Here is a 71,842-nt window from a genome sequence, read left to right as displayed (position 1 = left end):
ACTTTTAATAGAAAAACATAGCCTTTTTTTTTTTTTTCCAGTCAGCCTCAAATGCTTGCATATTGTCTCTGATTGGATAGCTTTTGACTGCCCAGCATTCCAACCCATAGGAGTGTCCCAGAGCTGAGCATACACACCTAGTGGGGAGATAAAACACCTACCTGCCACTGATCTTCTCACCTTGCCAAACTCTGACCTTGTCTGTGAGGGAAGACTCTCCATTGCCATAAAAGAATGAAAACACTTCACTGAACTACTCAAGAAGTAAATCTTTCCTGGGCTCTCATAGCATCTCAGTATTTTGTTGAGGCCATTTTTCTTTGCTTCTAAATGCTGTCCTGGCCTCCCAGGTTCAGGTTCTAATCAGATGTGCCATTTAATGCATTATACCAGCTCTGTCTAGGATTCTGATAAGGCCTGGTATCAGCTGTTATGGTGGTTGAAGGATTGACCCCCACCCTATTATCCCAGGTACATAGGGACATCAGGCAAAAATCAAGTTATGTACGGATGTGCTTGATGTTCAGGCAGGACAATCTGACCTAAGCTTGGCCATAAACATTCCATTGTGGGCCTAACAGAAAGTCCCTGCCTCCCAAGCCCCAATAGCCTTTTCAATAACTTCGGTCTCCTTGCTCAGACCCCATGAAAGCATAACTCCAGCTCCACCTCCTCACACAACCCCCTATTCTGTGGGAAGGCTGCTGCCCCTTGCTGTTCCTCAATAACCAGTCCTGGCGTATTGAGATGCGTCTGGCTTGTACTTTCTCCTCCATTTTCCTAACAGTGGTTTCAGAGAAAAGATGATGAAAGGAGTGTTTACGCTTTCTTGGATAAAGGAGATTTGAGAATTATAGAGATAGGTCATGGAACAGCAGGTAGTCCAGCCTATTATAACATGCTTAGCCTCATAGCCCTGTCCTCACATAGCAAATTAGATTAAAAAAATTTGTTTATAGCTAGGTGCTGGTGACTAACTCCTATAGTTTTAACTACTCAGGAAGCTGAGATCTGAGGATTGTGGTTGGAAGCCAGCCCAGGCAGAAAAGTCCATGAAATTCCTATTCCCCATTAATTACCAAAAAGCTAAAGTAAAGGTGTGGCTCAAGTGGTAGAATACCAGCTTTGAGCATAAAAGCTAAGGGATAATGCCCAGACCCTGGGTTCAAGCCCCAGTACTGTCATTAAAACAAAAACTCAGAAAGAGCTGCTAACTGAATGTACTAGCGTGTGAATGGAATGGCTATAAGCATTAGATTTTGGAGAATCCAGTCAAGTCATTACTCATTTATAAATTTGCCCTGTAAAAATCCTAAATCTTTCATTTGTAGATGAGAAAATAATACTGTTCTTGGAGTCAGGCCACATATTTGGGGATTGAGTTATGCTAGTGAAAGCTTGAACATATATGACGATTCTAGCAGTTTATTGGATTTGCCCTCATAGAAATCTGTTTCATGAGGTGAACTGAGATTTCACTGAGAAACAGTTCTGTCTTTCTACTTTGGCTGTGGTGGATAACAGAGGTTGCTGATTCTGAGAATAAATCCCTTTCTTAGAAATTTATTTAGAAGCCAGATTCTTAGAACCTTTGTAGATGATGTTAAATAATGTTAGAAATAATATCCTACTGGATGAAAGACGGCTTAAACAAGTAATAGTAAGATACTGAACTACTTTCCACATCTCTGCTGCTTTATACCTCTTCTTATGTTAATTTTATAAGATGAAGGGAAGTAATTATCATTGTTACCTTATAATTGAGAAACAATTATTCATAGAATGAGGCAATGAGTGGTTCATGTATAAGTTGGAACCATGGGTTCTGGGTGGCAGAGCTTAGAGGCCAGGCTAAGTAGTACACAGGATGGCCACGCATGCTGATTGGCCCAAGCATTCTCGTTTATATCTCTTCTCTCAGCATAATTATTTAGGATTGCTCTATTTTGTTTTCAAAAGTACTTCAGTGTGGATGATAAATTATATGAATATAGAAGATCCTATGGGAGTTTTAGTCAACTACCAGTCCACAGTGATTTACATTAGTGCTTATTGTTTGTTTGTTTGTTTGTTTGTTTTTGGCCTGGGCTCTGTCCCTCAGCTCTTCAGTTCACAGCCAGCACTCTACCACTTGAGCCACAGCGCCACTTCTGGTTTTCTAGTGGTTTATTGGAGATAAGAGTCTCAGGGACTTTCCTGCCCGAGCTGGCTTTGAACCACAATCCCCCGATCTCAGCCTCCTGAGTAGCTATGATTACAGGTGTGAGCCACTGGTGCCCGGCTAGTGCTTATTCTTATTGGACTCAAAAGATGTTTAATTTGAAAAACAAACAAACAAACAAAAAAGCTTGGCACTTTGCAAAGATCATTGGGGGATTTCAGAGCCCAGAAAGGCCTCCCTGGCATTCTTAGCCCTCCTGCAGGATTGTGCTTTATCTATAACTTTCTTGTCAAAGCTGCTAAAGGACTTTCCTAATACAAGTCTACACAAATACTGCCCTGTTAGCTGTTTCTTGAGAGGACAAAATTGAAAAAAAAATGACTGTCTTGGCTCTAGTTGTGTGTGTGTGTGTGTGTGTGTGTGTGTGTGTGTGTGTGTGTGTGTGTGTGTGTGTATCTGTGTGTGTACTGGGGCTTGAACTCAGGACCTGGGAATTGTCCCTTAGCTTTTTCACTGACGACTTGGCTCTAATTCTGTGTGTGTGTGTGTGTGTGTGTGTCAGTGTGTCAGTGTGTCAGTGCTGAGGCTTTGGAATCACAGCCTGGGGCTGTCCCTTGACTAATTTGCTCAAGGCTAGTACTATGCCACATGAGCCACAGCTCTGCTTTTGGCTTTTTGTTGGTTAGTTGGAAACTTGAGTCTGTCAGACTTCCTGCCCAGGCTGGCTTCAAACTGTGATTCTTAGATACCAGCCTCCTGAGTAGGCATGAGCCACCAGCACCTTACTCTCTTCTCTTCTCTTCTCTTCTTTCTTTCCTCTCCTCTCCCCTTTCCCCCTCCCCCGTCTTTTGTGTCAGTACTGGGACTTGAACTCCATGCCTGGTTATTGTTCCTTAGCTTTTTCACTCAAAGCTTGCAGCCTACTATTTGAGCTATATCTCCATTTGTCTCCTTAAAAAATGTTATTATAAAGATGTTATACAGAGGGGTTACAAGCTATATAAGTCAAGTAAAGAGTATGTTTTTTCTTGGATATTGTCACCCTTTCATTCACTCCCAGTTTTTCCCTCCCATATTGTCTCTTTTTTTGTTATCATAAAGGTGACGTCCCGAGGGGTTTCAGTTAAATAAGAGTGCATTCCTTTTTGGAGAATGTCACCCTTTCCCTCATGCTCTCTCCCAGTTTTTCCCTCTCACCACTTCTCTCTTTTTTGAGGTTGCAAGTTAACTTTGTGTGATCACAGATGAAATTAGTAGCTTTGATAAAAATCTACAGAGTCTAACTAGAAACCAGTGGCTTAAGCCTGTCATCCTAGCTACTGAGTAGCAAGCAGGAAGGTTGTACCTGGTGTCTGCTTGGCTTTCTGAGGGATGGGGCCTAGACTGTGTGTCAGGGCCCATGGTGAAGTGCTTTGTGGGGCAATGTGAGGGTGTAGGATGTTCCTGCAGTGTTGGCAAGCACTTTCTGAGCTATTGGAAGGCTCTGGGAACTTTCCAGGCACTTGACATATTCAACTGGCTTCCTCATGAGTCTTCAGAAGGTCAGTGTTCTACCCTTGGTTGCCTACTGGATTGTCATCTTGCTGCCTCCCCACCTACCTGTCCATGGAATCAGCTTTGCTTCCTCCCCATGGACATTTGAAAGAAAGACAGTGGTTCTGCTTGAGGGGAGGGGAATCTTCTCTGAGGGAAGGGAACATTTTCACAGAGGAAGAGTCTATTGTGACAGGGCTCAAGGAGACTCAGTTGGGTAAAACTGATGCTGTCTAGGAGATAATTAAACAATCATTTAAATAATTGATAATAGGTTTTAAATTATTAAGTAATTAAAAGATAGGAAACTATTAAATAAATTTAAATAAAGGGTAGGAAAGTATTTAATGAAGACAAAGCAAGTTTATTGAGAATTTAAAGGAAAACCTTGAAAGCAGACTCTTCATGTGTGGAGAGGAGCCCAAAGAAGAATCCAATGGAGTCCTCTTTGGGTCATTTTTTTTTTTAACATGAGGCTCCTTCCAAATTTCCTCCCCAGGACTTGGTGCTGATTGCTTGATGGCTTGTACATACACCACCTCTCCGCTGACTCTTTGTTGGTTGAGTGAACACCCAGGGCATCAAGGAGCCTGTGGCATTATAGGAACAAAAGTCTCTGCCAAGTGCAGTTCCCCTTCCTTTTCCTCAATGCAAAGGCCAGCTCATTCATTGCCAAAGGAATGAGGAACCTTCTCCCATCATCCTCCATCCAGGCCTTCTTCCTGTTATGTTACAAGTCTCATGAGTGTGGATATAGAGTAAATAGATGTGGCTATATAACTAGACTAAGGACCAGATATGCCTAATGCCAAAAGAAGAGGACAACATCTGGAAATGCCATTCTCATGACTCAGTGGCACTCTAGGGTTCCTGCAAAAACATCCACTGACTCAGAAAAAAGGGCAAGGAGTCTTTATTAGCTATGCAGTGGCTACACCCCACTCATTGGGTAGTGGAGTTTAGCAGCCAAGCTCTCCCACGGCATGGCTTATAAAAGGAAAAGGGCCACACGCAGGTGGCGGTATGTGTGACAGAAGCAGAATCAGCAGTCAATAATCACAAATAGCAATTTCCAATAAACAAAGCAGTAAGACGGAAGCAAAGACCACATTCCGGATTTTCCCTTTGTCAGGGGTTTAAATGATGTTTACCACAACATGTCCCAAGCTTCCTATTTAGCAAGACATATTTCACACATTCCAAGCTTCCTATTTACCAAGCCTAAAGCAAAACCACCTTCTGGGTTTCTGGGTTTTTCCTGAATTCTGCTGTTATTTACCACATTTCAGTAATCTGATGTTTAACTTATTATTTCACTCCATAATTCACTTTGGGTCTTTACCTTTGGAATTTCCCTTTAATAATTAACCTGAAGTTTAGCTCTACAAAGAGGTTCTACTTTAAATGCTTTGCCCTATTTTTAATAATAATCTCTGATTTTGCATTTTACAGAACCAGAACCCTTGATAGGTCTGGGGGGCCAAATTCTGAAGGGCTGTCCCTTTTCTTTGTTTCTGTTTCCAAAACCCCTTTCTAACTATCTGTGTATTTAGCATAACTTAGTATCAGGTAACTTTCTGCAGATCTCTGATGTGGCCCCTGACTAGTTTTGTTTCCCCTGATGCACTGACTAGTTTTGTTTCATAGATGATCTTATTTTTGTCTGTATGGTTTAAGTCAATAGATACTATAACTTGGATGCCCAGGTGGTATGCTGGACCTTGAGGGGGTCTCTGCCCTACAGCAACTTTGCCTTGAAGAGAGCCAGCTTACATTGTGACCTACCTGAGCACATCTCTGGCCTTTGCTTCTTCATCTTCCTCATTCCCATTATTGAAGTCCTACATCTTTGTGCCTGGCTATAAGGTTCACAGAAAGGAAACTGCCACATAGTTCAGGAAGAAAAGAGTTTATTAGGGAGAGAGCAAACTGCTAGCGTAAATGAGATGGAGGCATGCAAAGAGAGAAGAGAAGAAAAAGACAGGGAGAAGAGGAGGACGAGAAGAAGAGGGAGGGACTTATGTTTGAGAGACATTATATAGGGAAAGGCGGTAGTTGTGATCACAGAGGATGTGGAAGTGATCTCAGAGCCTAGGGAACCTTTCTTTAGCTGAAGGAGGCAAGACCAGGGAAGTTCAGGAAGTGACCTCAGTGGATATGGAAGTGACCTCAGAGCCTGGGGTCCTCTGTGAACTCCTCACAGTCAAGTGATTGATAAGTGAGGTGATTACTGGTTTTGAGCAGATGATTTCTGGTAAGGCTATGTGCTGTCTTTCATGAAGAGGAAGGGGAGAGGGGGCTGTTCAGCAGGGCAGACCTAACACTGACCCCTTGATATGTCCTTTTCTGTAACCTGCCCAGAGAAGTCTCCCTAAATACTCATAGCACTGTGTACCTCTTGTTGCCTGTGTTCTATCCTGCCCTTGGTCCACATGCTTTTTGGTAAGCATTCTTTGCAGGTGAATCATTCTCTCTACAAAGGCCAGTCCCTCTATAGTACACATAGTACTTATTCCTTGCAGGTGTTTAATTTGTTGCAAGGACAGAAGCAGGAGGAAGACATGTCATTTTGTAAATACAATGTCAGCCACCACCACCACACAACCAAACCTGAAATAAGTTCGTGGACTAAAATGCTTTAGTCACAGTATCTCAATTGACTTTTACAACTTTGTTAAAGAGAGCTTTTGTCTACTAAAGCCAATCAGGTTTATACTTTAGATTTTCATGGCATTTTTATCTTAGAATCTTTGGACCAAGAAGATAAACACCACCCAAATTGGGCTCAGTGTCTGAGGGGAGCTTTGGGAAGTAGGATGGGCCTGGATGGAAGGAATCCTGCTAAGGGCTGGTCTGAAGCAGAAAAAAATTAGCATAAATGAAGCAAGTGTGTAAACAGAAGACAAGCAGGCAGGGCTCAGAGAATGGAATATTGATTCAACTTAGTAACAGTAAATATGAGAAAGGACTCAGAATATTCCTGAAAGTTGTATATGATGGCTCACACCTGTAATCCTAGCTACTCAGGAGGCTGAGATCAGAGAATTGTGGTTCAAAGCCAGCTCAGGCAGGAAAGTCTCTGAGACTCTTAATCTCCAATTAACCAACAAAGAGCCAGAATAGAGGTGTGAGTCAACCTGTAGCCTTGAGCTCATAAAGCAAGGGGACCATACCCAATCCCTGAGTTCCATCCCTAGTAGTGGCAAAGAAAAAATAAACATACCCCTAAACAAGGAGTAAAGATGGCTTGCTTTCCCTTTTTTGTGCAAGGATTTATTTTTTAATAAGATAAAAATGGTGTCTCTCAGAGACAAACAGCACATGTTAAAGGTTTTAAGTTACTTAGCAGAGGGAACTAGACAGTTGAACTAACCAGTTCAAAGGAGTCTAGGAGTGCCTGTTTATTTGGAACCAAGCAATGCCAAGTGGTTGTGCAAAAGAGCAGAACTGTCTTTTCCCAAGGACTGAGTCAGCTGGCTCAGTGTATCGGTGTAATGAGACTGTCTACGTGTGGCCTTGAGTGGCCACACGTGGCCATCCTCAGCCAGATGCCACTGTTGTCTAGAGTGTTCAAGCAGCCCCACTGTTGGACTGCATACCACTGTGTGCTGCCACTGGAGGAGAGTTCAATGATTAACTTTCCTTTGAAGGCTGTGTGACAGGTGCTATTACTGGGGAATAGAATAGCAATACAGGTTGTACTGCTGGACTAAATGTGAACAGAATGAAGCTGGTGCTGCTTTTCAGTCTGTGTTGTCAATGATGAGTGAACGGTGTGCTGTTATAAGTTTCATCTGGTGGTGAATTTGTGGACAGAGAGCTTTAACTAAACAGAATCTCCACCCCCATTTTGTCTGCCATCTTTCTGTGGAATTCCTGAATGAAAGAAGAGCCTGAAGAGAACTTGCAGCACATATCCTTTGTGGATAAGGGAGGTAACTCTACTTGGCTCACTGTCTTCTCTTTCCCCCATTTTGATCATGATATGGTTGGCAGCCATTGTGGGGACTGAGTTGAACTTGTACAAGTTCTTGATTAACTACAGGTAACCTCTCTTACAAAAGTCCTCCATCAGAGTTTGTTGATTCACCTAAAAGCATACGTATGCTCAATACATATATAAACAGTACTCTTTCTCTAGCTCATTTTGTATATTTATCTATCTGTATCTTGTAAGGTTTAGCCAAAAGGAAACTGCCACATGGTTCAGGCAGAAAAGAGTTTATTGGGGGGAGAACATATTGCCAGCCTGCACGTGGTAGAAGACTCACAGAGAAGGAAAGGAAGGGAGGGGAAGAGAAGGAGCAACTTATGGCAGGATTGGGGTTAATATACGGAGAGGGTGGGAGGAGGAGTGGCCATATGGATTCGGAGGTGACCTCAGAGTCTGACTGGGGAGGTCCAGGATGTGACCTCAGAGAAAAGGGAGGTAACTTCTCCCAAGTGTGCCAGTCATGCAGGGTAACGCAGGTGCTGCGGGGACTTCTGGACGCAGACATGTGTGGTCCTGAGTGGACCAAAAGTGGAACAAAAGGCTGGGAGAAGTCCACATGCATACTGACACAGAGAAAGTTGCCCTTTTCCCAGGCAGACCTAAGCCTTTTGATAGTTACAAAGAGCACTGACTCTCTTTGGCTACTTCCTGGTGGCAAGGGACATTGCTGTTAGAGATAGAAGGCAGAGTTGTTGTCCTGTCTGGGAGAAGGCTGCAGTGACTGTTCCTTGGTGGTGAACACATATATATGTCTTTATATATATGTCTTTGGATAAAATCTGAAAGAAATCCTATAAGGCAGGGGCTGAGCAATAAGAAAAATACTAGAGGGCACAGAAATGGCAGAAAGAAGGGTTCAGGGCAGAAAATTAAAAATTGGATAACTTGGCTAGTTCCTATCTCCTGCATTCCAGGTGGTCTTGGAGTTGGTGGAAAATGTCCCTAGCTACTTCTGACACCTGGTGACTGGGTAGGGGAAAGCATAGTAGGCTGGTTAGGAATAAGCAGTCAAAAGCTGGGACTGGATCAGAATGGTTAAGGGGCTGACAGGAGGCCTTGGTAGATGTCTAGATTATAGAGTATGTATGGGAGACCCAGGAAGCTACCAAGCCTAACTGTTCTGAGTCTAAGACTCACTTTAACTTCCTGTCTAGTTAGAAGACAGGTATGAACATTAGATGGGCATGCTCATTAGCTATTTTTTTAGTATATATATTTTTATTGTAAAGATACTATACACAAGGGTTACAGTTATATGAGTAAGGTAATGAGTACATTTCCTATTGAGCATTGTTACCTCCTCCTTTGTTTTTCCCCTACCAGCATTTCCCACCCCACCTCCCCACTCCTCCCACATAAAGATGTAAAGTTTGTTTTCAACATAGTGTCTTGTGTATCTCATTGTTACAATGGGTCAACCTTTATCTTTATTTCAGAATTTTGTTATTTCTCCTCCCCTCCCCAAATTAGAAAAATTTATATACAAGATGCAGGGTACCGACATCAAATACAGTGAAAACAGGAGCTGTACCATGGGGGAGGAACAAAAGAAACAACAAAATCACATAGTATATTATAAATACATTAGAAACAACAGCTAGAAAGATAAAACCTCAGGGTTCATTTTGCTTAGCATCATCTTATATGGTCGTATGTAAATAGTTTTTGACCTTTTCTACTAGTCCTAGACATATACTAATTATTGCAGATAAGGGAAACCATGGGACCTATGTTTCTTTGGGCCTGGCTTACTTCACTTTCTATTTTCTAACAAATGGGGAGGTGTCATTCTTTCTGATGGAGGCATAGAATTCATATATATATATATATATTCCACATTTTCTTGATCCATTCATCTACTGAGGGGCATCTGGGTTGGTTCCATATATTAGCTATGATAAATAATGCTGCAATAAACATAGTTGTGTTGGTAGCTTTAGTATGGTCTTGTTTGTGATCTTTTGGGTAAATGCCCAAAAGTGGGATTGCTGGGTCATAGGGGAGCTCTATGTGTGGTCTTTTGAGGAACCTCCATACTTTCCAAAGTAGTTGCACAAGTTTACACTCCCACCAACAATATCATTGGCTATTTTCTTTTGATATCCTAGCTCTGGTGAGTTTTGAAAGGCCAGGCACAAAGTGATTCCATTTAGATTGTGTCACCATCCCCTCTTACTCCTCTCCGTGATCTCTCATTGCCAGGACTGGCTTTGTCCCAGGGAACTAGGTGCTATAGCTGGGATGGCTTGTTCCAGTTGACAGTTTTGCTCATTGGCCTGGGCGCTGTCCCTGAACAGTTTGGCTCAAGGATAGCACTCTACCACTTGAGCCGCAGCTCCATTTCTGGCTTTTTTTTTTTTATTAGTTGTTTATTGGAGATAAGAGTCTCAGAAGGATTTTTCTGTCCAGGCTGTCTTTGAACTGCAATCCTCAGATCAAGTGAGCCTTTATCACAAAGCCCTTTTATTCCCAATTGAAGCAACAAGGAGATCAATAGAAATAATAAGCAAAGATTTTCTGTAACTTCTCAAGAATACTGCAAGAGCGTGTGGAGTTTTCTCAAAAGACTCCACATAGAGCTCCCCTATGACCCAGCAATCCCACTTTTGGGCATTTACTCAAAAGATCACCATGCACATTTTAATCAGAATAATAATTCCCTCTATTGCTATCTTTCCCCATTCCCTCATTGTTCAACAGCTTTCATCTTCGTACATAGACACCATGTAGGTCGTGTGTGTGTGTGTGTGTGTGTGTGTGTGTGTATGTGTGTGTGTGTGTGTGTGTGTGTGTGTGTGTGTGTGTGTGTGTATGTGTGTGCCAGTCCTGGGCTTGAATTCAGAGTTTGGGCACTGTTCCTGAAACTAGCACTATATCAATTGAGCCACAGCTCCACTTCTGACTTTTTGCTGATTAACTGGAGACAAGAATCTCATGGACTTTCTTGCCCTGACTAACATCACGCTACAATTCTCAGATCTCAGCTCCTGAGTATCTAGGATTACAGACATGAGCCACTGGCACTGGGCCACAATGTGTTTTGAGGGTTTCATTTTTTGGTCTTGTCCCTGGATGCAGGTGAAGGTTTGTGAAGTTTCCCTTTAAAAGTAGGGACTCTCCACTTGGGGTCCTTGACTTTGATCGCAAAATAAAAATATCTAGACAAGTCATGATGGTAAAAAACAAAAAACAAAAAAAACTTGACAGAGCTTTATTTAATAAGTAAGCAAGCAAGCAAATAAGCAGACAAAAAAGCAAAACCCAGATACACAGACAAGCAGAAAGTCAGGAGCATACTCTAATAGAGTGTGAGCTCTCAAAAGGAAGGAGAAGGAGACACACATACTGCTCCTTGGCTGTTAGGGGTATTTATATGGTAAAGGCAAAGATAGGTGTTTTATCTTTGCTCTAATCACTTCTGGTGTCACTTCCTGAGTTTCTGGATTTGGGGCATCTTTCCAAATAAAAATACATCCTACAATAAAAAATGTTTATCCTCAAGATAAGAAAGGTGTCCTGTTGTCTACAATTTGGGTAAGAGGTTGCTTACTTTTGGGGGAAGCATTTCTCTCAGGAAGACATGCATCCTACCAAAGAAATGTTAATTCTTTGGGTGAGAAATGCATCTCACAGGAAGGAATGCAGCCTGTCTTTTCAGAACATAGATGGTGCTTCTATGTTTCTAAACACCATATTTTTAATTGCCTTCACCAGGCCTCTTCTTCCTCAAGTCATCCTGCCTCATTTTCCCCTAAATGCCTTTGGTCCTTTAATCTTTTTTCTTTTTGGTTGGTCCTGGGGCTTGAACTCTTGGCTTGGGCACTGTCCCTGACCTCTTCAGCTCAAGGTGAGTGCTCAGGAGGCTGAGATCTGAGGATCACCATCCAAAGCCAGCCCAGGCAGGAAAGTCCGTGAGACTGTTGTCTCCAATTAACCACTAGAAAACCAGAGATGGTGCTGTGGCTCAGGTAGTAGAGTGCTTGCCTTGAACTAAAGAGCTCAGGGACAGTGCCCAGACCCACAGTTCAAGCCCCACAACTGAAAAAATAAAAGTACAATCTACGAATCTAGCTTTATCTTTAAGCAAATCAGCAATACCAATTTGATTTCAATTAACCTGAAGATCATCATGTCAGGAAAAATAAGTCAGACTTGAACAAAGATCACATATTTTCTTTTGTATATTGAATCTAGACCTTAAAAATGTGTGGGGGAATGACATGAATATAAAAGAGGGACTATTTGGCTCCAGAAACTGGTGGGACACAGGAAGGCAAAAAGAGAGTAGGATATGAATTTGCATGGAATATCACAATGAGCCCCTCTATATACACTAATAAAATATTTACATTGATCTTTTATGGACATAATTAAGTAGTCCCTTTAAAAAAACAAAATCCTCAGAAACAGGATTTTATTTTTTTTTTTTCTGTCACTTCATAAACTGCCTTGTTATACCATTTTCATTGATAGGATTCCTTAAATTTGTTATTTAGCCATTTTACACTGTCAACTTTTTGCAGAATAAGTAACTATCAATATGAAAGCAGTTCCAGAGAAGCTTCTTTTTTACCTTTCTTTTTAATAATCTTTAAGTAGTTGTACAGTTTCAGTTCCGCATATTGATTGATGAGTACAGTGAGTACAATGTTACCCCTTCCATCATTCTCCAGGCAATGTTCTTGACTCCCTCCATTTTGTTCTCTCTAGCTCAATTCCTGCCTCTTTAACCTTTTCTTCCTGAGTTTCTCTTGCTTATAGTCACTTTGAAAAATAAACATCTTTGTGTCAAAGGATGGAATCAATAGCAAACCCAGAAAGACAGATCATACCCCAAATGCGGGCAATTACCTATGGAAGTGAAGCTGTACCTACAAGCAAAAATAATTATCTCATGGGGACCAGATTGCTCCCTTCAGGTGATGACAGCGCTGAGGATGTCTCCAGAAGCCCTGGAGAGCCAGAACTGAGATAATGATCAGTCAGCCCATTGTCCTGGTCAAGGCTCAAGCTCTGTCAGCTATGCGTGCCCCAACCCCTCCTCATCTCCCCTTTCTCTATAACTTCAATAGTTCCTGTCAGATCCTGAAAGATGGACTTGGGGTGGTTGGCATTCTCCCTACCTCAAGTCCCCAGCCACTCCCACTACTTCCCCAGGGGCAGCTGTAGCCCTCCAGTTCCACCCAGACTTGAGCTCCTCCCTGCCCTACAGTTCCTGCCAGGATAGCTGGCCACTCCCACTCTCTGCCCAGATCTACCCACACATGCAGAGTACCGTCTCTACCTCTAACCACAGGGCTACCACCTGGATTGGGGCAGCTGCCATACTTCCTCCTCTCCCGGGGGAGATAGGGCCCTTCTAATAAACCTTATAAGCCTTCTTCTGTACCTGCCTGCCTCCGTGTGGTCCCCTGAGATGGCTGGGATAGATTCTTTCGGGGGTCATTGAATCCCTTTACCTCTTCTTCCCAATGTGACCATGCCAAATAAATAAATCTCCTTTCTCTGTCCCTTTCTACCTCATGTCTCTTTCATTGGTGGATTGAGATGGGTAGCTTACCCCAGTCTGTTGCCCTAAAACTTATAACTAACAGACTTCTACCTCAAATTTAAATCCCTTTGACCTCAATCACAACTCAAGTTAAATTGTATGCTCAGTGCTATGTGGCTGGCTGTTTCCTGCTGACCCTGGTAGGACCAAGAGCTAGCTGCTAGCATTTAGCAGGGCCAGATGGGAGGGCAAGTTATTCTTAGCTGAAGTCTAGAAATCATCTCCTGAATTTTCAGGACTGGAATGAGGCTGTTCTTATACTGCGCTACTGGAAAGGATTTCCAGCTTACTGAACTACGAATGGGAGATTAGTTTTATGATAATTATAACCCAACCAGAGATTAAAAACCAGGAGAAAGGAAGTATTATTTTAGGTTAAGGTGACACACAATGAACACTGAACATGACCATCTAAGTAATTAGCAAAGTCACAGTGATGGCCCCTTCCCTCTTTCAAGTTTCCCCCTGCCCATGTTCCAGAGCTACCCCCACCCCTCCTGCCCCAAACAGTCAACAGTAGCAGATGCCCTCATGTGAAAGGCTGCTCTGAATGGGGAGGCCACTCCTTGGAGAAAGTTTAACTAAATGTAATTTGATCAAATCAGTTCTGGACATGCAATTGATGGAAAGGCTGTGAAAATAACTTTCCCTAATTTGAAAGGAGTCCCAGACAGAACCTACAGCTCCAGTATGGTGAAAAAAGAGTTCAAAAAGAAAACCTTACATGTCCAGATCTTACATGGGTAAGTAAAATGATGGGAAAGAAGAAAAAAAACACCAAAACCAAACCCATAACAAAATAACAACAAAAATCCAAAACTAGCTGTGCACCAGTGGCTATTGTAGTTACTCAGGAGGTTGAGATATTAAAAAAATCCCAGTTTGAAGCCAGCCTGGAAAGGAAAGTCTGGGACTCCAATTAACCACCAAAAAGCCAGAAGTAGAGTTGTGGCTCAAGAGGTAGAGAGCCAGCTTTGAATGAAAAAGCTAAGGGACAGCACCCATGTCTTGAGTTCAAGACACAATAGTGGCATGCATGTGCACACGTGCGCATGCACACACACACATCCAAAAACAAAGAAAATTACATTTCATCTTTTTGTATTCTATGTTATATTCTAAAAAGAAAAGATAACAAATTAGAACAACACAATGAGACTAGCTTTTATAAAACATGTTTTACTTAAATATGAGGCCTCTTTGGGGCTCTCAGTATGGTTGTGTGTGTGTGTGTGTGTGTGTGTGTGTGTGTGTGTGTGTGTGTGTGTGTATATATATATATATATATCTATATATCACATAGGATTGTCTAAATTACAACACACAACAAGACTGACGACTGACATAAAATTATTGCTGGAGAGTACTTGGCAACTGTTTTACAAGAAATAAATATTACTTTATTACTTAAGTCACAACAGCTGTTGCTGCGGTTGAATCCTAACCAATGAGAGTGCCTTAGGATGAGTTGAGCATTCTAAGTTAGGATATATAAGAAAGACTTGGAGAAAGACTCCTCCTCCTTCTGGAGGAAGATGGTGGTAGGGTGAAGGGAGATGTGGGAGGGGAGACACAGAAGGGCTGGGTAGCTGGGATCTTGTCATGGTGAGAAACTGTCCTAGAAAGGACATCTTAGCACTGGAGGCATGGCTCAGCTATAGAGCACCTGCATAATAATCTTGAGGCCCTCAGTTCAAACCCTAATACTAAAAACAAATAGACATCTGAGTCAAAACTAGAGTCATCTGTGCTGTTGTGATGTTTATCAGATGACATTTCCACTTCCTAAGCCATGGACACAGAGACCCTTTTATGAGCAAAGGGACCATGAATATATTTGTTCTCAATGGATACACAGAAATCTCAGAGAGGGTCATGGGCTATTATAAAAATGAGGAAATGAGGTCTGAGCAATCTTATATTAGCTTAATGTACATCCCAGCAGATGCTGGGCTTATCCAGTGTTTAACATAATGAGCTATATATACATATAAACATATTGAAGTTCACATTGAAGTTTACATATGTTAAAAATTAAATAAACAGTACCATCTCAATTTTAAATACAAAACTTAAGTATACTTTCTACAGTTTTTTTCTCCGTTATGAAAGTCTCTGTGGTATGGAGTTTGACAATGTCCATGCTGTCCAGAGATCTCCAGTTGCAAGAACGTGTCAGTGGGAGACTCAGTGAATGATGTGGTCTCAGTAATACATGTTCTTATCCCACCAACCTGTAGGGATAGGAAAAAGTAAATCAGAAATGGAGAGTCTTGGGAAGAGGTAAACAGAATCTCAACAATCATACTGCTGATCTGGAAGTGCTAGGGTCTTGCCTTAGCATATATGGGGCTCTGGGTTTGATTTCCAGCCTAGTGTTTAAAAGACAACATTATTACTACTCACTTCCAGGATAGAGCCTGATGAAGAGCTTTCGTATCTCATCATATACCCAAATCAAAATGGCATGTGGTACAGCCACAAACCAATATTGAGGCCTAGAAACAGAAGAGAGGAAGGTAAGCCCTGGTTTGTGCAAAGAGATCAGACCCTAGCCCATCAGCAGGAGATTTCATCTTAACCTTCACACAACATAGACCTGCAAAGCTTCTTATTTAACTTGCATTGTGATTGCTAGGAGCAATATCTGCCTTTGATACAACCTGTTGGCTGAGGATGATGGTGTGGTAAGGCTTGGAAAAACAATAGTTTTTCTTTTTGGGAATTTGAGGTCCAAAGCCAGGTTCATGCAGCAGAGTCCCTTTGATCTATTTGGAAAGACTTGATGTGGGGAGTCTGCGGGAAGCCTAGTGTTTATTTTGGCTGTTATAGGGCAGAACTGAGGCTAGCTCTTTCCTTGGTGCTGAAAGCAAACTCACCTGAGCATGGTAAAACTCAGGGCTGTAACACTTCCAAGGCCATAGGAGAGGATCAAGGCGATGATAATCTGAGAGGCAATTCCTACCCAGATGACTTTATTTCTGCAACATATACAAAAGAAAACAGATGGTCAAATCTTTCTGCTCTGCCATTATGGACTCAGCAGACCATGCTACTGGTGGAATCAACATCTTATGGGTGACAAGTGTAGCCACAGGTAGGTGGATTGGCAGATCCTGGCATCTGACATGGATGGAAGGATGCTGATGTCAGGCATGGGAGGTACCTGAAGAGCCCCTGTTGGAAAATGGAATTCCTCCTGGTTTTCCTGATGATCAGATCTGCTATTTGCTGGATCATAATGCCAACAAAGAAGGCTGTGTAGCCTGTCCATTCTAGATATTTCCTCTGGTGCCTTGTCTGTTAAAGGACAGAGAAATGAGAGATGAGGCTGATTCCTAGAAAAGACTGAATATATGTCCCCAAAGAATATCCTACCACCCACCCTCAGCCCTATTAACTGAGAAGCCACCCAAACCTGTCTCATCAAGGCCATCCAGTGAATGTCAGTCCACATGGGACACTGAGAGGAAAGAAGGAGCAGGTGGTATTGGTGGCGGTGGCAGAGTTTCTAACTCACCCATTCCTGCCCATAGCTGTCTTCCAAATCATTCACATCATCCATTTCCCATTGTACCCGAAGGTTAATGAGAGTGGTGGGCCAAAATCCCTGTTGCGCATAGACTGTGAAATATACCAGGAAAGCTCCCAAGGCTTGCATGAGACCTAGAAGAATAAAAGGTATGGAGTTAGGATATGTGCTAGCCTCAAAGAACTGCCTGGCCTTTTTGCCTTCTTTCACCCCCAAAGGAAAAGCACACTTGCTAATTGTATCTGGGATTTGAGTGGATTCTCTGGAGATGGCCCTTGTGTGACAGGGAGGAACATCTTCCTCATACCAATGTGCAGGTAAGAGTAGATGGCAAGGTTCTTGTTCACCAATCTATCCTTCTTCTTGTGGCGAGGCTTCCTGTTCATAATGTCGCTTTCAGCTTTCTCATAGGCCAAGGCAATGGAGGGAATCTAGAGGGGGAGAGGACCCATGAAACATAACTTTGTCTATTCAGAGGAAAGGTTTACAGCTATGGCCTAGTGAGGGTGGGCCTGGTGTGTATGTGGGGAGAGTTGGGGGGTGGAACTGGTCCATGTAGAGTGCAAGCAACATATGCTGGGTGCATTGTCTATGTGGAATTTAAGAGCAGCCAGTTTTAAAACTCAATCTGTGTCCCTAGTGTGGTGGCAGACAGCTGTATCCCAAAACTCAGAGATGAGGGGAATCTCAATTCCCCTCAAAAGAAAAGACATCTGTTATCTCCTCAAAATGTGAGGGTCATCCCTGTGTTGACACAGGTCACACTGAGGTGAAGGAAAGAGCAATTTGCAGGACTATTTTTTGTGATATAAATTCATCTTGTTCCTTTTGGCCTGTAAAGCCAAAGACAGATGGGGAAACTTTTGTGGAGCTTTGTTATAGGGTATACATACTTAAGCCTATAACTCACAGAGAAGTCCAGAGACTCATCCCCAGTTTATCAACATAATGCCATAAGAGAAGCTATGGTTTAAGTAGTAGAGCACTAGCTGTGACCAAGAAAGCTAAGAGAGAGAGAGAGAGTTAGGCCCTAAGTTCAAGCCCCAGTAAAGGTGTGCGTACACACACAAAATTATATATTATTATATAATTATATAGGAGGGTGTAGTTTAGGTGAGCTATTATTGCAGGACAAGGCTTTATATTTATATGTCATAATAACTACTACTTTACACTGTGTTTAGAGGAGGTACTTCTAGACCACAAGAGGTGGCTATGGAGTTATTACTTTAACCACTACCCCATGTCCCCTTCCCCCCACCTCCTAAGGCATAGGGACAATTTGGATCATTACTTCATCTTCCCTAACAGTAGGGAGGCATATTGTTTTGGAGGATCAAGACTTTTTTTGCGTGTGCTGGTAATGAGACTTAATTCAGAGCCTGGTGCTGTCCTTTAGCTTTCTTGCTCAAAGCTAGTGCTCTACCACTTAAGCCACAACTCCACTTCTGGCATATTGCTAGTTAGTCTCACAGACTTTCCTACCCAGGCAGGCTTTGAACTGTGATCCTCAGATCTCAGCCTTCTAAGTAGCTAGGATTACAGATAAGAGTCACTGGCACCCAACAAGACTCTTTTGGGGGGGCAGGGAAAGGTGGGGGGGCATGGAGAGTCTAATCCAAATGTTCTCTTACAGAGCTACAACCCCAGCCTCAAGACTCAGTTGTTGAACAATTCTCCATGGAGTGAAGTGGCTTTAATTTGCAAACATTTGACAGATGACTAAATGCCTTGCTTTGAAGTGTGGTCTGTGGACCAGCAGGATAGTGTCAACTTGGCAGCCTGTAGAAATATACAACTGTAAGCCCCATTGTAGGGAAGTTTGAGAAGCATTGACTCTATCCATCTCAGGGTCCTGGAAGGTAACAACTATGATTGTTTTATGCCCAGGGATGTTCCTTCAGGGTCACTTACAATGTCTGTGCCCAGGTCGATGAACAGGATGGTAATGGTGCCAATGGGCAGAGGGAGCCCGACAATAATGTAGATCAAGAAGGGACAGAGTTCAGCAATGTTCTTGGTCAGGGTGTATGCAATGGTCTTCTTTAGGTTGTCAAAGATCAGGCGACCTAGGCAAGATGTGTCTCCTTATAAAACTTGCTTCTAGTGTCACAGGCAACCCAATTGCCAAGAAGACATGAGACCTCATTTACCTTCTTCCACCCCTGTGACTATTGAGGCAAAATTGTCATCCAACAAGACCATGTCAGCTGCATTTTTGGCGGCATCAGAACCTGCTATTCCCATGGCAATCCCAATGTCTGCCTTCTTCAGAGCCGGAGAGTCGTTCACTCCATCCCCTGTAACAGCTACAACGGCATCCTGTGGGTACCCCGTGAAGAAAAACAAGAGCAGGTTTAGTAGGCCACAGGTTGGACAAGAACACAGTCTCCCTTTCATCTCAAGGCTTCCATGACTATCGGAGCCAAAATGAAGAGCTCATTTTGGGAAAAGACAAGGATGAAAATCTCAGAAACAAAAACAAGCACTTGGAATTAGAGGTATTTACATGAAAAAAAAAAGTGTATGCCAATTAAACAGAGGGTTCTTATGCAATGGGCCCTTCATATTGGTGGGTTCCTTGTCTTCAGATTCAATCAACTAAGGATGGAAAATATTGGGAAAATGGCTGGGCACTGGTAGCTTATCCTAGCCACTCAGGAGGCTGAGATCTTAGGATTAAGGTTTGAAGCCAGCCCAAGTAGGCAAATCCATGAGACATTTATCTCTCATTAACCACCAAAAAGTGAGAAGTAGAGCTGTGCCTCAATTGATAGAGCACCACCAAAATTGAAGTGGAAAAGAGACAGCTAAGAGACAGTGCCAGTGTGCTGAGTTTAAGCCCCAGCACTGGCACAAAAGATACTAGAATAAGAAAACTGCATCTGTACTAAGTAAGTACATACATTTTCTTTATTATCCAAACAAAATGTTATAACAGCTACTTACATAGCTGTTACATAATACCAAGTCTTATAAGTCACCTAGAGACGATTTAAGGTATACTGGATAGTCATAGATCCTATGCAAACATCACCCCATTTTACTTTAGCCAGAACTTGAGCTTGGACTAGGATCCTCACTTGGCCTTTTCTCTCAAGGTTGGTGCTCTACTATTTGAATCACACCTCCAATTCTAGCTTTTCCTGGGTAAGCAGAGATGAGTCTTGTGGACTTTTCTGCCTGGACTGGCTTTGAACTCTAATCCTCAGATTTCAACCTCCTGAGAGATAAGATTACAGGCATGAGCCACCAGTGCCTGTCTATTATTATTATTATTAATGTTGATATGTGTGTGTATTAGAATGAGGGCTTGAACTCAGGGCTTCATGTTCTTGCTTCTCTTTTTATTATTTTATATTTGGGACTTAAGCATCAGTGGATTTTGGAGGCTCCTGGAACCCTGTGAACACCAAGGGAAGACTGCATTTTATGTCTTTAAATGTTTTATTTTATATCTTTATATTTTTAAATCCTTCTGTATTCACACTACCACAGAGACCAGTGCATGGCTGCCAGAAGCCCCAGGTTTCCATGATAAAGTGCAGAAAGCTAAGGAGTGTGCAGCAATGGGAGCTTCTTAAAGGAAGACAGAGTGTTAGCCCACCCAAACTCTGCTCCACATTTCCCAATGGCCCAGCCTGCCATCCAGTTCCTGCCATCTCACCTGCCTCTGACAGCCCTCCACAATGATCAGCTTCTGCTGGGGGGATGTCCGGGCAAAAACAATTTCTGCATAGGTGGCTAAGAGTTCATCCAGCTGTTCTGGAGTCATGTCCTTCAGCTCCATGCCGGTCACCACAGCTGCTTTAGCATCCCTGCAAGGGCAAGAATCAGCCAGGCTGACTTTTTATCTTACAGCCAAAATAGGGGGTGACCATTGGGGGAAAGATAAAGATGGCCAATTCAGAAGCAAGAACACAAGGAGCTTTGAACAACATGTGTTGGAAGAGGGAAGTAGAGCTGTGGCTCAAGAGCATGCCAGCCTTGAAACAAAACAACATAGATGATGTATTCAAAGGAAAAGAAAAAAAATGTTTATGACAAGAAACTGGGTGAAAGACAGGTGTTAGTAACTTGTACGTGTAATCCTAGTTGCTCAGGAAGCTAAGATCTAAGGATCACAGCCAGTTTGGGTAGGAAAGTCTGTAAGTCTTTAACTACCAAAAAGTCAGAAGTGGAGGTATGGCTACAGTGGTAGAGTGCTAGCCTTGGGCAAAAAAAGCTAAGGACAGAGCCCAGACCCTGAGTATAAGCCCTAGTACCAACACACACACACACACACACACACACACACACACACACACACACACACACACACACACACGCACACACGCATGCACGCACGCACACACACACACAAATAAGAAGGCAAACAAGCTCTCAATCTGTTTTAGGGATGTTATTTATATAAAGCAGTGCTTACAGATTTCAGATTTCAGATACTGTTTCTAGGCCCAGAGGCAATTTGCTGCCTTGTAATAATTTATCACCTGATTGCTGGGTGTTCCTAAAATGTAGAAGTGCCTGGGAAACTCAAAGGAGTTCACTGACCTTTCCTTTCTCTCTATGCATGTGAGAGTTGAATTCAGCAGGTCACTCCAACTTGAGATTCTGATGTCTTCAATTCACTTAAACCACTCACAATCTACACTGCTCCTCCCCTGTGCCTCTTTCTTTATGCTGATCATATCACAATTGATTTTATCTTCTTCTTGCTAGATAGAAAGCTTCCCAAGGGTAAGTTCAGCACCTGTTCAGTTGTTGATATAGCTACAGGGTCTGGCACAAGAGTCTGGCAAATGGTTGGCACTCCACAGCAATTTTTCAACAAATTTTCAATGATTGTTGAAAAATTAATAGATAATAGATGGACAGTTGCATGGATCAAAGGACAGACACCATTAGAATGAGGAAGCCGGGTGCCCGTGGCTCATGTCTGTAATCCTAGCTACTCCAGGAGGCTGAGATCTGAGGATCTTGGTTCAAAGCCAGCCTGGGTAGGAAACTCCATGAGACCCTTATCTCCAATAAACCACTCAGAAAACAGGAAGTAGTGCTGTGGCTCAAGTGGTAGAGCTGAAGAGCTGAGGGACAGTGCCCAGGCCCAGAGTTCAAGTCCCATGACCACCACCACCAACAACAAAAAAAGTAAGAAAGAGAAGAAGCAAGGAAAAATTGGTTACTTAGGAAAATTCTATTCAATTTTTACTAATTATAAAGAGTATGTTTGGGGCTGGGAAGGTGGCTCAGTGGTAGAGCACTTGCTTTGCATGCATGAGGCCCTGGGTTTGATTCCTCAGCACCACATAAGCAAAAAGAAAAAAGCCGGAAGTGGCGCTGTGGCTCAAGTGGTAGAGCGCTAGCCTTGAGCTGAAGAGCTGAGGGACAGCGCCCAGGCCCAGAGTTCAGGCCCCATGACCGGACCCCCCCCCCAAAAAAAGAGTATGTATATATATATATATATATATCTACATGTTATGAAGCCAACTGAACACCCATATAAATACCCATCATGCTCACTAGGGAAGGTGCATGAAACCCAAAGGATTCTTAATATTCCTGGTTATCCAACTGGACCCTGTAGATAAGAAATTGTGTTTCTACTCTGTTAGTTCTATATTTACCTTTTGTTAACTTGCTCCACAGCAATATTGCGACGTTTTGCAATGTCTTCCACTGTCTCGCTGTTGGCAGAGATGATCCCTACACTCTTGGCAATAGCTTTGGCTGTGATGGGATGATCACCTGTAACCATAATGACCTAAAACATAGACAACAGGGACTAATGGACAATGAGGAACTCGGCTAGCCAAAGTAGGAATTGTGGTTCAGTATTCCCTACTCTAGAGGATCTGGTAGGATAGTGTTATGGTTGCTATGATTTGCCTTATGGAAAATTCTAGATTGAAGATACAACTGTCTTTGAAGAACACACTGATCCCCTTGGGTCTTTTCTTGCACTTATTTTTGTTGTTGTTTGGTTGGTTTTTGTTGTTGTTGTTGGCTGTGGGACCTGAACTCTGGGCCTGGGTGTTTGGGCACTGTCCCTCAGCCCTTCAGCTCAAGGCTAGCACTCTACCACTTGAGCTACAGAGCCACTCTGGCCTTTTCTGCTTATGTGGTGCTGAGGAATCGAACCCAGGGCCTTGTGCATGCAAGGCAAGCACTCTACCACTGAGCCACCTTTCCAGCCGACACTTAATGTTATTTTGCATTCCCTTCTTGGACATTCGAGGAAAACTTTCCACTTTGATGACATTTTGTTAGTTAAACAAAAGTCTCTAGGTGTCTGTTCGTAATGTTGCTTTAACAGTCTTGATCTTAACATGATTGATGGAATTTGTATTATGGTTTCAATATCATAAGGACAAATGGATTTTAGAGCCCTAAATACTGGCCATTTCCTATGACACGTGACTTTAAGGAGGGAGGGATGCGACATGTACAAGAGAGCTCCCTAAGCAGGATGGTCATTCTCACCTTGATCCCTGCGCTCCGACATTTGGCGACTGCATCTGGCACAGTGGAGCGAGGGGGGTCAATCATTGACAAGAGCCCCACAAAACATAGATCGGAAGTGGGAAAGTTCACGGTGTCTACGTCAAATGAGTAGGTTTCTGGAAACACATCTTCTGGCAGGTAGAGATGACAGAAACCTGTAAAGAGGCGTGGATTTGGGAACTAAGGAAATTAGGATAAGAAATGACAAAAGCAAAGGGCAGTTGGAGGTAGAGCACATGTTTAACAAATAACAGGCCCTAGTTTTGATTCCTAGCACCAAACTAAAGAAATAAGTAAGCAAATAAATAATTTAAAAAATGAAAGGAAAGGGAGGACAAGTTGATACACTTTTTAAAACTAATTTACTATATATATATATATATATATATATATATATATATATATATGTTTATGCCAGTACTGGGGCCTGAATTCAGGACCTGGGCACTGTCTATTAGCTTTTTCACTAAAGGCTGGTGCTATATAATTCAAGCCATAGTTCCACTTCTGGCTTTTTGGTGGTCAGTCGGAGTTAAGAGTCTCATTGTCCAAGCCGGCTTTGAACACCAACTCTCATATCTCAGCTTCCTGAGTAGCTAGGACTACAAACATGAACTGCCAGTGCCCAGATAGTCATTTTCTATTTTTACCAATTTATTAGAGCCAATAGAATAGAGTACAATAGAATAGAACCAAATTGATTTAATTCTTTCAATTCCACAATGCACTTTTTCTTTTTTTGCTGTCGGTACAGGGCTTGAACTCAGGACCTAGCTTGCTGTCCCTGTGCTTTTTATTGTTCAAGGATAGCACCCTACCATTTGAGCCACAGCTCCATATTGTGCTATGCTGTGCTGTGCTGTGCTGTGCTGTGTGCGTGTGTGTGTGTGGGGGGGGGGTAATTGAAGATAAAAAGTCCCATGGTCTTTGTCTGGGCTGGCTCTGAGCCACGATCCTCAGATCTCATTTGCCTGAGCAGCTAGGATTATAGGTGTGAGCCACTAACACCTTGCTCCACAATAAACTTTTTAAAAGGAAAGATGGATTTCACCCCAAACAGATGTGTATTATATAATCATTAGGTCCTATGTTATATTCTAGACAAGTGTTACACTAGAACAAATGAGATATCCTTTACTTCTGAGAATGTCTGTTATTGTGGGAGAAAAACTGAAGAGGTAAAGTATAATAAAACGTCGTAGAGTAGAGAGACCTTCACTTATGTAGAGAGTCAAAAGATGATGTGGATGTTTTCTGTGTCAAGAAGGGAAGGAAGGATTATTTCAGGCAGAGAAACTAGCACATGCTGGTTTGTACAAAATGATATTGTATAAAATAGAGGAGTATCTAGGGAGCTGTGGGGAGTGGTACAAAGCCCAATCCCGAAGAAAGATAAGCACAGCAGAAAAGTCATGAGGAATGTGGTAGAACATCCTTGTCTCTAAGCCATCGACATTTCAATTGGAGGTTGTACTTCCATTCCTGTGTCTGGTAGGACCTCCCCAGCATGATTTTCTTATCAGCTTTTATATCAAATTAATTCTCAGCACGTTTTGCTGTTTTTCACATTTGAGTAAAGCAGACTGCAAAAGGTCAAACAGGAGGTTTCCGGAGCAACTGGTCAGATGCAGGCCAATCATGTGTTGAAAAAGAGGTTAGCAGGGTCTGTATATTACTTAAGTTGTGCTTAAGATATTAGCATCTCATTTGTACATTTTATCTGCATTAGAAACTCAGATATCCTATAGCAACAGACATTCCACAGATTCCATGTCTACTGGCAAGCACTTTCATGGTGTTTAATAAGCCTTATTATTAACCATGAACTGTTCTCTTGAATTCATTATTCTGTAATTTTGAACAGGTGCCCTACAGTCAGCAGTGGAACAGATGATCTCCTCAGAGATTATTCCAGTGACAGTATTTCTTTCTTTTCTTTTCTTTTTCTTTTTTTCTTTTTTTTGTCAGTCTTGGGGCCTGAACTCTGGGCCTGGGCACTGTCCCTCAGCTCTTCAGCTCAAGGCTAGCGCCCTACCACTTGAGCCACAGCGCTACTTCTGGTTTTTTCTGCTTATGTGGTGCTGGGGAATCGAACCCAGGGCCTCATGCATGCACGGCAAGCACTCTACCACTGAGCCAACTTCCCAGCCCGTAGTGACAGTATTTCTAACACTGCTTCTGTCTCTAACATGCTCTGTCTCAGTTTCTGGGATTACCTTTTCCTACTCATACAATTGAAGGTGTAATTTTTTTGGTGTGTGTTTGTGTATTTGCCAGTATTGGGGCTTGAACTGGGGGCCAAGATACCCTCTTTCAGCTTTTTTGCTCTACACTTGTGCTGTACTTGAAACATACCTCTACTTCTGTTTTTTTGCTGGTTAGTTGAAGAGAAGAGTCTCATGGACTTTTCTGTCTGGGTTAGCTTTGAACCGTGCTCATCAGATCTCAGTCTCCTGAGTAGCTGGAATTACAGGCATGAGCCACCAGCACTGAACTTACTGTCATTTTTAAAGTCACTATTACCCTCTAATTAACTGCTAAGTCTCACCCATTCTGCCTTTATGAAGCTTCTTTCTCCAGACACCACTTTTGCATTGCACCTGGCATCAAATTTCGAACTTGTTTTAGTTGAATAAGGGCAATGACCTGATGAAACTAGCATCTCTCCCCTCCCTGCTGCCACCAAGCACTCTCCTTAACAAACACGATGGCTAACCCTGGCCAGTTCATCCCTGTTGCAGTCTTCAGTGTTCTCCACTGACTGCAAGATGAAGCCCAAATTCCTCAACACATATTCCAGGCCTCCAAAGCACAACCTCCAATCTACTTCTCTGGCCCTGCTTCCCACCCTAGCACCAGCTCATCTACCCTATAGCACCATGGACTGCTTGCTTCAACCTGTGTGCATTAGTTCCATCCCTTTGCTTTGCTTTCGTGGTTCCTCTATTTGGACATATTCCTCCATCTCCCTGTAAGGCCAGATTTAAGATGTGACTCTTTCCATAAAGTATGATTTTGGTTGCCGAGAAGCAACTCAGTTCTCCTCAGTGCCAGCATATAACATCCTCTTTGTGTGTGTGCCTGTGCTAGGGCTTGAACTCAGAGCCTGGGCGCTGTCCCTCAGCTTTTGTGCTCAAGGCTAGTACTCTACCACTTAAGCCACAGCTCTACTTCTGGCTTTTTTTTTGTGGCTAATCCAAGATAAGAGTCTCATGGATTTTGTTACCTGGGCTGGCTTTGAAAGTTGGTCTTCAGATCTCAGCCTCCTGAGTAGCTAGGATTACAGATGTGAACCACTGGCTCCCAGCGTAGCATTATCCTCTTACATGTTACCATCTAGTTATCATATTGTTGTTGTCCTCCTCTTCCTCTTCCTATTTTCTCCCTTCCTGGTCTTCTTCTTCCCCCTTCTCTTCTTGTCCAATTTATCTTCCTGTTCCTCTTTTTCCTCCTCTTTCTCCTTCTTTTTTCCAGTGCTGGGCCTCCAACCCAGAGCCTCTCACATGCTACGCAAGTGTTGTACCACTAAACTATACCTACAGCTTCTCATATTGTTCTTGATATAGTCTACGTGATGTCACAGCTACCCTGATAGCTCATGAGGCCTACTCTTCCATACCTAGGAAAAGCACAGGCATCCTCCCACTGTACTTACCCAGTACACGCTCGCCCAGGCCACCTAGCTCCATGTAGGCCATGAGGAAGGCGTCGGCAGTGTTCTTGTCCAGTGGCTGCTCCTGGCCATTGATCATGATGGTGCTGCACTTCTCCAAGATCCTCTCGGGGGCCCCTTTCATCACCATGAGGAAACGCTTGTCATCGGGGTCTTCTGTCTTGTGGATGGAGAGCTAGGAGGGCACACTGAGCATGTTAGGCATAGCTCTTCCAACTAGTAATAGGACAAGCTGGGGAAATTTGTTCTTTGCTTTCAAAGCATAAAGGAGGAGGAGAAGGAACAATGGAATGCCAGTAATGGGGCTTGAGCTCAAGGCCTCACTGCTCTTGCTTGGCAATTTATTGCTCAAGGTTGGTGCTCTACCATTTGAGCTATACCTCAAATTGCAGCTATTTGCTGGTTTACTGGATATGAGTCTCTTGGATTATAATTCTTTGGCTCTCTTGGAACCTTGGTCCTCAGATCTCAGCATCCTGAGAGGCTAGGATTACAACTATGAGCCACCAGTTCTCAACAGGCACGACCTATCTTTTTGAACTCTGGGCCTGGGCACTGTCTCTGAGCTCTTCAGCTCAAGGCAAGTGTTCTACCACTTGAGCCACAGTGCTACTTCCAGTTTTCTGGTGGTTAATTGGAGATAAGAGTCTCACAGACTTTCCTGTCCAGGTTTTGAACTGTGATTGATTCTTAGATCACAGCCTCCTGAGTAGCTAGGATTACAGGCGTGAGCCACCCACGCCCTGCATGACCTATTAAAAAAAAGATGTTATGGCCAATTAATATGCTGACAGCTAGACCTGGCTGGCCCAGAGGGCCCACTGAGTTGGAATCTACACTAAGTAGAGCTTGTATTGAAAAAAGAAAAAGAGAAAACCCTGGCTACTGTAAGAAGGTCAGATAAACTCTTCTAGGGAGTGTGTAGGGGTACAGTGAGAACTGTGAGTCAGTATGCTTCTGAGTCTCGTGTCTCCCTCTCTGTGATAAGCCTCCATATTTTAGACCTGAGCAACTTTGAGGGAAGCAGGAACTCCTATGCTTCTTTGCCTCAGGATCAAGCCAGTGCTACTAAATAGACAAAAAAAAGGCAGAGATGTAAGGAAAAGGACAGAACATCTATAGATTTTTAAGAGGACAGCAAAGCAGCAGGGGGCACAAGTTTAGCATGAACACTCTTGACCGGGCAATTTTACTTCTAGAATAATTCTAAGAAAATAATCCGGTGAGGGGAGGAGGCAAAAACAAACAAACAAACAATGAAGTAGTTAGATCTTACAGAACCCTTATTATATACCAACAGTTCTTCTAAGAACGCAAAAGGCTTTCAGGAAGCTTTTGGAAACTGTAGCATTTAAGCCATATCCCAAGTCCTATTCTTTGAAATGCAGTACATTCAGCCTTATGTAAAATTTTATATGCTGAGTGCTGGTGGCTCATGCCTGTATGCGTGTCAGTGGCTCATGTCTGTAATTCTAGCTACTCATGAAGCTGAGACGTGAGGATCACAGTTCCAATTCTGCTTGCAAGAAAGTCTGTGACACTTTTTTTTTTTTTTTTGGTCAGTCATGGGGCTTGAATTCTGGGCTTGGGCACTGTCCCTGCGCTCTTCAGCTCAAGGCAAGCACTCTACCGCTTGAGCCGCAGTGCCATTTCCAGTTTTCTAGTGGTTTTTTTTGGGGGGGTCCGGTCGTGGGGCCTGAACTCTGGGCCTGGGCGCTGTCCCTCAGCTCTTCAGCTCAAGGCTAGCGCTCTACCACTTGAGCCACAGCGCCACTTCCGGCTTTTTTCTTTTTGCTTATGTGGTACTGAGGAATCGAACCCAGGGCCTCATGCATGCAAGGCAAGTGCTCTACCACTGAGCCACCTTCCCAGCCCTTCTAGTGGTTTTATTGGAGTCTCACGGACTTTCCTGCCTGGGCTGGCTTTGAACCATGATGCTCAGATCTCAACCTCCTGAGTAGCTAGGATTATAGGCGTGAGCCACTGGTGCCCGGCTGTCTGTGACACTTTTATCTTCAACTAACCACCCAAAAGGCCAAAGTAGAACTGTGGCTTAAGAGGTAGAACACCAGCCTCGAGTGGAAAAAGCTAAAGGACAGGTTCCAGGTCCTGAGTTTAAGCTCCATTACTGGTATAAACGACAACAAAAACTTTATAAAGCATTGTCCTAATTTTCCAATTTGCCATATTTAAAATATTTCATGAGTCAATCTGTTTACAGTGGTAGCTAGTCTATGATCAACAAATGCTGTACAGAAAGCTTCCAAGATCCAGCCTGGATTACATAGTAAGACTATCTTAAAAAAATACAAAAGGAAAAACAACAACAAAAAGATAAATGAGAAAATCTGTTAGAGTTTGTATGTGTGGGAAGTGGAACACAACTTGATTTACCAGCAAAGAATGGAGTCTTCCTCAAGAACAAGTCTTTCTCACATGGTCAGCCTGAACTTGTTTTGCTTTTGGATAGTTGAAAATACACAGTCATTAAAGTCTTACTTGTGAAACTGGTTGTGCCACTTAGATGCTGTGGGGCTATGGTCTCATGAATACTTTCTAAGAATCTGTTTCTTCTTTTATAACCTGGGATTCATTAGTTGTACCTCATCAACTTGTGAGGATTGAATGAGATAAGGTATGTATAGTACTTGATTATTTATGATACAGCCAGTCTTCAATATCCTCAGGGGAATGGCTCTAGAAACTCAAGGATATCAAAACCCTCAGATGCTCAAGTTACATTAAATGATCTTTCAAACACATTGAGATAATTTCTATTAGCTAATGTCAGTGCTAAAGAAAGTTGTTCTACCTTATTGTAGGGACTGGTGACAAGGAAAAAAGTCTGCACATGTCTAGTACAGATACAATTATTTTGTTTCCAAATATTTTTTTGATCCATGGTTGGCTGAATCTACAGATGTGGAATTTGAGGGTACAGAGGTCAACTGTATTTTCATTTAATAATCAATGTTGATTTTTCCTACTTCCTCTACCTGTCATTTAACCTTTTTGATGTGACCATGACCCCTCACTTTTGCAAAGTTATCTAGTGGTGATGGTGCGCTGTGTGTGTGTGTGTGTGTGTGTGTGTGTGTGTGTGTGTGTGTGTGTGTGTGTGTGTGTGCATGTATATAAGAAAGTACTGGGAGTGTGTGCATGTGTGTATGCATGTATGTGCAATATGTAATATAAATTCTTAATACAAGCAGCAGGTTCTGACATACTTTAACTTTATCGTCTTCTCTACCCTACTTTTGGGAGAGCAAGGAAAGAACAGTGGAATATTGACCTGGATTAATTAGATGCTTACACTTTGTACCCAAGAATTACTTTTGAAGCCAGGTATCATCCAAAATATGGATTAACCATGCCAGGTGCTGGTGGTTCATGCCTACAATTCTAGCTACTCAGATGGCTGAGATTTGATAATTGCAGTTTGAAGCCAGCCCACGTAAGAAAGTCTGTGAGACTCTTATCTCCAATTAACCATAAAAAAGCCAGAAATAGAAGTGTGGCTCAAGAGACAGAGCACCAGCCTTGAGGAAAATAGCACAGAGACAGTCCTTAGGCCCTGATCTCAAGACCCACTACTGGCATGCACACCCATGCATACACACACACACACACACACACACACACACACACACACACACACACACACACACAAATATCGATTAACTATGGATAAATGCAGTAGAAATAACAATCGAGTGACAACAAGGACAGCCAATTGTGAGGAAAACTCACCTGAAATTTGTTGGTGGAGTTGAAAGGGATTTCAGCTACTTTGGGATTTCTTTTCCTAATTTCCATCACATTACCCAAAATGACCTCTGAGAATTTCAAAAGTGCAGTTTCTGAGGCATCTCCAACCACAACTTTCTGCAAATCAAAAGTGATAAATATTTGCAACATATAATCTGCAATTTTGTGATTATGATTATGATTATGAATTCTGGTCTTGGGGCTTGAACTCAGGGTCTGGGTACTGTCTTTGAGCCTTTTTTGGTCAAAGCTAGCACTCGACCACTTGAGTGCACCACAGCTCTACTTCTAGCCTGGAGTCTCACTGGACTTCCTTGGCCAGTCTGGGTTTGAACTGTGATCTCAGATCTCAGCCTCCTCAGTAGGTAGGCTTACAGGAGTGGCCTATTGGTTCCTGGTTTTGTGATTATTCTTTTTTTTTCTTTCATTTTGATTGGTTGTAGGGCTTGAACTCTGGGCCTGGGTGCTGTCCCTCAGCTCTTCAGCTCAAGGCGAGCACTCTATCACTTGAGCCACAGCATCACTTCCAGTTTTCTGGTAGTTTATTAGAGAACAGAGTCTCTGGGTGGCTTTGAACCATAATCCTCAGATCTCAGTCTCCTGAGTAGCTAGGATTATAGGTGTGAGCCACCGGCACCTGGCTGGTTTTGTGATTATTCTTAATGAACGAATATACCTTAGCATATGGACCTGATTAAGCTTATCACCTACTTGAAGATCCAAGGCAATCATATAACTGTAGTGACTGAGCCAGGATTTTGTAAGAATGTAAACCAATGGTGCCATCTACTGGCACTAGAGATGTTCAAACATGTGGGAGCTCTGAGAACTGAGTTTCCTGAGTTACATATCAGATGAGTGAGGAATCTGGAGAGAAAGGAGCAGAAGAAACCCTTCCAGGCCAAAGTGTCACCAAGGGAGATATGGAAGGATTCACTGTGAGACTGAACATGAAGGAAGTGGTGGGATTTGGAGGACCCTGAAAGGCAGGCTGAGGTCTCGACTCAAGAAATGGGAAACAGAACATCACAGAAGTTTTTGAGATTCAGTCAGTAGTTAGGAAAAAGAGGTGATACATGAAAAAGTGAGAGGAAAAACTAGCATCATGGAGGCCAAGGAAAAGGTTGGTTCAGCTATTATTGAAATGTAAAATTATGGCTGGGTTCTGCTGGCTCATACCAAGTAATCCTATCTGAGGATCACAGTTCAAAACTAGCCTGAGTAGAAAAATATGAGAGACTTTATCTCTAATTAACCAGTCAAAAAGCTAGAAGTGGAGATGTGGCTCAAGTGGTAGAATGCTGACTTTGAGCGAAAAAGGCAAACACATGCAGGAAGCCCCAAGTTCAAACCACAGGACTGGTGCGCGCACACAAAGACACACAGACACACACACACACACACACACATAGACTCACACACACGTGAGTAAAATTATGCATATTTTGAAGCAAGAATGGTAGAATTTGGTGGGCTTATTAGATAGAAGGAGAAAGTCAAAGATGACTTCCAAAAGCTATAGCCTGAAGGCAAGTAGAATAGTTATGTCATAGAAGAATAGAAATCTGGGATAAGATATTGAATGGTTCCAGGTTGGGCAGAGATGGAACGTGATGGGAGCCTAACCTATTGGAATGCTAACATGGTGGAACTTTGGGGTGAACACTTACAGCTTTGCTGGGGGACAAACATGCGCACGTGTGCACGTGCACACACACTCACACAGACATATAAATATAAGAGGAAGAAATCAGTAAAGAAAACAGCTGGCAAATGGGAAAGCTAAGAGACCATGTTCAGTGACTGACTGAGATGGAAGAGTAAGAGAAGAGACAAGAGGAAGCGGGGAAGGGAGGAAGGGAGGGAGGAAACAGAAAGGCAGGGAGAGGGAGGCTGGAGGGAGAAGCTGACAGGAGGAAGGAGCAGAAGGAGAAATAATAAGAGGAGAAAAGAAGGATGAGAGAGTTTCTATTCCAATATTCCATGATCTCTCAGAATTTCATGTGCTGCTGGGGCTGGGAAGGTGGCTCAGTGGTAGAGTGCTTGCCTTGCATTCTTGAGCCCTGGGTTCGATTCCTCAGCACCACCTAAGCAGAAAAAGCCGGAAGTGGCGCTGTGGCTCAAGTGGTAGAGCACTATCCTTGAGCTGAAGAGCTGAGGGACAGTGCCCAGGCCCAGAGTTCAGGCCCCATGACCGGACCCAAAAACAAAACAAAACAAAACAAAAAAACAAGAATTTCATGTGCTGCCATATTCTATTTGAGAAGACTATGTGCTATGATTAAACCTGTTGTGTTATTTCCATCCAATTATATTTTATTCAGTAAAGGCACTTATATAACACAGAAACTTTGTTTATGTCACTTAGCTTATAAAGGCAAATTAAAGATATGTGCATGTACAGAATAAGATAGAATTTTGAAAAGGATCAATATTCTGAGATCTTCTAAGCATCTTAATGATTTCTTTTTTTTTTTTTTTTTGGGGGTCCAGTCATGGGGCCTGAACTCTGGGCCTGGGCGCTGTCCCTCAGCTCTTCAGCTCAAGGCTAGCGCTCTACCACTTGAGCCACAGAGCCACTTCCGGCTTTTTTCATACATACATGCATACAAGGCAAGCGCTCTACCACTGAGCCACCTTCCCAGCCTTAATGATTTCTTGAGGCTAGCTAGAATGAAGAAGACTTTCTGCAGGTCTTCTGCGTCTGATTTGCTGTCACCAGTGCAAATTTTACACAGGTAGAGAGATTAAATCAAGCACTCAAAATCAACAGAGCTACCTCATATTGCATATGACTTAAGATCAAGTGGCCATGAATGACAGCATTACCTTCATGATGGGGACATTCTCCTGTCCTGGTCTGAACTCGGCTCGGTTACATAATGTTATTATTTTGTATAAGGAGGCCCAGGTTCCAGAGCTTTGGTCAAAGGCTTGGTCTGGAACACAGAGAAGGAACAGTGGCTGACGTGGGTGTTAGGCCTGCCATGCCCAAGACCCACCTTTCCCACAAGGTACTGTCCTAGCTGTTACCTCTACTTAGTCCCCAGCTTTAAGCCCCAAAACTCACTTGACTGGTTTTCACTTGTGTCAGCTGTGAAGATCTGATTGTCAAACCACAGATGAGCCACAGTCATCCTGTTCTGAGTCAGAGTCCCAGTCTTGTCGGAGCATATGATGGAAGTGGAGCCGAGGGTCTCTACCGCCTCCAAGTTTTTCACCAGACAGTTCTTCTTTGCCATCCGTTTTGCTGTCAGTGACAGGGTCACCTGGCAGGAGACAGAAGGAGACTCTGGGAACAATTGTTCTGGACAATAGTACAGAAATGGCTACGGTTAGGGCTGGGAATGTGGATTAGTGGTAGAGTGCTTGCCTAACACTCATGAAATCCTGGGTTTGATTTCTCAGTATCACATAAGCAGAAAAAGCTGGAAGTGGTGCTGTGGCTCACGTGGTATAGTGCTAGCCTTGAACAAAAGAAGCTTAGGGACAGTTGCCAGGCTCTGAGTTCAAGACCTAGGACTGGCAAAAAAAAAAAGTAAAAAATTGCTAAGGTTAACTGGGATTGAGTTTTAGGAGAAAGTTGAATAGTTTTAGACTAGAGTTATAGGCTAGAGGTAAAGGAAGGCTGACAGAGTGACTCAGCGTTGTCAAAAGCCCTATAAGCAACAGTTTTTTAGAATATTTTCTTGTCTTTTTATTCTTGAAGGAAATAATCTGGAACAGTTTATGGGTGGCAAAGACAGGCTAAGGTGTAGCCAGTGCTCATGTATAATTAGAAAGGGGGCTTGGAAGACTAGGTATAGAACTGTGTCATAGCATTTGCCTAGTATGCACCAGGTCCTGAGTTCTGTCCCAAGCCCTGGACCAAAAAGAAAAGGTAGCAGGCCACTCATGAGCATGAATAGGGGAGAGACCTGGACTAAAATGGGCAAAAGAGATTGTCCCCAACATGCCCATGAAGCTTCTGGAAAACAAGAAAGTGCTTTATTTTACCTTTTCTTTTTAAAAATGATACTACAGATGGGACCTAGAGCTACACACTTATTAGGTCAGGGCTCTGCTACCGAGCCACTGACCAATGGTTCTAGGTTTCATTTTAAGAACTATATATTCTGGGTACTGCTGGCTCACACCTGTAATTCTAGCAACTCAGGAGGGTGAGATCTGGGGACTGTGGTTCCAAGTCAGCTGGGATAGAAAAGTAGGCGAGACTCTTTAATTAATCAGCAAAAAGCCAAACGTTGTGCTCAAATGGTAGAATTCCAGCCTTGAATGGAACAGCACCCAGGCCCTGAGTCCAACTCCCAGTGCTTGCATTCGCATGCACACCCTAACCCTGTTTCTTTCTGTCCTTTCTTTTATTTTCATGATATAGGCATGGAACCCACAGCCTTGGATTTGTTGGGTAAGCTCTTACTGAGCCATATTCCCAGGTCTCTGTTTCATTGTAAGAACTCTTTAAGGAGTCTTGGAAGCCACTGGATCTCAAAGCATTCTTTCAGCTTCCATTTCCTTCAAGTACTATCTCCTGGAGCCACAAGATATTTGGAGCTTAAATATGACTATTAGTTATAGTAATGAGAGTAATCACCTGTCCTTGGCTAGGATAACAGTGAGCCACTCATTGTATAGGTATATAATACAAATGAGATGACTCTCATGGGTCTCCTCAGCAGAGTTACAGACAAGCTTTTATTCTGAGATCCCAACTAGGTGGACCTTAACAAAAAAGACAGCCAAGACTGAGTCTGAGGGCAGGGAAGGAACAATTTAATTCCTTTACAGAAAAAAAAATGGATTTTTTTCTTTTTTTAGTCTGAGAGAAGGCCCAGAAAAATGGCAAACAATGTGCCTCGGTTCTCAAGTTATAGAAACTGCCAAGTAAGTTGTTGATTTACAAGAAATATGGGGAAGACATAAGACTTCCAGAAAAGTTTGTAAATAGTGGCTCAAGTCATCTATGCGTATTGTATGCAGATGTGAAAATATAAAGTTTTCAAGGACAATGCAGTTAAATATGAAAAATATTGCAAGTCAGATGCTGGTAGCTCATGCCTGTAATCTGAGCTACTCAGGAGGCTGAGATCTAAGGATCACAGTTCAAAACTAGCTACTACAGGAAAGACTGTGAGACTCTTATCTCTAATTACTCACTGTAAAGCAGGAACTGAAGGTGTGGCTCAAGCAGTACAGCATCAGCTAAGGGACAGTGTCCTGAGTTCAAGCCCCACTACTGGTACCTCCCCCCCACACCCAAACATTACAATTCCTTTTGCCAACAGTCTATTCTAAATGACCCGTGGTAGTCCCGGTGGGGAGACTATATCACTATATCCTGGTGGGGGAGCTTTGGGCTTCCACATGGGGGGGTGTCCCCAAACAGCAGTTGGGTGCCAAGAGGGCAAGAGTGCAGGTGACCTCGCAGCATGGACTCACAGTAACAGTGGCCAGGAGGCCTTCAGGCACATTGGCCACAATGATGCCAATGAGGAAGATGATGGAGTCCAGGACATAGTACTTCATGGACACTGCGATGATGAAGAAAATAATGCCGATGGAGACAGCCACTCCGGCCACAATATGAACAAAGTGCTCGATCTCAATGGCAATGGGCGTCTTCTCATTCCCAACACCTGACGCCAAGGAGGCTATGCGACCAATGATGGTGCGGTCCCCCGTGTTGATGACCATGCCCGTTGCTGTGCCTACAGGGGAAGTAGACAGTTTACTACAGGGGTCCTGGTCACAGTACTCTCTGATGGTTTACTGGAGGGGTTAACACAGGTTATGGAAAAGGCCAGTGTTAGTCCCCAAGGCCCTCAACTCTGTGTGTGCTCTGGGAAAAGCTTTGGAACAAGGGGGCGGGGGAACAAAAAACATCAGATCCAAGAGGGAGGGAAACATAGGTGGGGCCCTGTGTCCCTGAGAGCCAGTTGGCTGTACCTTCCAAACAGGTTGTGGAATAGAAGGCGATGTTCTTTGTCTCCAGAGGGTTTTCATGAGTGAATTCAGTTGAACGAGACTGGGGCTCAGATTCTCCAGTCAGAGAAGAATTGTCTACCTGGAAGAACATTTGAAAACAAAAACAATTCAAGATTAAGTACCTCATTCTCTGCCTACTCTACCAAGATCAGGAAACAACAATGCCTGCCGGCTCTAGGCAGGATCCTCAGGACTCACCTTACACCCCTGGGAAGCCAGCAGCCTGATGTCTGCAGGGATCTGGTCTCCTCCTTTAATCTCCACGATGTCTCCCACCACCAGTTGCTCTGCAGGGATTATCTTCTTTTCTGAATCACGGATGACGAGAGCTTGCTGGAGAAGAAAAGGACAGGTCAGTTAGGTCCTGTGAAAACATCTCCCACCCCCAACCCCACCCCAGCTCACATCTTCCTGCAGCCTAGGATAGGAGGTCTGGAATCCACTGTTATCAGAATGGGATCACCCTGGTGAAACTGAACAGTGTTTCTTAGGGCCTAAAGACTGTAAGAACTAATTTTCTTCTTTAGTTTTGCACTTGAAGCCAGAAAAGGATGCTGTTTGACTGATTTGGTCAAGGGAAGGCACTGGGCCTCCCAGAAAGGGAGACAATTTTAGAGTGAACCCCTCTAATTGGATGTCAAGGAAGAATGCTGACATTGGCCGAGGGGTCAACAATCTTTTTGAGATGGGGTTTTCTATACTTCAGTATGCAGGGAGGAGTCACATCTACTAGAATCTTCTTCTCTGGCTGGAAACTTTCTAGGCCAGGGCTAGGGTGATTTCTTTGCTGTAGACTCTTAAAAGAGGTCCCTGGATGGAAAGTGGGAACCCCTCAAAGATCATTTTGGTACAACGTGTTCTGGAAGCAAAAGCAATCACAGATAACAAAAAGTAATCACAGATGACAAGAAAGTATGTATGAATCTTCTTGGTTTCCAGTGAAGGAATATTCTGGAATCACTTGAATGACTTATCTAAATGGTCCAGAAGGCGTGTATAATACCTAATATATTTCCCTATTTTTCTTACTTTTGAGAAAGCATTTTCCTTCATCTCAAAACCCTGCGAAGAACTGAGAGTTAGAGCCCATGATGTCCCAGATAGAAGAATGGGATTAGGACTCTCTTCTCACTGGGAAATCATCCAGAGACTAGAGGAAAGATGGCTGGTACTTACCTGGGGAATCATCTTACTAAAGCTGGCCATGATGTTGGTGCTTTTGGCTTCTTGGTAATAAGCAAAGACCCCCGTCAAAATAACAACCAGAACAAGTATGGCGCCCAAGTATACCTGGGTAAGGAGGAGAGGCAGTCAGAAAAATAGGTCCAAGTTGAGTATCTTTAATCTGGAACTCCAAAATTTTAAATGTTCCCTAATTCTGAAACTTTTTTGAGTACCAATGTAACACCAGAGTGGAAAATTCTACACCTGACCACATATGATGGATCATAGTCAAAATACAGGCACACCAAAAATATCATAAAAAGTTACTCTGAGGTTATGTGAATAAGGTATGTAATAAGCAGATTTTGTCTACCTTTGGGTGTCATGCCCAAGATATTTCATTATGCATAATGTAAAGAATCTAACACCTGCCAAAAAAATCTGAAATCTGGAGAACTTCTGGTCTACCATGTCCCCTGGCAATATTCTCTGCTCCTGTCCCCAATCTTGCTGTACTGCGATGAGCCTGTCTGGACATCTCATTAGCCTTTGCCATTAGGCTTCTTTCTCTTAGCACAGTGTTTGCCAATTCAGTTTGTGGGTCTGACACATATTTCTCCACAGGCAGAGCTACTGTCCATGACAAAGAGAGATTAGCTGTGAGGAGAATGCCTCAAGATACTTCCTGGGGATATAGATCCCACTCCTCCAGGGACTCAAGATATTTTGTCTCTATTTTAAAATTCATAGTCATATTGTCTCTGACACATTGGATTTTTTTGTGCCAGTGCTGGGTCTTCAACTCAGGGACTGTGTGCTGTCTCTTAGATCTTTGGCTCAAGGCTGGAGCTTTACCACTTGAGCCACAGCTCCACTTCTGGCTTTGGGGTGGTTAATTAGAGATACAAACCTCCCAGACTTTCCTGCCTGGGCTAGCTCTGAACCATGATCCTCAGAACTCAGGCTCTTGATTATCTAGGATTACAAGTATGAACCACCTGCGCTTGGCTTCTGCCACACTGGAAAGTCAAGTATCATCTATTTTACAATTGGAAGAAATTTCTCAACTATTACAGTCCAACCCTGTGGCCATGGATGGCTTTGCTTTATGCTTCCATTTCTCTTTATTACCGAACACAACCAGGAAGGTGGCTTACATTGTCTAGGGATGCAGCATTATTGAGAGACTGAATCCCATATGCAATCCAGCACAAGATGGCACCTATCCATAGAAGGATGGAAAAGCCCCCCACCATCTGCTTGAGGAACTTGATGATCTCTGGAGTTTGCTTAGGAGGACTGAGAGTATTAGGACCATCTCGAGCCAGGAGTTCTGCAGCTCTGACACTAGAGAGGCCCTGAAAGAAACACACGCACAATGAGAGTTAGATATCATTCCTTTCTCAGAAGTTGGGCTTCATGTTTCTGCAGGTTATTGTTAGGTGCTGATACATGCAAGATAGCTCTGGGAAAAGTGAGAGATGGTTGCCTCATCCTTCCTTCCAACTTCTTACATTTTTAGAAAGGATTATTTTATTTTTATTAATAGGTATCGTGTGATGTTTTGGTGCATACACATTCTCTGACATTTAAATCAAGTTATTATATACCTATCTTCTTCAGTATTTATCATTTCTTTCTTTTCTCTTTTTTGCTGTTCCCGGGGCTTGAACTCAGGGCCTAGACACTGTCCCTGTCCCTGAGCTTTTTTGCTCGAGGCTAGTGCTCTACTAATTGAACCACAGCTCCATTAATTGCTTTTTGGTGGTTAGAGATACGAGTCTCACAGACTTTCCTGCCTGGGCTGGTTTTGAACCTTGATACTCAATTCTCAGCCTCCTGAGTAGCTAGGACTACAGGTGTGAACCACCAGTGCCTGCCTGCCCTCCTTCCCTCCCTCCCTCCTCCCCCCCCCCACTCTGCTAATACTGGGGCTTGAACTCTAGCTTCTCACTCTTACTTTTTGACCAATTCTAGTGCTCTACCACACTTCCATTTCCAACTTTTCACTGGTTAATTGGAGATAAGAGTCCCTGGGATTTGACTGCCTAGACTGGCTTGGAACTGCAATACTTAGATGTCAGCCTTCTAAATAACTAGGATTACAGGGTATGAACCAACACCGGTGCCTGGCTATAATTGATCATTTCTTTATGACAAAAACTTTCCCTCCAGCTTTTTGAGATACAGCATACAGTTATCTATAGCCATCCAACTATATACTAGCACACCTGAATAGTGTCCATTGATCAACTTCTCCCCCCATCCTGCCCTCCCACCTTTTATGAAAGAATACTTAAAGTTTAATATCAGCTAAGCAGTGCTCTCCATACACCAACTCTCTAGAACAACCTTCTGAGGAAGAAACCTTCATTATCTTCATTCCCAAACATGGGATTTGAGGCACACATCATTGAGGTAATCTCCCCAACATCACTTGACTGGTATATGGTGGCCCTAGAACTTAGCTGGCTGACTGACCCCAAAGCTACTGTACCACACTCTGCGTAGAATTTCCTGTCCTAGAGATTTATTTGGAGATGGGAGTCATTTGGCTAAGGAGGATTTGAAATAAAGAATCTAGTCACCAGTGTTAAGGACAATGCAGTAACTATCTAGAAAATATTATTTATTCTGAAACTCTGTATCTCATGGGCTAGCTTTTCATTGTTAGTCTGCTACTTTCCTGCTGTTCTATATATCTGCCCTAAGTTGTAAGTTCTTATTCATCGTCAGTTATACAGCTGAGTTCTGAGACTCACATGAGCAGTCCTTTCCCTGATAAGTGTGACATCTATGAGGGCATAAAAGTACCACCATTCTGATACCCTGTATGTTTATGGGTTTTCCCACACAGACACTTAACGTATTTTCTTTTTTAAAATCTTTTTCTTGTTTTTGTTCTGTTCTGCTTCTTGAGATGGTCTCACTATGTAACTCTTGCTGGCCTAAAATCCCCAATCCTCCTTACTCTGGGATTATAGGCATATACTACTATTCCTGGTTTAAACTATTTCTTATAACAAATATAAAACCCTTTCTTCCTAATTTTAAGCTACTTAAGTACTCTATCTGACTACTTGCTCTAGGATCTAATTTTTTTCTGCAGTAGTGATGAATATGTGCTGTGTAACTGGATTCTGACTCACCAACTTAGTCCCATCGCTGTCCATTTACCGTTCCTATTCCAGAACCCCAAACTTTTCTTTTTCAATAACTGTTGCATATTTCCACAAGGTTATTTCAGAGACATTTCTAATAGCACAATTGGCTTTCCACATCCACACCTTCCACTGGCCTTGGATGGAAAATGTAGTTAAGCCTAAAATGATTGTATCTGTGCTAAACCCGTTCAAATTCAATTACCACTAAACAATCCAGCACTATTTACACAGCACATGCAATTATTTAGACATTATAAGGCACCTAATACAGGCCTCCTCAGTTTCTGATAGTAAAGGTTCTATATACCACTACACTTCCTGGAAACAGGCATTACAAAGGAACCTCTGGCCAGTGGCTAGTGGCTCAGACCCATAATCTTGGCTATGAGGCTGAGATCTGAGAACCATAGTTTGAAGCTCACTTGGGTAGGAATGTCTATAAGATGCTTATCTCCAATCAGCAAAATAAGGCTAGGTATGGAGTGAACAACAGCTTTGAGCAAAAAGTGAGAGTGAGAGACCCATGTTCAAGCTCCAGTACTGGCACACATACACACACAGAGGCAGCCCATAGTTTTCAGGGGATTTCACAGCTCCTCTATACTCACAGGCAAAGGACTATCTATCCCAAACATCCAGCCCAGTGAAGAAGCCTGGCCAGGGCCTCAGTGTAGGTATACCAGCAGGCAGGTCCACTCACCCATCTCAGGATCTAGGCTGGCAGATGATGGCAGTCTCATAGGTGTGGCCTAGGTTACCCCTAGTAACCGTGCCTTGATTTCCCCCACATACAGCTTTCTCTCTAGCATGAACCTGATGACTTACCCTGATGATGTCGGTGCCAAATTTCTGTTCCAATTCCTTACTGCTCAGTTTGTGGTCATCCTGAAGTCCATAGAAGGAAAGAGAAAAGAGTGAATGGGGGTCATTCCAAAGACTCAGCTCCAACCTTTGACCAGGAGGTGGAAATGGCACTGAGGATTAGAGGTGAGGATTAGAGGGAGGATGGGGGACGAGGAGAGGAAGGACCTCTGGTGGCTAGGGTTCTTGTTCTGAGAGAAGGTCCAGGTACAACAGAACTTGTTCTAAGACACAGTCTTCGCTGAGAGTTCATACTGCACTACACCATCAATACTTCTTAGCTTTGTTTTGTTTTGTTTTTCATTTATGTTTAATGCTAGTCCTGAGGCTTGAACTCAGGGCCTGGGTGCTGTCCCTGAGCTTTTTTGTTCTAAGCTAGTGCTCTACAACTTGAGGCACAGCCCCATTTCAAACCTTTTTTTTGGTGGTTAATTGGAGATAAGAATCACAGACTTTCCTGCTTGAGTTGGCTTTGAACCACTCCACAGATCTCAGCCTCTTAACTAGCTAGGATTACAGGCATGAGCCACCTGGCTTGCCCTTAGTTTTTATAAACAAGGCAGTGCCCACCATGTCAATCTAAAACAATTGGACTCCCTGACATACTCATCTGCTGAGTCCTGGCTGGCTACATGCTTCATTCAGACTTGGATTTTGAGACGATGTGTGAACTGCAAGTTAAGCACAATGTCTGGGGCGCCCTCTGCTGACCATCACTTGACTGGCACAGGGCAGTCCAGGAATGCTCAGGTCAAATAATACGAAGGAAGAGATTCTTTAGTTATCAAGACTAATTGGTTAGAGAGGTCAGGATGCAAAATAATTCAAAAATACCATATAAAATTATAGGACTCCTGTGAAAAGCTTGTGTAAGAGAAAGAAATGTATAATCCGTCCCAGCAGGGAAATAGTCTAACACTATGGAAATGATTTTTCTTTACGATATTTTACATATGGTCACAAAGTGTTCTTATCTTTATCAAATGACTATGAAAGAGTGGATATATACATTCATGTAAGTAAAAATTTCAAGGAAGGATAAATATGTCTTTTAAATGCTAGATATACATAGGAATGATTATTATTCTGCCCTATTTTACTTAACCCTTGTAACAACCCTAAGAAACAGAAAACTTATTTTTAAAATACAAAGTTTTACTATATATTCCAGGATAGCCTCAACTTTGCTATGTAATCTAGCCTTGAACTTAAAATCCCCTTTCCTGAGACTTGTAAGTGCTGGAATCACAAGCATGCCAAAAATAGAAGAGTAGAGCTGGAGACTGGTGGCTCATGTCTGTAATTTTAGCTACTCAGGAGGCTGAGATCTGAGGATTGTGGTTTGGTAGCCACCCCAAGACCCCAGAACTGGAGGAGTGGCTCCAGTGGTAGAGCCTTGAGGGAAAAAGCTAAGGGACAGTGCCCTGAGTCAAGTCCTAGTACCTGAACACACACACACACACACACACACACACACACACACACACACACACACACACACACACACACACACACACACACACACACACACACAGAAAACAGGATTTAAATTCAGCCCAACTTTAGAGCTGTGTTCTTAAATGTCTCTCAGGATATATATGCATGAATGCCCAGCAGAGTGCTGCTAAATGATTAACAAGCTTTCCAGGAAAGATAAACTTCTCTAATATGTAGCATTTGCTGATTTCTCACCAAGAACTCAGCTTGCCAAGTTCCTGGATATTAAACCATCAGCTACCTAGCACAAATGAACTGTCTGAAGGAACTCAGTAGCTGTCCAAAAATCAGAGAGCTTTAATATCTCCAAGTGACTGCAAAGATAACCTAGCAGACTCTCAAGCTCTCTGTAGAGTTTCCTTTGGTATTTCTAATATTGAACCTGCCACAGTTCAAATCCAGGGTAGCTCATTATTAAGGCAGCCAACTTTAACAATTACAAAGTTTTTCAAAAGTAATAGTAATAATAATAGTATTATATACTTCTATAAAAAGTTTTAGGCTGGGAGCTGGTGGCTCAAGCCTGTAATCCTAGCAACTCAGGAGGCTGAGGTCTGAGGATCATGGTTAAAAGCCAGCCCAGGCAGGAACATCTCTGAGACTCTTATCTCCAATTAACCACCAGAAAACCAGAAGTGGCGCTGTGGCTCAATTGGTAGAGTGCTCGCCTTGAGCTGAAGAGCTCAGGGACAGTGCCCAGGCCCAGAGTTCAAGCCCCATGGCTGATTAAAAAAAAAAAAAAAAGAGTTTTAGGAAATAGGATTATGGCTCAAGTGGTAGAGTGCCAGCCTTGAGTGAAAAAAACCAAGCAAGAGCACAAGGCCCTGAGTTCAAGCTCTAGTCTGGAGGGGGGGAGGGGAGAGAAAGAGAGAGAGAGAGAGAGAGAGAGAGAGAGAGAGCGCTTGTCATCTAGCCAATGTGTACCCTTTGAGATGAGTGGGTACCAGTCGCTCATGTCTATAATCCTAGCTACTCAAGATTGAGGTTCAAAGCTAGCCTGCAAAGACAACTACAAAAGATTCTTGCCTCCAATTAACTAGCAAAAGCTGGAAGTGCAGAAGCTCAAGTAGAAGAGTGCGATTCTTGATCAGAAAAAGCTAGGCAAGAGTGAAATGCCTCAATGTTCAAGTCCCAGTACACCCCCCCCCAGACACACACATTACAAACACTAACTTCTCCCCCCACAAACCTTGTGATTCATTATTTACCATCTCACAAAGAGAATGGAACTTTATTGTAGCTAGCTCATTTGCTCTTACAGTTTAGTCTGTGGAAAAGTGAGGTTCAGATTAAGTTTAAGATTGTGAAATCCAAGTCCAACATTCCAATATGTGGAATATTCTTTCTTATGAACACACATACTCAAAATCTAGCAAGGTCTGGTAACTCAGGTGTTTCTTCTTGGAGATTCTAGATCAAACAGTTTTACTTAACTGACAACTAGTAAGAAGTATATTATTTACAATTCATTGAAGCAGGAAAAAGGAGAGGGGTGTAGATCTAAGCCTGGGAGCTCAGAATGAGAGGTTTTCCTTTCCTGTTCTACTTGTGTCTGCCTTCAACCAGAACACAGGAGTCCTCCAAAGGAGCCTGAAGCAGAGACACACAGTATCACAACACTTTTTCTAAAACAAGGAAGCAAATGCTAAAGTGATTCCAAATCCTGGAGACTGATTTTTCTGTATAGGAGGAAGGTCATGGAATAAGTTCTTAGAGGAGGCCCCCAGGACCCCTTTTGCCTTAAGGCAACTGACCAGATCAAGTTCTTTCTTAAGTTCCTCTTTCTGTTGACCCTTTTTGAGTTCCAAGTCGCTGGTCTTCCCACCCTTGTGCTTCTCCTTGGCATGGAACTGGTCCGGCTGTTCCAGGTCTTTATAGCCATGTAACTCCACGGAGTAAATTTCTGTTTTCTGAAAGAGAACCAGGGGTGCAATATTGGCTTCCAGATGGGTTTCTGAAGGCTCCCCTGGGGGTGGGGACCTGCTGGGGGAAGGAGCCTGCCTGTCCCTTCATTCATCCCCTCCACCTGGACAGGGGGAGCAGCACTGGGGAAGTTGAGTCCTCTCCAGTGGAGATGTAGAGCTGGCTGGCGCAAGCCTGCAGCCCTGAGGGGTTCCCCTGTGGGAATGGAATAGGTGGGAACGGCTTTTCCTGGGACTTTGTTCCTATAGGTCACGTCCATGGTGTCACTTGCTTCTTGAGGAAGGGGCGCACCCCCGAAGGCACCCCAAAAGGGCAGGCTTGCCTGGAAAGTTTTTCAGACTACCACATCCACCGACCCCTAGCCTAGCCCCATCCCCGAATGAGAACTGGCCAGACGGGCTCTGTGGGGTTGGGTTGGCACCCCGGCCCCGCATGTCGGGACTGGCGGTCTTCCCTGGAGCACCACGCGGATGCTTGCAGAGCAGATCGCCCACCCCTGCTGCCAAGAAGGGCCGTCTGTGCATCTTGCCCGCGCTTCCCGCCAGCGAGCTCAGGTTCCCCCAGCGGGCGCGGTGAGGGCACGCACCCGGCCCATTGCGGTGGCTGGCGGCGGGACGCGCGGGATGCGGGCGCGGGACGCGGGCACGCGGCGGGGACGGAGCGCGGAGCCGAGGGCTGGGCGCGCGGCGGCGGCAGCAGCGGCCGGGAGACCGCGCAGAGCGGGTCCGCCTTTCCGAGCGGTGTTGGCGCTGGTGGCGCTGGCAGCGCAGACCCCGACCGCGGCTCTGGGCGCTCCTCCAAGACCGGCTCACCCGCGGCGGCCTTAAATACCGCCAGCTCCGCCCCCAGCCGGGCCGCGCGGCGGGTGGGGGGACGCCCCGGGGCGGGCAGGCCGCTGACGCTCCGGCCCGGGCGGGGTGGGATGGGTGATGAAGGGACCCGCAGACCCGAGGCGGAGCCCTGTGTGAGTCCGGCCGGGGGGTGGACGGGGAGGGGCTGGGGTGTCTCCTCGGGGTGTGTCCAGCCAGCATCCGCGGCGTGCGCCCAGGTGCGTGCGCCCAGGTGCCCGGGGGAGTGCCTGCAGTCCCGGAGTGCGGCTCTGCGGGTCCCCCCACCCCCCTTCAACATAGCCACGCCCTGTCCGGGTTTTCTTGAAAACCCACACCCACTCTTCTTTTCCAAATGCAGTTTCCTTACCAATAAAGACATTTATAAGACGGTAAGCGGAGGGGTTTGGAGGCGGGGAGGCAAGCACACACGAAGGAGTTCTGACAATAAAAGCCGATCGGTCATGGGATTTAAATAGACCCATGGGGGCTCCAGTGGGGAGTGTGAAGAGCGAATGACTGTTCAGGGTCCCCCCCCTCAACAAAAAGGAACAATATTGGGGCGGGGGAGAAGCTGGGAGGGGTGGATTGGGCCTGTGAGAAGGCAGGATTCCGGTGTGTTGGCTCCTCTCCAAGGATGACAGCCTTTCCTAGCCTGGAAGGAGATGTCTGCGCTCTGTTCTCCACAGTGCTGGACGCAGTCGTTCTCTCTTCTCATCTTCCTGCATTCCAAAAGATCAACATTAGAAATTTAGGGAGATCTCTGATGTGGAGACACAGCTGGGTGGGGGTGGAGGGGTGGGGGGGTGTAACTGCATTTTCATCCAGGCAATGGGAGGTCCTTGTTGCCTTCACTGCTACTCATATCTTCACCACCCAAAAGCCAGAAGTGGAGCTGTGGCTCAAGTGGTACAGCACTAGCCCAGCACTAGCCTTGAGCACAACTCAAGGAGAGCACATAGCCCCCACTCCCCTACCCCAAGTTCAAGCCCCAAGACTGGCGCGCACACACACACACACACACACACACACACATTTTCAGGCTAGTACCATTGGCTCAATTTGTAATTCTAGCTACTCAGGAGGCTGAGATGTTAGCTGGAGCAGACAAGCCTGAGAGACCATCTCCAATTAACTGCAAAATGGAACTGACTCAAATAGTTGCGTACTGGGCTTGTGTGAAAAAGCCAAGCAAAAGTGCTAACCCCTGAGTTCAAGCCTCAAACAAACACACAAAAAAACAAGCAAACAGACAACAAACCAACAAACCCAGATTTACAGGAAATACAAAACTTGTTTGAAATGGCTGTTCTGTTCTAAGATTGGTTGGGAATCTCAGAGAAAGTGCCTCGCTGCTCCTCTGTGCTCATAGGTGCTATACTCCTTTAACTGTTCTAACCAGGCTCCAACTTTGGGACAGAAATAAATGAAAGTAGGATCCTACATAGGGTAGGATCCCATGGAGATGTCATTGGGCTCAAGCCCCACAGAGACTTCAAGAACAAGCACAGACTCTATTGACTGAGCATTAGAAGGTGGGCTAAGGACAGGTGCTGGCACATCTTTAAAATAAAATAGAATTTATGCTGCGTACAAGTGGCTATTGCCTGAAACACTACCTGTTCTGGAGGCTGAGGTCTGAGGATTGCAGTTCAAAGCCAGCCTGGTGAGCAAGTCAGTGAAACTCTTATCCCCAAATGAACCAGTAAAAATCTGGAAGTGGATCCGTGGCTCAAGTGATAGAGTACTAACCGTGAGTGAAAAGGCTAAGGAGAATACCCAGTCTCTCTCTGTCTCTCTCTCTGTCTCTGTCTGTCTCTCTGTCTCTGTCTCTGTCTGTCTGTCTGTCTGTCTCTCACAAGCACATACAATTAGGACTTATAATAGCTCCCCTTGGCAATGATGGCTGCTCATTTGTGTTGACATCGTGTGGGGAAGTGTTAGCACCAACATGTACAAGAATTCCTACTGTCAGTTTCCCTGGCATCTCTTAGATTTTGCAGAGTTCTGGTTCTGCACAATTACTGGGTCCTGCCTGCACAGATCCTTGCTGCTGCCAGGGGCCGATTGTGCTTGTGGCTGTGGTAGCCCTTGTGGCAGCCCTGATGTCTTCGGGTGGTCTGGAGCATTGACTTCTACCAAAGAAAAATGGAGCCATCCTCTGTTGCAGCTAGTCACCTGGACATCCCACTCTGCTTTGAGGAGAGCAGCCCTTGCGCACATGTGATGCAAGTACCTGGAGCAATTCTCACAGGAAAGGCATATATTTCCCTCATTTTCCCCATAGACAATGATTCCACTGGGTTTGGTCTCATGAACCATCACCCATGCTATTCTGAGCAGTGGACCTGGAGTTCCATTAGTTTGAATGTTCTCTTTTTGACTGGAAATTGAGGAGGACTGGCTGCAATACTCCAGTAGCAGCTTCTATCTTTTTTTTGCCAGTCCTGCGGCTTGAACTCAGGGCCTGGGCACTGTCCCTGAGTTTCTTTGGTCAAGGCTAGCACTCTACCACTTGATCCACAGCTCCTTCCAGCTTTTTCTGTGTATGTGGCACTGAGGAAACGAACCCAGGGCTTCATGCATGCGAGGCAAGCACTTTACCACTAAGTCATGTTCCCAGCCCAAGCTTCTGCCTTCTGTTTCAAGGGATGCTTCATTGTGCTCTTTCTTGACAAATACAACATATCTAGGACATGGCCATTTAAATAATTTCATACATTTAATGTATTTGAAGCTGTCCTAAAAATGAGAAGGAGGGAGAAATGGTATAAAAATTGTGCTATTTGCTGTCATCTAGGAAATGTGCTTGAGTTATAGACACAAAACTAGCAAGGAAACAATAGTGAACATTGCAAGAGAGAAAATAATTTAGCAGTAAATACTATGGGATCTAAATGCCTTAAAGATCGAAAGGAAAAGGACTTCTTGCAGAGAAATGTTATGGTTTGAATGTCTTTACTTCTGGTGAGTTATTAGGAGATGAGATCAAGGCTGGTGATGTGGCTCAGTGGTAGAGTACTTACTAGTATTTCTGAAGTCCTGGATTCAATTCCTAGGGGTGGGAAGGAGGAGGAGGAAGAAAAAAGGAGAAGAAGGTGGCCAGGTATGACATTTCAGTGGTGGTTAGATTGCACCATGGACTGATGAATATGTAGTTCTGGATAGTGGGTCTGTCTGGTGAAACAGTTAGTCCCCACCTCCTCTTTCGTGCTGGTACCAGGGCTTGAACTCAAGGACGTGTGTGTGTGTGTGTGTGTGTGTGTGTGTGTGTGTGTGTGTGTGTGTGTGTGTGTGTGTATGTGTGCTAGTCCTGGGCCCTGAGTTCAAGTGATGGAGAATGCTACCACTTGTGAGCCACAGGTCAACTTCCAGCTTTTTGGTGGTTAATTAGAGATAAGAGTCTCATGGACTTTCTAGCCCAGCCTCCTAGGATTACAAGTGGCACCCAGCGTGAACTCAGGAACTCTTGATCTTGCTTGTAATTTTTGTTCAAGATCTGTGCTCTGGTACTTTAGCCACATTTCCACTTCTGGATTTTTGCTGATTAACGAGATAAGAGTCCCTCAGATTTGTCTGTCTGGGCTGGCTTCAAACCTTGATCCTGATCCTCAGATCTCAGCCTCCTGAGTTGTTAAGATTACAGGTATGTGCTACTGAAGCTGGTTGTATTGTCTCTTGGATGAGACCCTCTTATGTGATATTCTCCATCACTTTGGGACTGCAGAGAGTCTAAGACCTTTACCAGATACCACTAACACTTCCTATTGTCCAGAATCATTCGCCTACATAAACCGCTATTTTAATTTTTTTGATACTCTAGGGTTTGAACTCAGGGTCTTGCACTTGCTAGGCAGATGCTTTAATCTTGGGCCTCACCTCCAGCTCTTGTTTATACTGGTTATTTACAGTACACGGAAGCAGGAAGATAGAGTTTTGATTCTTGCCTTGATCTGCACCTGGACCATAATCTTTCTGCCATAACTGGGAAGGCAGGCATACATTACCATGTCTAGCTTCTTCCAATGAGATAGGATCTCCTGGCAGATCTGTCTCCCAAGTGGTTAGGATTACAGGTGTGAGCCACCAATGCCTGGCAGATCTATGTTCTTTATAACTCACATCTAGTTTCAAGTATTCTATTACAGAAACCGAAAACAATCCAAAGCAGAAGAAAGTATGATATTTATTACTTAGGACTAATTACTCAACTTAGTTCTATCCCTTGGGGCAGGAAGGGTTGGTAGAGTTGGGGGCTGTATTAAGGATTCCTCTGGGTAGCCTGAAAGGCTATGAGATGTGACTATGAGGATCCAAACGTACAGAGAAGAGGGTGAATAGAGGGAAGAGGAAGTTTTACTTCCTGTTTCACATCCGGCCCAGCCAGTGCCTCTCCTGTCCACCTACCTGCTCCCTGTCCCTGGATTCCTTTCCTACACACTAGACTATCCCCACCTGGAGCCCTCCCCACACACCTGCATCCGCCCAGCAAGACAGGCATTTCTCTGCCGATCAGGGCTGCCTGGAGCTGAAAGTCAGAATGAAAATAACAAAGACAAAACAAAGCTGCAGTCCAGCACACCTCTATATTGTTTCCTCATTTCTTCACCATAGGAAATCCTGAGATTGCCATATGAACATCCTGGCAGAGAAGGCTGTGATTCAGAAACTGGCTAATAAACTGTGGTAATGATCCTTCTTAGAGCTCTTAAAGACTATGACTAGAGCTAGCAGTCATGTTTGTAGAAGTCAGCAAAGGCTGCAAGGGTCTTGGCCAAGGGGTGTCCTTTCTCCTCTGGTGGGGATAGCCCTACAGATGCAGTACTGATGGAGTACTTTCCACTGGTAATATTCTGAATGAGCATAGTTATTAAGCAGAAAAGGGGTTACCCTGATGTTTACTCTTGTGACTTAAGTTGGATAAGATATTGTAAAAAAAATGCATATATTTAAAGTGCTCAATACGATGTTTTGATAAACACATTAAAATAGTTACTAGAGTTAAGCAGATTAATATATCCATCTTCTTGTACAATTATCCTTTTTTTTTTTGTCAGTCATGGAGCTTGAACTCTGGGCCTGGGCTCTGTCCCTCAGCTCTTCAGCTCAAGGCTAGCACCCTACCACTTGAGCCTCAGCGACACTTCTGGCTTTTTCTGTTTATATGATGTTGAGGCATCAAACCCGGGGCCTCATGCATGTGAGGCAAGCACTCTACCACTGAGCCACCTTCCCAGTTCTTATCCTTGTTGTTGTTGTTTTTTTAAAAAAATATTTATTTATTTTTTTGTGTGGTAAGTGCCAAAGCTATTCTATTAAGAAATTTCTAGCAGATGATATTATATAATCTTCATGTTGTACTTGGATCACTAGAAGAATTTATTCTACCTAGCTTTGACTTTGTACCTTTTGTCCCCTTTTTGTAAATTTTTTTTTTTTTTTTTGTCAGTCATGGGTCTTGAACTCCGGGCTTGGGCGCTGTCCCTGAGCTCTTCAGCTCAAGGCGACTGCTCTACCACTTGAGCCACAGTGCCACTTCTGGTTTTCTTATGGTTAATTGCAAATAAGAGTCTCACGGATTTTCCTGCCCAGGATGGCTTTGAACTGCAGCCCTCAGATCTCAACCTTCTGAGTTTGTTAGGATTACAGGCATGAGCCACCAGCACCCAGCTTAATTTTATTTTTTAAGACATCTTCCCTTTCACTCATTGGTAACATGCCCATTCAGAAAATAACCATTGTCCTTTTATTTGAGGCAAGGTTTCACTATATTGTCCAGACTGGCTTTGAACTCCTGTGCTTGAGGAATCCTTCTGCCTCAGCCTTCAGAGTAGCTGGGACTATGGGCATGTTTGACTGACTTCAGCTTTTCTCTGAATTGCTAAATTAAAAAAACAAAAGACTATTCTGAAGTGTTTAGATGGGTTTTGTTTTTAATCTTGGGAATGAAGGTAAGTTTTCTTTATGTAAATCCTCTTTTCCTTTATCATGGCAATTATAACATGTACAACCATATGTCCAATATAGATGTAAATATATTGCATAACAGATATTATTTATACAAATATTCTTGCTTAACCTGGCCAAGAATGAGTGAGGCAATGCTGTCTTGAATACTGGCTACCACATTCTTTAGAGTTGCAAGGCCAAAAGCAGTTATGCTAATATTTATTTATTCCTAAACTATTTATTAGGGCCTTGGACCATGTGTAGAAGCACCATCCTTGGCCTTCCTCTGAAAGAACTTTCAATCTAAGGAGATACAATATATCCCCTTGAAGGGTAGATCATGAACACAAGACCATTAGAAAGCCAGCTGTGGCCTAGTGCTGGGTAGCAAAGCATATGATCAGATATGAGGGTTCCAGAGGGTAGAGGAAGAAGTGAGCTTTATGCAAGGGAGAAATGGACACATTTTGTGTGTGTGTGTGTGTGTGTGTGTGTGTGTGTGTGTGTTCTTGTGCGCCCATGTCAGTACTAGGGCTTGAACTCAGGGCCTAGGTGCTGTCCCTTAGTTTTTTCACTCAAGGCTGGTCCTCTACACTTGAGCCACAGTTCCATTTTAGGTTTTTTGCTGGTTAATTGGAGATATGGGTCTCATAAACTTTCCTGCCTGGGCTGGCTTCAAACCACGATCCTTAGATCTCAGCCTCCCGAGTAGGCATGCGCCAGCAGTGCCCAACTCAATGTATGCTTCTTTGAAGGGTTCAGTGCAAGAGATTTTGAAGACCAGATAAACTCAGGAAGAAGGAGTGAACTGGGTCTTGTAAAGATGCCGAGCTGGGTGGGAATGAACACAGGACTGAGGAAACAGGTTCAGTCAGGGAGTGCAGAAGATCAGCTGGTCAGGATGGGGATGTCCAGGCACAGGGCTTTATCCTTGTGTCTTGGAGAGGCTTTGAGAATGAGATCATAGAATGGAAATTACACACACACACACACACACACACACACACACACACACACACACACACACACACACACACACACACACACACACACACACACCCCTCCATGACATTCTTCAGCTTACAGCTGTTCCTATCTGTGCAGTCCCCTGGGTCCTACCTCCTGTCAGTGAGTAGTAGATTTGTAAACAATGTGGCTGGTAACTCTGCCAGAGGTGCTTTAGCATCCAAGTTTTGCCAATTTATTTACTTTATCAAGAGTCTTTTAAGCCAGATGTGGGAGTACATGCCTATAATCCCCAAACTCAGGAGGCAGAGGCAGGAGGTTTGACAGTTACAGGCAGCCCAGAATGTAGTGAGACCCTATCTCAAAAAAAAAAACCAAAGAAGAAAAAACTAAAAACTAAAAACACCCCCCCAAACTGGCTCATGCACGCTAGAAAAATGACCTTGACTTTTCTAAGGTTAGGAATGTTTAGCACAGATACCAATTGCTTCATTATCTTGGTCATCTCTCTTTCTCTGTGAATGCATTTTGAATAATTATCTATTATTACTCAACATTGGGATGTCAACATGAAGTGAGTTGGTCAAACTCTGTGAACATATCTATCCTGAACTCAGTACTTCAAAATAACAAAAATCCACTCTTGATACAAGTGGAGGGAGGGGAGGAGGAACACAGCATGCATTTCAGGTGTCATTTACTCCAGGGCTTAGACTTCTTATTGGTCTGGAAGGGCTTAAAGAGAGATCCTACACCCCTGCCCAACAAAGAGTTAAAACATCTTCAGGCATTTTGTATATAACCAGAGGAAATAAAAGCAAAAGAAACAAGGCACCAGTGGTTCACATCTGTAATCCTAGCTACTCAGGAGGCTGAGATCTGAGTATCGTAATTCAGATCTTGCTATGGCAGCAGGCAGGAAAGTCTCTGATATTGTTCTCTCCAATGAAAGACCACAAAGCTGGAAGTGGAGCTGTAACTCAAGTGCTAGAAAGCCAGCCTTGAGCGAAAAAGCTAAGGGACACAGCAGTTCACGCCCTAGGACCAGAACACACCTCCCTCTCCACGACCCAATAAAGAAATAAAAAGAAATGAGAAATTATTATGCTGTCTAAGGCTAACTGGAAGGGAGTGGTCAGCTACCTGGTTTGAAATATTGCAGGCAGTCCACTTAAGAGACAGTGGGTGGTAGAAGCTGCTTCCAAATGTAGATCTGAGTGCTAGAGAGACAGGAAGTAGGAAAAGCCCCGTTCAACTTCAGGACACTCTGTTCAGATCTACACAAGAGAGAACACTGGGTAGATTTATGGGCTGCCACGGGAAGCCATTTCCCCTTAGGAAATAAAAGTCCTGACTGCTGTCACACAATGTGTTCATCACCAGGTGACTCACGTGATTACACATGGGGAAAGAAAAGCAGGGTTCACTATCTGTAGCTGTCACAGAAGTAGGGTTGAAACACAAAGGCTTTGTAGATGCTGAGATGCTGAAATATTTTGCTAAGGTTCTATGCTGCGTCTTTTATGACAAGTTTGTATTAAAAGGCAAAATAAGCCTAGAGCCAAAAGCTCATGCCTATAGTCTTAGCTACTCAGGAGGCTGAGAGATCTGAGGATCACAATTCAAAGCCAGCCTGGGCAGGAAAAGTTCAGGAGACTCATCTCCAATTAACCATCAAAAAGCAAGAAGTGGAGCTGTGCCTCAAGTGATAAGTGCTCAACTCTGAGCTTTGAAAAAGCTAAGGGACAGGGCCTAAGCCCTGAATTCAAATCCCAGTACCACTACACACACACACACACACACACACACACACACACACACACACACACACATATGATGTGATTTAAATAAGCCCTGCAAAGATAGCAGGGACTACACTCATTTGCAATAGTTTCTGGCATGGAAGACTTATTCTGAGGTCTCAGTGAGGCTGATTATTATCTCAGCTGTCACTAGTTTCTAGATACTGGAAATTCTTCCAAAACCTTTCTTAGCCTCAAGTTTGGTCTTTCTCTGAATCCTCATTTCTTGTTCCTATTTCAGGGTGTCCTGCTGAACTTGCATATCACATAAACAAGGAACCAAGTGTTAGTATACCTTATGTATTGAACGGTATACATTTATACTAAAAAATATTATACATTGCCTAACTTAAATGCCTATTTAACTGGGAGTCTGGTATTTTTATTTGCTGGCTCCAGCTGCCCTCCTCCCTCTAGATACCTTAGACGTGAATCCTTTACCATTCGTCAGTCCACAGGCACATCTGGAGACATTGCCTAAGGTTCACCGGTCTGCTTGTTGCCAGGCCAACTAAGAAAATAAACACATTCAGTTTTTCTCTTTTCACTAGGCTATTCCTTCCCCACATAAGTACACATATCTAAAACTGTCACCTTGAATGAGTGTGGGAGTAAAGGCTCTTTTTTTGTTGTTGTTTTAAATCAACTATACACACACACACACACACGCACACACACACACACACACACACACACACACACACACACACACACAGTGCTTTTCCACTGATCTAGAGATTCTTGTTTTTAAGTCCTGTGCTATGGGAACTCAAATGCAATCTCAAAACCAACATATTTAGAGTAACCAGCAGAGGGCACACATTCGACAATGACTCTTGGTGCTTAGAACACAAGGATGAGCTCACTGCCCAGCAGGACACCTGGAATCACTCAGGTGCCAAGAATTTATAGCCCACCCCCACATTCAACCTGGTACAAAATACTTCCCTTCAGATAGAGCAAAGGACAACTTGGGTGAAAGACAAGTCCCAAGCCAGCAAGAGAACAAACAAAACAACAATCAACTCAAAATAACGAACTTGAAGATCTAAGAAGGGCGGAAAGAAAGCAGGGCGCTGGTGGCTTATTCCCGTAATCCGAGCTACTCAGGAGGCCAAGATCTGAGGATCATGGTGCAAAGCCAGCTCCTGCAGAAAAGTCTATGAGACCCCTTGTTTCCATTTAACCACCAAAAAAGCTAGAAATGGAGATAATAGATCAAGTGGTAGAGCAGCAGTGTTAAGTAAAGAAAGCCAAGGGAGAGTGAGAACCTGCGTTCAAGTCCCAGAACCAGCACTAGAGAGGTAGGGAGAGAAAGAGAAAGAGAAGGAGAAAGAGAACATTTTCCCCTTCTCCTAGAGCTACCTAACATGCTCCACTTTTCCTCACTTTTTGTCCCCTCTGAGCAGCAGCTTCTTCACTGCCTGACTTCTTGAAAAGGCTAAGTCATCGTAACTTCCCTTCCCTTTCTTCCCTATCTCCTTCCTTACTTCTCCTCTCCTCCCTCACTTCTTTTTGACCCTTTCCCCCTTTCTCCTCTGGCAGGTGACTTAAGGGCATCTTTCTTTAGATCTAGACTGGCACTCACAGTCCTGTGAGTCACTCCCTTCCTAAGAAGCCTGGCTTTGCATTGCCCTCTGTCAGGAGAGCATTAGTTTGCTCTGCTTCAATCAAGCAAAAAGTAAAAAGCATATACCAGATGGAGATGCCAATGTTTCTCGCGAACTGGTTGGATGCAACATTCAACTACTAGGAAATTTGGAATCAAGTTCTAGGATGATTAAATTTATTTATCAACTAGCTTCACTCATAGTACAGTTTTGGCCAAGTATGGACACTATTGCAAAGACATTTACTTAAAATCTCACTCTCTATTATTAATATTATTTGCCAGTCTTGGGGGCTTGAACTCCAGGTCTGGACACTGTCCCTGAGCTTCTTTTGCTCAACGCTAGCACTCTACCACTTGAGCCACTCCTAGCTTTTTCTGTTTATGTGGTACTAAAGTATTGAACCCAGGGCTTCATGCATGCTAGGCAAGCACTTTATCATTGAGCTACATCCCCAGCCAATTTATTTAAAATCTTATTTTCAGTTGAAATAGTATACTTGGAGAAACTCAGATGACCCTCCATAATGTGGGCAGGCTTTATCAGTTGAAGATAATAGGAGAAGATAATAATAGGTCCCCTAAAGAAGAGGGAACTCAGCTCATGCTGGTGGTTCACGCCTTTCATCCTAGCTATTCAGAAGGTGGAGATGGGGGCTGGGAAGGTGGCTCAGTGGTAGAGCGCTTGCCTTGCATGCATGAGGCCCTGGGTTCCATTGCTCAGCACCCCATAAGCAAAAAGAAAAAAGCTGGAAGTGGCGCTGTGGCTCAAGTGGTAGAGCGCTAGCTTTGAGCTGAAGAGCTGAGGGACAGCGCCCAGGCCCAGAGTTCAAGGCCCACAACCGGACCCCCCCCCCAAAAAAAAAGAAGGTGAAGATGTAAGGATCAAGGTTTGAAGCCAGCTCAAGCAGAAAAGTCTGTGAGACACTTACCTCCAATTAATTACCAAAAAGCTGGAAGTGGAGCTGTGGGTTAAGGGGTAAAGTGCCAGTCATGGGCCAAAAAAGTAAAGGATAGCACCCAGGCCTTGTGTTCAATCCCCAGTACTGGCACAAAAACAAAAACAAGGGACTGGGAAGGTGGCTCAGTGGTAGAGCGCTTGCCTTGCAAGCCTGAGGCCCTGGGTTCGATTCCTCAGCACCACATAAACAAAAAGAAAAAAGCCAGAAGTGGCGCTGTGGCTCAAGCGGTAGAGTGCTAGCCTTGAGTTGAAGAGCTGAGGGACAGCGCCCAAGCCCAGAGTTCAGGCCCCATGACCGGACCCAAAAAAACAAAAACAAAAACAACAACAACAAAAAAAAAAAAACCTCCCCCCCCAACAAATAAAAAACAGAAGTTACTCTGAACTCTATATCAGACTGCCTCCAGACTCTGCACTGAATCATGAACCTCCTTCCTCCTCCCTTTCCCCCTCTTCCAACATTAGGGTCCATGAAGAACAAGTCTTTCAGTTCAACAGGATAGATGGAGAACAGCTAGCATATGGAAAAGAAATCAAGTGTACAATACAGTATTCAGTCACTCAAATGAACTGGAAAGCCAACTTGTCAGTTTGTTTGTTTGCCTTTTTGGATAGGACTTTTATATTCAAAAGCTTGCAGACCAGTTCCATTGAGAGAAGCACTGAGCAGGAGCTCTGTTTTATATTTATTCCACAGGCTGTAATGAAGTCATTTGAGCTCTTAGTTTTTTTTTTTCTTCTTCTGGATATGGTCTCAGCTACTCAAGAGACTGAAGAAGGAAAACTACTTGAAACCCAGGAGTTGGGAACTAGCTTGGGCAATATAGTAAGACCATGTCTCAAAAAAAAAAAAAAAAAAAAAAAAAAAGAAAAGAAAAAGAAAAAGAAAAAAGAAAGAAAAAGAAAAGAAAGAAGGAAAGAGAGAAAGAAGGAAAGCAAAGCAAAGAAAAAGAAGCCCTCATTTTTCCAGCAATAGAAAGATGCCAAGTTGTTTCCTGGGCTAAATTTCACATAGTTTATATATACTTTAGAAATGCATCACAAAACTATTTCTACATAAGAGGAAACATGGGACTGGGTGCTAGTGGCTTACATCTATAGTCTTTGCTATTCAGGAAGCTGGGATCTGAGGACTAAGATTCTAAGCCAGACCAAGCAGACAAATTGGAGAGACTCTTATCTTTAATTAACCAGCAAGAAGACAGAAGTAGAGTTGTGGCTCAGGTGCTAGAAGGCCAGCCTTGAGTGAAAAAGCCAAGGATCAGTTCCAGGCCCTGAATTCAAGTCCCAATATCAGAAAAGAGGGAAGGAAGGAGAGAGGGGAGAAGGGAGGGAAGGAAAGAGAGAGAGAGAAACAGAGAGAGAGAGAGAGAGAGAGAGAGAGAGAGAGAGAGAGAGAGAGAGAGAGAGAGAGAGGAAATGAGGTATTGCAGTAACACCCTGAAGGTCTCATCAGAATAGGTCTCTATTCTGGAGAATCAGGTAAAATAGCTATAGTTAAGGCACAAGAAAGCAGGCACAGAAAGGGGAATTCTTCAGGGTTCTGGTTCCTTAAGTATGTATAGATGAATTTTAGTCCTGTCTTAAGGTCATAAAGAGCAAATCCCTTTATTGGTGTTTCATACAGTAGCCTTTTCCTCCTCCTGGGAAAGTGCAAGTTTATATAGTCACTATGGAAAACAGGTGGTGGTTACTTAAAAACAAAAGTAGAACTACCATATGATCCAGTAATCCCATAGCTGTATATCCAAAGGACGTGAAATCAGTTATATTAAAAAATACTTTGGGGGCTGAGAATGTGGCTTAGTGGTAGAGTGCCTAGCATTCATGAGGCCCTGGGTTCGATTCCTCAGTACCACATAAACAGAAAAAACCACAAGTGGTGCTGTGGCTCAAGTGGTAAAATGCTAGCCTTGAGCTGAAGTGCTAAGGGACAGCGCCCAGGCCCCAAGTTCAAACCCCAGGACTGGCAAAAAAAAAAAAAATCTTGGGCCAAGGAGGTAATTCAGAGATCAATTGCTTGTAGCAATGTGCACAAGGCCCTGGTTCCATCTCCAATTCCAGAAAAAAAAAAGAAAGAAAATAAAAAAGATGTGTGCCTGTGGTTCACACTTGTAATTCTAGCTACTCAGGAAGATGAGATCTAAAGGATTTTGATTCAAAGCCAGCTCAGGCAGGGAAGTCCTTGAGACTCTATGTCTAAAATAACCAGCAAGAAAACAAGGTGGAAATATGGATCAGCTAGTAGAGCACCAGCAGAGAAAGCTTGAGATGTGTTCAACCTTGGTACTAAAGAGATAATTTCGTTGCCATGTTCATTGAAGCCATATGTACAGTAGCAAATGAGAAAGATTTAGTTCAAGCCCAGAACCAGCACCAAAAAAAAAAAAGAAAAAATATGCTTACAGAAACACATAAACATGACACTTGACAATTTGAGAAAGACAAGACTATGCTTAAGAAATGATTGGGGGAAGGGGAATAAAGAAAAGACACAAGGAGAAACTTGAGCAGACAGCAAGTGCTCTTCTGGCTCTGGGACTTCTATTTGGAGGAGTCTATAACTTTTGCTTCCAGCTAGCACATCTTTTGCAATAAATCTTCAACTCCTACGCTTTGTCTTTTGGCTTTCTTTTTTAAAAAAAAAATATATATATATATATTTATTGTAAAGATATTGTACAGAGGGGTTATAGTTACATGAGTAAGGTAGTGAGTACATTTCCTATCCAGCATTGTTACCCCCTCCTTTGTTTTTCCCCTAACATCCCTTCCTTCCCCACCTCCCCAACTCCTCCCTCTCCCCCTGGTTTTTGGCTTTGAGTTCTTTAAACACGCCTCCCAAATGTTCAAGCTTCATATGACATAAAGCAGCCCACTGAGGCTCCAATCATGAGGTTCACCCTGAAATTTAGCTGACTTGCCAGTTATCAACAGGCAAAAGGTCTGAGACTTTTCTCCTTGCTTCTTGCTAAGAAGCTTTCAACTTATTACCCTATCTTCTTATGTCCTTTACTTCAGTTCCTTGTCAAACTGAAACAACAAACCCAACTATAGATTTTAACAGCCAAAATATAGGATCAGTGTTATGTGTCCACAAACTGATGAGTGGATAAAGAAACTGTGGTTTGCCTATTTACCTACATCCCTCTTTCTTTCTTTCTTTCTTTCTTTCTTTCTTTCTTTCTTTCTTTCTTTCTTTCTTTCTTTCTTTCTCTCTTTCTTTCTCTCTCTCTTTCTCTTTCTTTTCTTTCTCTCTTTTTCTTTCATCTATTCCTGAGAGATATAGATATATATAATACAATACTATTAAGTGATTACAAGAATGAAATGTCATCAGTGTGTATTTATATATTTTATATCTGGAGATTATTAGGTTAAGCAAAAACAAACCAGGCACAGAAGACTACACTGCATAATCTTACTCATATGTAGAATCTGTAACAGTTGAGCTCACAGAAGTAGTTACTAGAGGTTGGAGAGGGTGAGCTAGTAAAAGCTGGTCAGCAGGTACAAAATCACAGCTAAGTAGAAGTTCTGCTGTACTATTGCACAGGAGGCTGCTTATAATCAACAACATTATATTGTGTAAGTCAAGATAGGAGGAAGAGAAGATTTTGGAATTATCACAAAGAAGTTCCAAGTATTTGAGATGGATATCCTGAGTTGATCTTGACACAATGTACACATGTACCAAAATTTCACAGTATACCTCATAAAAATGTAGTTACTCAGGAAGATGAGGTCTGAGAATAGAGCCTATCTAAGCAGGAAAAGTTCATGAGATTCTTTATTTTCAGTTAACCACCAAGAAAGCCAGAAGTGGAGCTGTGGACCACGTGGTAAAGCTGTAGCCTTGAGTGAAAAAGCTAATGGATAGTTCCCAGGCCGTGAGTTCAAGCCCTAGTACCAGCACAAAAAAATTAACTAATTAACTAACTCGAGTGAGCTTGGGATAGATAGTGAGGATGATGGAAGGGCTGACATCAAGATGCATAGTACATTTTTTGTTTTGCATCAACTAACATATTGAACTGAAACCACGTAAATTACTTAAACCACTTACAAGTAAAGATAATTTAAAAATTAATTAGTTAAATAATAACAAAGCATCCTAAAGATGTTAGGATCCCACATTACTCTACAGCAAGGCATTATCTGGAATAGAAGACCACTAAATTCTTGATTTGGAAAACCCAAACTCAGTTTTTTAAAGTTAGCATTAAGTCAAAACACAGAGGGCTGAGGAAGTATGTGGCTTAAAGATAGAGCGCTGATAGTATGTGGGAATCCCTGAGTTAGATATTCAGCACCACAGGGGAAAAAAATCCAAAGAAATAACATTAACCCTCCCTCCCCCTCCCCCCTCTCCCCTCCCCCCACCAAACAAACAAAACAAAACTATCAGGCACCCATGGCTTATGCCTGTAATTAATCTTAGCTCCCCATGAGGCTGAGCTCTGAGGATTAAGGTTTGAAGCCACTCCAGGCAGGAAAGTCTACTCTCCAATTAATGACCAAAAAGCTGGGAGTTGAGCTGTGGCTCAAGTGGTAGAATGCCAGCTTTTTTGAGTAAAACAGTCAAGCAAGAATGTGAGGACCTGAGTTCAAGCCCTAGTACCAGCACATATATTCAAAATACAAATTAAGAAAAAAAGCAACAGCAATCAGAAGAAACTAAATTAGTCCAAATACAAGATACTATAAGAAATGCATCATTAACACAAGCAGAATCTAGTCTGTAGATTAGGAAAATGTCCCCTTTCTTTCCAAGACTGCAGATTTGGTCATAGAGCAGCCAGTCACAGATCCAGCTTACTGCAGGAGCTCTTTGGGAGATTTGGCATTTCACCAACACCTCGAAGGGGAAGGGAGACTGCTTATCTCTCTTTCTAGCAGCTGCTGCACAGAGCAGGGAAGTAGAAACTATTATGGGGCTAGATGCTTTGGATGAGAGGAAGCCGTGGGAATGCTTTCTGAGCATTCTTTTTGAGAATTCTAGGATTACAGGCTGTGGTTACACAAGGAGGCTGAGATTTCAGGATCTTGGTTCAAAGCCAGCCTAAGCAGATAAATCAGACTCTCATCTCCAATTAAACAGTAAAAAGCCAAAAGCGGAGGTGGGGCTCCACAGAGTTACCAGGCTCTGTGTTTAAGCGCTAGTGCTCTCATTTGTTTGTTTTTGCATGCTGAGAATAGAACCCAGAGACTTGCATATGCTAAGCAATCACTCAGAAATTTAGCTATACTCCCAGCCCAAATGGCTGGCTTTAATGATCATGTAGCTTAATATCTAGCTAAAGAGACTTAGTTGTAGTGAGGGGTTTTACGCAAGACGGAAACAGGATGGTTTATTGTTATTATATTTATAGTTTTTATTGTTATGTATAGTTCCTAGAGATAATGGGATTGTGTCCTCTAAGCTCATGAAACAATAAATACAATTTAAGAAGAAAGACATCGTATCATAGTAAGGCTTCAGGGTAACCAGTGTTCTTTAGTTTTTTAGGTGCATTATGAATTTGTCTTGTCTTTTTGTATGGTAAACCTACTCTGTGATATTGGCTTCCCACTTCTTTATACTTTTTAGCCCACCAGTTTCATATTTAGGATCAATTCTCCTTTACCACATTGATTCCAAAGTTTAAAATTTTATTTTTATAAATGTTTGTGATGATAGTGCCTTGGAAACTGCAAACAATTTGGGACAGTTCAAATGGCCAGAAAAGAGAGCTTTGACTTAAAATTATAGCATATTGGCAGGCACTGGTAGCTCATGACTATAATCCTAGCTACTCAAGAGTCTAAGACTTGAGGACTGTGGTTCAAAGCCAGTCTGAGCAGACAAATCCCAATTTACTGATTAACCTCCAATTAACCAGCAAAACACCAGAAGTGGAGGTGTGATCCAAGTGATTCAAGAGTACCAGCCTTGAGAGAAAAAGCCAAGCAATAGCATGAAGACCTGAGTTCAAGCCCCAGTATTGACTAAAAGAAAAATATAAAACAAAACTAGTATATCAATCTGAACGGATGCTATGAATTGATAACAATAATAAATATATGGAAATTTATCAATACAAGAGCATTCCGGAATGACATAGATTTAGATGAAAATTGCAAAAAATGTGAGGATGCAGTTAAATCTCTCTCATCAGTTAACTTTGGGGAAGGGAGAGTCTTGGCTCTTCCAGAGGCCCTATTCAAACAGGTAGGAAGCTTTAAGAGCAGAACTAGCCTGTCATCATAGCTACTCAGGAGGCAGAGATCTGAGGATGCAGGTTCAAAGCCAGCCTGGGCTGAAAAGATCATGAAACTCTTAGCTCCAGTTAACTACCAAAAAGCTGGAAGTGGATGTGATTCTAGTGGTAGAGTGCCAGCATTGAACAAAAAAAGCTAAAGGACAGCATTCAGGCTCCTGAATTCAAATCCCAGTTTGAGCACGTGTGTGTGTGTGTGTGTGTGTGTGTGTGTGTGTGTGTGTGTGTGTGTGTGTGTGTGTGTGTGTGTGTGTGTGTGCATGCGTGCATGAAGAACAAAAACAAAAAAGCATCAATAAATAACAACAATAAAGAAAACCTCAGCCTGGTGCTGGTGGCTCATGCTTAGCTACTTAGGAGGCTGAGATCTGAGGATCACAATTCAAAGCCAGTCTGGGCAAGAAAGTCGGTGAGACTCTTACCTCCAATTAACCACCAGAAACCCAGAAGTAGCACAGTGGCTCAAAGTGGCAGAGCACTAGCCTTGAGCTGAAGAGCTCAGCGACAGTGCTCAGGCTCAGAATTCAACCCCAAAGACTGACAAAAGAAAACAAAATAATCAATGAACCAATCAAACAAACAAACAAAAACACCTCACCCCCTCTAGCACTACAACCAAAACTCCAAACCAGAACTAGCCAGATATAATGGGATTGTTCCTATAGTCCAGCACTTGTGAGGCTGGTTCAAGACCAACTAAGGCAGAACAGAAAAATCACAGCAGCAGCAACAACAAGAAGAAATCCCATTTGTGCCAGTAACTGTGGGTCAAGTCCTCAAGGTTCTTGCTGTCCTTCCTGATGCCCTTCAGTCTACCTTCCCACCTCCACAATTGGGCCAGCCAGCTCCTCACACTTGACCTCTTACTATATAACTCCTATTGCTTTTCTTTCTCTTGCTAGACTCTGATCACAGTGGCTGTAAGTAATTTTTAGATGACAATTCAATGGTGCTTAAGTGACTTTCATAATTTCACAGAGCAAGTGACAACACAAGGAACTGCAACCTGGGGTCGTTCCTGGCATGTATCCTCTACTTTATTCACTTCACTCTAGGCATAAAGGAAGGGAGGATTTGTTGAATGTTCTCTATAAAGTGCCACAAAAAGTTTTATGAGAGAGGAGAGGAGCAAGAAGCTTTCTTGGGAAATGTTAAGCAACTATTTGCCCCACCTTCTCCCTTCACACTCTAAGAATAGCACTGGCTCCTTCCAGATGTCTCTGGGGACAAGTCCACTTTCACCAAGTACTGGTGCCAGGGAGCTGAGGATGGGGACAGGCAACAGACCCCCATCCCAGAAAGGGGTGGAAGAAAAGATCCCTGGATGAACTGACCTAGAGTTGAAAGGACTACCTTTCTACCTTCTCACAGTCATGCAGGACAGTTTATGGTTTTCGGGGTGTGTGTGCATGCATGCATGCATGCATGCATGCATGCGTGCGCATTAGTGTTGGGGATGTAATCCAGGGCCTTGTCCATGATAGACAAATGCTGTAGCACTGAGCCATACCCTCAACCCAAGGGTCAGGCAGAAATGTTAGCACCCACAGTTCAAGTACTTGGTGGGACTGAAAATGGAAAGATAGTATTAGGGGTGGCAGGAGACTAGAAATTTATCATGGGGTGATATGTAGCATTCTTGCATTCTCTTCTTAGAAACTTGGAAAGATTTCAAATAATTAACTCTAGCGATAAGGAGATAAATTAAGATGGTCTTGAAAAATTCCTTCCAAAAGAAGTTGTAAGTAATGAATTCATCGTTCTAGGTCAGAAATATGACCCATGCCAAACTAGATGAAGCTCTAGGAGTAAGGAAGGTAAGAGTGTTCCCCAGATATATTTACTTAGAATTAGACTTTGTATTTTCCTTATGAGCTCATCATAGTCTTAAAATAGAATTTTAATTTGTGTTCCCATAAAATCTGTGCAAATATAAATTCTAATATAGACTGGAGAATGACATCATCAAGGTCAGATGTATACAAGCTGTGAATTTATACATGCGATTCAGAGACCTTATGTAACCCTCATTATCTGAAGAACCAGAAATAATAGTTCTTTTTCAGTACTGGGATTTGAACTCAGAGCATCGTACTTGCTAGAAATGTGCTCTACCACTTGAGCCACATGTCCAAACCTTTCGTGCTTTAGATATTTTTGAGGTAGGTCTTATATTTTTTTTTGCCTGAGCCAGCCTGGATCATAGTCCTCTGACCTATAATCTTCAGGTAGCTGGGATGCTAGGCCTTCATCTCCATGTCTATCAATTGAGACACTAACATTTTGCCCCACTGACCTCCAACAGTTATGCCTCCAGAGTAGGCAGGAATTACAGATAGGAGCTACCAGGCCAATCCCTGATAGGAATCTTAAAAAAAAAAAAATTAAACTATAGCCAAGTGCAGTGGCTCAGGTTTGTAATCCTAGCTACTTACAAGATTTTGAGATCTCAGGATCTGAGTTTGAAGCCAGCCTGAGCAGGAAAGTTGATGAGAGCCTTAAATTAGCCAGCAAAAAGCAAGAAATGGAGATGGGGCTCAAGCTAAGGGATAGTGCCTAGCCCCTGAGCTCAAGCCCCTGTACTTGCATGTATGTGTGCATGCATGTGAGCGTGCGCGTGCACACACACACACATACTCACACACACACACTCACACAAAATACAAATGGTACAAAATCACTGTATAAAGTCAACCTGAGATCTTTACCCACTCCCTTTACCCTTGTTCTCAGAAGTCATCATCAGTTTAGCTTGCTGGAGAGCTTTGTTGCTTATGGAGATTTTTAAACTGTGGGGTCTGTAATTTAAGTTAATGTCTATGATTTTGGAAGATTTATTGAGATTAATAATGTTCATATAGTGGGAGTGAAGCTCAAACCACACATTTCATTGTGTGAGAAATAGAACTTTATTTTTTCTGTAAGTCTAATTTTTATTTCAAAGTCCATTTCCAGAGGGTAGAAAGTAGGTTAATATGTTGGGTGTTTTCCCAGCTTTCCTTACTATTGAGTCTGGGTAGTTCAGAGGGGCTTGAGAAGTTTGGAGCATTTGGAGAGATTCATCTCTTCCTGGAGTCTTTTGCCTTTCTGGAGGTATAAGCTGCTGTTTGCTGGAGAAGAAAAAAGGGAGAGCTCTAGTACAGGACATTAGACACAAGGAGTTTGGTAAAAAAGACAACCTTCCTACTAGTCACCCATCTGGTACCATATGACCGTGTCTGTGAATGACACAAACTTCATTTTAGTTCTTCCCTTCAAATAGCTAACTCAGTACAACCTTCAGGGAAGCATTGGAATGGACCTGTTGAATTCTCTGGTCTGCTTTCTCATCTCATAGGGGAAGTTGATGGTCATCTTGGTGGCAAGAAGTAGAATGAGATGGTTTGAGAAATAAACACACTGTGAAGAGGAACCTGAACAACAGTCTACATTGCCCCTTTTGAAGCCCCTCCTCTGAGACAAAAGCTGACTGAGGTCTAAAGTAGGAGACAGTTTTGAAATCTATCTTCCCTCTGTGGTTTGGCTTTGATTTCTTTGATAAACACAAGATTGTCAGGCACAATCCCACAGCTCATACTTGGAACCCAATTACTTGAGAGGTAAAGGTTGGGAAGACTGAGGTTTCAAGCCAGCCTGGGCAAAAAGAAAGACTCAATCTCAACCAACCATCTGGGCATAGTGTTAAACACTTGTAACCTCAGCTATGCAAAAGGGTAGCCCCTTAGCAAACACAACCATACTTAAAACATAACTAAAGCCAGAAATGGAGCTGTGACTCAAGTGGTAGAGTGTCAGCCTTAGGCAAAAAAGCTAAGGGACAATGCCCAGGCCCTGAGTTCAAGCCCCAGTACCAGCATAAAATAAGGGGGCAGGGGCTGGGAATGTGGCTTAGTGATAGAGTGTTTGCCTAGCATGCATGAAGCCCTGGGTTCAATTCCTCAGTACCATATAAACAGAAAAAGCCAAAAGTTGTGCTGTGGCCTAAGTGGTAGAGTGCTAACCTTGAGCAAAAGAAGCTCAGGGACAGTGCCCAGTTCAAGACCCAGTACTGGCAAAAAAAGAAAAAGAAAAAAGAAAAGAAAGGAAAACAAAATGAAAAAAAGAAAGAAAAAAAGGGAGGGGGTATGTGTTGAGATGTGGCTCTGGTGGATGCCTGCTAGCAGACATGAGAGCCTCAGTTAAAACTCCAGTACCACCAAGACAACAACAAAAATCCCTGAAACCAAGATTATCATTTGTTTCATTTTCTCATTGCACTGAGTTAGCCTCTAATGTGGAATAGGATGGTGAGAGTTGGCACTTTTGTCCAAATCCTGACTTCAAATGAAATGTTATTTCTTTGCTTGTTTGTTTATTGTTGTAGTAGTAGGGTTTGAACTCAGGGCTTCTTGCTTGTGAAGTAGGCCCTGACAGGAGCTGGTACAGCTTCTTTCCAGGCTTTACCTTTGTTTTAGGGATTTTAGGAAAAAAAAAAAAACTCTAAACAAGGTTAACTGGACCTTGGCTCCAACCAGCCCAGTTCTTGGAATGGAAAGAATGCCTCTAGGTCCCCCTCCCCTTAACAACCTAACCCACCTTGATTGTTCTGTTAAGGACCGACTGATAAAAAACAGGTTGTAATCTGGCTCGTGTGGGCAACATCTTGAGCTTACCATAAACTCTGCCTTTTTCAAGTGCTTATGGCAAACTCCACTAAACTTCTTTTGTGTATGCTTTGTGTATGCTTACCATAAGTTCTGCCTTACCGTTGAATTCGTGAGTCATTTAAACCAAAAGTGATAGGCTGGTTTAAACAGCCATTATGTGACAAACTGTAACCTCATTGGCTACCTGCGTGTGGTCAAGTATGACTGTGCAATCTTTTGGGTGTGTGACAATCTCATTGGTCACCTGCATGACCAGGCTTGACCTCATGAATTTTGCCTTTAAAAAACCAAAGTACGTGGGCCACTGGGGATTGCAGTATCAGTTCCTGAACCTGTGCTGCAGGCCTGGCCAGTCAGTGTAGGAACCTTCTCGATAAAGTTGCTTCCTTATTAACAACTTCGTTATGGTGGACTCTGTCACTCCGGACGAGTAGGTGGGCTTGCCTGCCTGAGTAGGGGTCTTCCTACTACACTTGCTAGGCAGGCACTCTACTACTGGAGCTGTGCTCCAGTTCTTTTTGCTTTTGTTGTTTTTCCTGTTTATTCCTGGCCTGGCCATGACTGTTATTATCTATTTATGTTTCTCACATAACTGGGGTGGCAAATACATGCTACTAGCCCCAGCTTTGTTTTTGGTTGATATGGAGAGTCTTGTAAACTTTTTGCCCAGGTTGGCCTTCAATCTCATTCCTTTCAATCTCTACATCCTGAGTAATTAAGATGACAGATGAGAGCCAATAAGCCTGGCTAAATTTAATCTTTTTGTTAGATGTGGTTCATCAGGCCAAGAAAATTCCTTTTTTAAAATTCTACATTTGCCAAATGCTTTTAAAAGATAACCTGCCATTGATGAAACAAATTCAATTAATAGAACCTACTTTATCACAAATAATGATTGTTGAATTTTACTTACTTTTATATCTAGATAATCATGTGACTTTGCAATCACTATTTTTAGAGCAGTTTTAGATTTTTGCAGAAACACTGAGCAGATAGTATATTATTCAATTTCTATACATTTCTAACATGTTTGTTTTTTTTGTTGGTCATGGGGCTTGGACGCTGTCCCTCAGCTCTTCAGCTCAAGGCGAGTGCTCTACCACTTGAGCTACAGCACCACTTCCTCCTAACATATTTTCCACTATTTTTTAACAGCTTACATTAATATGTTACATATGTTGCAATTAATAAACCAACATGAAATGTTATTATCACTAAAGTCCATGCTTTATTTTCCCTACTACCCCTTTCCTGTTCCAAAGTCCCGTGCTTTCATTTAATTACCACATCCCCAATGGCATTTCTTGGGTGTGACAGTTTCTCAGATTTTCCTCGTTTTTTCATGATTTTGGTGGTTTGAAGAGTCCTGGGTCAGGTGTTTACTGAAATTTCTGTCAATTGAAAATTGTCTGATTTTTTTTTTTCCTCATAAGTTATGAGTTCTAGGGAGTGGGGTGGTTCATCTTGTGTCAACCTGATTGGATTGAGAAGTACCTAGATTAGTAAAACAGGCCTCTGGGTGTGTTTGTGAGGGTGTTTGCAGAGATGATTAACTAAGTAAAAGGAGAAAAATAGAAGAGAAAACACCCTGTCTAGGAGGCCTTCTCACTCTCTACTTCCTGGAATACAAAAGAAAGAAACTTTGCCTCCCTCTTCTATTGCCCAAACCATACTTCTCTTTTTCTTTTTTCTCTTTATCTGTGTCTTTTCTTCAGTATTGAGGCTTGAATACACTGCCTTGTTCATGCTAACCATAACATTGAACTACTTCCTAGCCCTTCTTACTGAACCCAGGGAAAGAGAGTTGCCTCATGAATCCCCACCTGTAAGGCATGAGGAGTGATTTTCCTTTTCCTGGAGGACCACAGTAGCTAACATGAATCATTTGGAATTTGAATTCTAAACTCATTCGTCTATTTTTCTCATTTATTATTTACTGTTTTCTTGTATCTTTTTTTTTTTTTTGGGTCCGGTCGTGGGGCCTGAACTCTGGGCCTGGGTGCTGTCCCTCAGCTCTTCAGCTCAAGGCTAGCGCTCTACCACTTGAGCCATAGCTCCACTTCCGGCTTTTTTCTTTTTGCTTATGTGGTGCTGGGGAATTGAACCCAGGGCCTCGAGCATGCAAGGCAAGTGCTCTACCACTGAGCCACCTTCCCAGCCACTGTATCTTTTTTTTAGGTGAAATATTCCTGAGCCATTGAATCAATTTATGTCTATTTTCCTCTCTATTCTTTAGGCAATTTTTCTTTCTGGGAAATTTTCTTTTCTTTCTTTCTTGCTTGCTTGCTTGCTTTTTTTTTTTTTTTGCCAGTCCTGGGGCTTAAACTCAGGGCCTGGGCACTGTCTCTGAGCCTCTCTGTGATTCAGGCTAGCTCTCTACCACTTGAGCCACAGGGCCACTTTTGGCTTTTTCTGTTTATATGGAATTGAGGAATTGAACCCAGGGCTTCATGCATGCTGGGTAAGCACTCTACCACTAAGCCACATTCCCAGTCCAAGAATGATGTGTTTTGTTTTGTTTTGCTTTGTTTTTGCCAATCCTGGGGCTTGAACTCAGAGACTAGGCACTGTCCTTGAGCTTCTTTTTTGCTCAAGGCTAGAGCTCTACCTCTTAAGCCACAGCACCACTTTGGGCTTTTTCTGCTTATGTGGTACTAAGGAATGGAACCAGGGCTTCATGCATGCTAGGCAAGCACTCTAGCACTAAGCCACCTTCCCAGCAGTAATTTTTCTATTCTATGAATGATTCTAAACTTATTGACAGGTGGTTTATAGTATTGTCTCCTAATCTGAAAATCTCTACTGACTAAGTAAAAAGTCATCCTTTTCATTTTAAATTTACAGCTTTTTTTTTTTCTTCTAATCAGTCTTTCAGGGAGTTATCTGTTTTAGTATTCTCTATGAAAAACCAGTTTGTTTGGTTGATTATCTCTGTGTTTATAATGTTACTTAGTACCTTTTGATTTGTTTGTTTCTTTTTTTTTTTTTGGTCCGTCGTGGGGCCTGAACTCTGGGCCTGGGCGCTGTCCCTCAGCTCTTCAGCTCAAGGCTAGCACTCTACCACTTGAGCCACAGCACCAGTTCTGGCTTTTTTCTTTTTGCTTATGTGGTGCTGAGGAATCGAACCCAGGGCCTCAGGCATGGAAGGCAAATGCTCTACCACTGAGCCACCTTCCCAGCCCTACCTTTTGATTTGTATTATTTTCTTTCTCCTACTTGCTCCCTGTTACTTTTCTGTTGTCTTTTTCTTAACTTATTGTGTTTGTTTTTATTCTTTAGATAAATATGTGCTAAGTATAATTTCCCTCTATATCCCTCATTCATAACTTTTTAAAAACAATGCAGTCCTTGTTGGAAATACTTTAAGCTTTCACTGTGCTTGTCTGTTGAGCCAATGGTACATAGGCATGTGCTTGTAAATTTCTAGATACATGCAATGGAGTTTCAGCCCATCACAGAAGGCAAATGCTGGCCTTAACAAATCAGGTTGTTTCTTATGTCTCTTCTTCTTC

General features: G+C 43.1%; 1 protein-coding gene across 2 annotated transcripts; it reads right to left on the bottom strand.

The window, feature by feature from the left end:
* Window positions 1–15,025: 15,025 nt before the first annotated feature.
* Window positions 15,026–46,093, bottom strand: Atp12a (ATPase H+/K+ transporting non-gastric alpha2 subunit). 2 transcript variants are annotated; one of them, XM_070003139.1, is made up of 23 exons: window positions 45,897–46,093; window positions 45,142–45,297; window positions 41,855–41,914; window positions 39,023–39,223; window positions 37,878–37,991; window positions 36,900–37,034; window positions 36,663–36,780; window positions 36,156–36,424; window positions 33,787–33,985; window positions 33,546–33,655; window positions 30,699–30,833; window positions 26,931–27,123; window positions 23,255–23,430; window positions 22,399–22,535; window positions 20,439–20,589; window positions 18,925–19,093; window positions 18,686–18,840; window positions 17,079–17,202; window positions 16,760–16,905; window positions 16,406–16,539; window positions 16,119–16,220; window positions 15,646–15,737; window positions 15,026–15,473 (listed from the first exon to the last, which is right to left on the bottom strand). In XM_070003139.1, exons 1-23 carry the CDS (start codon window positions 45,903–45,905, stop codon window positions 15,445–15,447), a joined length of 3,114 nt encoding a protein of 1,037 aa, XP_069859240.1. In that variant the 5' UTR covers window positions 45,906–46,093; the 3' UTR covers window positions 15,026–15,444. The 2 variants fall into 2 exon arrangements, with proteins under 2 accessions (XP_069859240.1, XP_069859241.1); XM_070003140.1 differs by having other exon boundaries at window positions 36,156–36,247.
* Window positions 46,094–71,842: the final 25,749 nt, after the last annotated feature.

Source organism: Dipodomys merriami, unplaced genomic scaffold, assembly GCF_024711535.1.
Source record: "Dipodomys merriami isolate MVZ:Mamm:240054 unplaced genomic scaffold, mDipMer1.0.p SCAF_6, whole genome shotgun sequence".
NCBI classification, from domain to species: domain Eukaryota; kingdom Metazoa; phylum Chordata; class Mammalia; order Rodentia; family Heteromyidae; genus Dipodomys; species Dipodomys merriami.
Note: the sequence above shows the minus strand (reverse complement) of the source record. Positions and strands in the feature narration are given on the sequence as shown.

What these genes read in the sequence shown, in the direction of transcription:
- Atp12a (XM_070003139.1), bottom strand. An exon ending in ATGCTGCATCCCTAGACAAT is followed by an intron (nt 37,992 to 39,022) that starts GTAAGCCACCTT and finishes CTCCTTACCCAG; the next exon opens with GTATACTTGGGCGCCATACT. An exon ending in ACAGCTATGGGCAGGAATGG is followed by an intron (nt 16,540 to 16,759) that starts GTGAGTTAGAAA and finishes GTCCTTTAACAG; the next exon opens with ACAAGGCACCAGAGGAAATA.